Here is a 72,089-nt window from a genome sequence, read left to right on the forward strand (position 1 = left end):
CAATATGCCAGCAAATTTGGAAAACTCAGCAGTGGCCACAGGACTGGAAAAGGCCAGTTTTCATTCCAATCCCAAAGAAAGGCAATGCCAAAGAATGCTCAAGCTACTGCACAATTGCACTCATCTCACACGCTAGTAAAGTAATGCTCAAAATTCTCCAAGCCAGGCTTCAGCAATAGGGGAACTGTGAACTTCCAGATGTTCAAGCTGGTTTTAGAAAAGGCAGAGGAACCAGAGATCAAATTGCCAACATCTGCTGGATCATCGAAAAAGCAAGAGAGTTCCAGAAAAACATCTATTTCTGCTTTATTGATTATGCCAAAGCCTTTGACTGTGTGGATCACAATAAACTGGAAAATTCTGAAAAACATGGACATACCAGACCACCTGACCTGCCTCTTGAGAAGTCTGTATGCAGGTCAGGAAGCAAGTTAGAACTGGACATGGAACAATAGACTGGTTCCAAATAGGAAAAGAAGTACATCAAGGCTGTATATTGTCACCCTGCTTATTTAACTTCTATGCAGAGTACATCATGAGAAACACTGGGCTGGAAGAAGCACAAGCTGGAATCAAGATTGCTGGGAGAAATATCAATAACCTCAGATACTGAGATGACACCACCCTTATGGCAGAAAGTGAAGAAGAACTAAAGAGCCTCTTAATGAAAGTGAAAGAGGAGAGTGAAAAAGTTGGCTTAAAGCTCAACATTCAGAAAACTAAGATCATGACATCCTGTCCCATCACTTCATGGCAAATAGATGGTGAAACAGTGGAAACAGTGTCAGACTTTATTTTTCTGGGTTCCAAAATCATTGCAGATGGTGATTGCAGCCATGAAATTAAAAGACACTTACTTACTCCTTGGAAGGAAAGTTATGACCAACCTAGACAGCATATTAAAAAGCAGAGACATTACTTTGCCAACAAAGGTCCATCTAGTCAAGGCTATGGTTTTTCCAGTGGTCGTGTATGGATGTGAGAGTTGGACTATAAAGAAAGCTGAGCACCAAAGAATTGATGCTTTTAAACTGTAGTTTTGGAGAAGACTCTTGAGAGTCCCTTGGACTGCAAGGAGATCCAACCAGTCCACCCTAAAAGAGATCAGTCCTAGGTGTTCATTGGAAGGACCGATGTTGAAGCTGAAACTCCAATACTTTGGCCACCTGATGTGAAGAGCTGACTCATTGGAAAAGACCCTAATGCTGGGGAAGATTGAGGGCAGGAGGAAAAGGGGACAACAGAGGATGAGATGGTTGGATGGCATCACTGACTCGATGGACATGGGTTTGGGTAGACTCTGGGAGTTGGTGATGGACAGGCAGGCCTGGCGTGCTGTGGTTCATGGGGTCGCAAAGAGTCGGACACGACTGAGCGACTGAACTGAACTGAACTGAAGGGCTCTGAATTTTGTTCCAAAAAGTAAGGGAAGCCATTGGAGAGTTCTGAGCAAGAGGACACACTCCATATCACATTTTTTAAAGACCCCTCTGCCTGGGGTGGGAGCACAGCTGCTAAGTAGGGGACATAACCCAGCCTCCCCTTACCCCCCACCAAAACCACCACTTCCTCTCCCATTACTCTGTGTGGAGATGGTCAGCCCACTCCCATTCCTGCCCTCTGCTTTCCAAGACATTCAGGCAGCCCCTGTCCCCACTATCTATAGAAATAAGTGCAATTATCTCTTGTATCTAAAGACTGTGGAGTGGAACTCAGTGTGCCCTGGGGAGGTCTCACTAATGGCTGAGAAATAGGCAGTTGTTTGGAGGTCTGGTGTGAAGAGCATCCCCCAGGACACTCCCAATTATCTGCCATGCTGCCTGAAAAACCACTACTGGAGTGGCTTCTCCCTTCAGGCTGAGCACTGCTCGCTCCAAGTGGTGGCTAATGGGTACAGGGTTTCTTTGGGGGATGCTGAAAATCTTCTAAAATAAGATTGTGGTGATGCTTGCACAACCCTGTGAATACGCTAAAAACCACTCAACTTACCCTTGAAATGGGTGAATGTTACTAAGTGTGAGATGCATGTCAACAAAGGTGTTGGAAGGGAAGGAAAAAAAAAAAAGAATTGCTCTCTCTGGACTGCCTGAAAGCTCATCATCAGAGCGGCTTCACTTCTGGTTAAGCATTGCCCTCTTGGGGTTCCTTCCAGCAATTCTGACAAATATGAAGCAGGGGTACCCAAGAGAAGGGGAGGTGCCAACCCAAGCCATCCTGAGCTGCACAACTTTTCCAAATGGATCTCTCTGATCCTCTATTTCCTCCTCTGTAAAGTAGAGATAAAACCTTGCCCTCCTCTTTGGCGTGAGGTTGTTGGGAAGAATGATAAGCTTGTGACATGGTGATTAAGAGCAGGGGCCGTGGTCCCAGACACCATGGGTTCAAGTCCCTGCTCCGCTATTTATCTGCTGTGTGACTTTGAGCAATTAAATCCCTGTCCTTCAGTCTTCTCATCTGTAAAATGAGGATCATAGTAATAATGGGAGATAGTGATGGACAGGGAAACCTGGCATGCTGCGGTTCACAGGGTCACAAAGAGTCAGAAGCGACTGAGCGACTGAACAACAACAAATAATGATAACCACCTCGTGGAGCTGTTATGAGAATCAGATCTGTGTGAAATCTGTATTATGGGATCTGACAAACGGTAATCAAAGTCGGCATTAAACATTAACAAACCACTAATTTTCACTCTACCGTAAGGACTGTTATCTGACTTGCCACAGTATATTCTCAATGCCTGCCATACGGTTGACACTCAATAAGCATTTATTTTTAAAATGTCCAGATTTGAATCCACCTCTGCGTGGCTCAAAGCCAGTTTGTGATGATTTTCAAATTATGAGCCAAGGCTGGCTGCCTGACCCCAAGAATCAGAACCACGGCCTAGTTGGAAATCTGGGTTCAGTGATGGATTCACTGTGTGGCCGGTCTTCCCTCTCTTGGTCTCAACCTCCCCATCTATAAAAGCAAGGGCCCTCTGGACTTCCACGAGAAGAATCCAATAAAGTGAGCTCCAGCAAATATTACAGAATTTTTTCTTGCTGAGACATTTTCATTTTAACAGAAGCTCCTTAGGGTCCCCAAAGCTATTAAGTCCTGGTGAAATGAGGCTAGATTGGATTTCAGATGCTGCCAATTGCAGAGGCAGAGAAGGGGTGGAGGGAGACACAGGAGGGTCTTCGAGTTCCTTATAGTTTCCGGGTGGTGGGGAGGAGTTGTGTGCCTTCATGCCTTCCTGCTCCAGAGGTGTCCTGACATCCTAAGTAGGGGACACAGTCTTGAACCACACTGAATGTCACTGACTACTATTTCTTTTCTTTTTTGGTAAATCCACATGCCTCGGGGCTCCTGTGTATGTGTGTAAGTGTGTGTGTGTGTGTGTGTGTGTGTGTGTGTGTGTGTTTCCATGCACACACACAGATTTGCAAGTAACCAGGTTGGAGGAGGAGGCTGCCATAAATATTAACATCAAACTCTGAAGTGCCCTACAGAGATCCAGAATGGCAGGTCTTCACAACATCCTTCTCTTCAGCTAGAGTCGATGTGCTCAGGAGTGCAGGCACCATCATAGAAAACTGCTCAGAAAATAAAGAACGAACAGAGATGTAGAATCCCTGAACTTGGAGGGAACTTGGATCCCAGTTAGTCTCTTGTTTGCAAAGTACGGTTCAAGATGGGTGCCACCTGGGAGCTTGTTAGAAATACAAAGTCTCGGCTCCCAAAAGAAACTAATGAATCAGAATTTGCATTAACAAGACCCCTGGCGTATCTATGCATTCCACAACCTCCTTTTCTGTTCAACTGCTGACAGGCTCTTGGGCTGTTTCCATGTCCTGGCTATTGTGAATAATGGGGTAATAAACATGAGGGTGCAGATATCTCTTCAACATTCTGTTTTCATTTCCTTTGCATGTATATCCAGAAGTGGAATTGCCGGATCATATGGTAGGTCTACTTTTTTTTTTGGTAGGTCTTTTTAAAAATTTTTTGAGAGATATCCATATTCTTTCCCTAGTGGCTATACCAATTTGCATTCCCACCAACAGTCTATAAGCATTCCCTTATCTCTACATGCAGAAGTTTACATATATACACAATGATATATTATTCAGCTGTAAGAAAGGAGGCGATCCTGCCACTTGCAACAACATGGACCTTGAAGACATTATGCTAAGCAAAATATAAGTAAATAACTGTATGATGCCATTTATATGTGGAATCTAAAAAGGTTAAGCTCGTAAAAGCAGAGTTGAATGGTGATTACCAGGAGCCGGGGGTGGGGGTAAATTAGGGAGACAGTGTTTGAGGCTCCAAACTTGGAACTCATAGAAAAATAAGTCCTGTAGGTCTAACCCACAGCATAGAATTACAGACAACAATGTTCTATCATAAACTTCAGAGTTGCTAAGAGACTAGATCTTAATTGTTCCCACTACAAAAAAGAAGTGATAATTGTATGCTTGGTAGAAGTGTCAGCTGATGTTACAGTGGCGATCCTATTACAGTATATAAATATGTCAGGTCAACACACTGTACACCTTAAATTTGTCAATTACATCTCAATGAAAATAAATTTTAAAATAAGATAGATCAATAAACAAGATCCCCAGAATCTGAGAAATGCTGTCCTAGTCTAACACCTTTCCCTGCCTTCAGAGGCAAAGTGAGGATCAGAGAAGGCCATGGTTTTCCCCCATGTCACACAGACCATCAGGAGTAGGCAGGGATCCAGGCTTCCTAGCTGCCAGCCCATCACATGTTTTGGCTCTGTGTTTCTGCTGCATCCTTTTCCTGGACAGCTCTTGGCTCTCTCCTCTGCAAAACCTCATGTGACCTTCAAGGCCCAAAAGGATGTCAGCTCTCTGTAGAATGTGGCCCCCAGAGACATCCTTGGTGGCAGAGCAAAGTTGCTGTGTCCTTTTCTGTCTTTGACAGGCTACTGTCCCCACACGAGACCTGTGCTGACCTCGGAGAAGAATCCCCAGCTCTCCGCATTTGCTTGAAATACTCAGTGTCCCAACTGTGTCGATCAGGCTCCAGGCAGGAAACAGAATCCAGCTCAGATGGTTCTTAGGATTCGAATGAAGGGGCTATTTATAGAGCTGGGGGACAGGCTGAAAGAAACCCATGAAGGATGGGAAGCCTCCAGGAACTAGCCTCCCTAGGCTTGAAGTAGCAAGGAAAGGAGGTGAGGTGCCCCAGCGCGAGGGGGGATGCTGGAGTCGAGGGGGAGAGGATGTCAGGAATGATGCAGCCATAGCCAGACTGAGATCCAAAGCAAAGAAAGAGCAGGAAGACGTGCCCTGACCAGCTTTCTTCCTGAACTCTGATCTCTTGTCCTGCTGTCCCATGGCTAAGCCCAACTACAGATAAGGAAACTGAGTCATCACACCCAAGGTCACTTAGTGGGCGAGCCACAATTCAAACCCAGGCCACCTGGTCCCAGAGTTCATGCCCTTAACCCTTCACTTTTCCTCTTTATGTTCATTCACTCAATTATCTATTATGTGCAGCTCAGTATTCCAGGCTCTGTGGTTTCCAAATTCTGGGTTTCCTGATTTCCTTTTGAGACTTCGGTCATCAGAACATAGTAAACACCATTGTGTTAAAAGGGAGAATGTTTTCTCTTCTGAAGGACTTGATGGTAGGGGGAGTGACAAGTGGGTTTGGCTTTTGTGGAGGAGGTGGTCAGCCTGGTAGAGGAAAAGTCCAAGATTTCTGACCAGTGTGGGGCTCATGCTGCTCCGAGGGGCCTCTGCTGGTCCTGGGTCACCGGCAGGGGCCTTGAGCTGGGAATCGGCACTGTGAAATGGGGTATTTCCTGCCGTATTGTTACCTAGTCCAAGCTCACTCTGCTTGCCACACAACAGGCCAATGAATCTGAGAGACGAAGTGTTGAGGCAAGGAAGAGACTTTATATGGGACGCAAGTGATCCAGAAGATGGCAGGCTAGTGCCTTAAAATAACCAACTTACTGGGGTCTGAGTGCCAGGTTATTTTATAGATCAGAGAGAAAGAAGCAATGAGGAACTAAAGTCAAAAGGCAGAATAGAAAGAGAGAGGCAGTGGGGAAGCAAAATGAAAGGGTCTTTAGTCTTGTAAAACATCTCCAAGGGAATGGTCAGCCTTTGGAAGGGGTGTGCTAATCTCTTGTATTCACAGGTGGGCAGGGACAAGTTCAGTTCAGTTCAGTCGCTCAGTCATTTCCAACTCTTTGTGACCTCATGAACTGCAGCATGCCAAGCTTCCCTGTCCATCACCAACTCCTGGAGCCTGCTCAAACTCCCGTTCATCGAGTTGGTGATGCCATCCAACTATCTCATCCTCTGTCATAACCTCCTCCTGCTTTCAATCTTTCCCAGCATCAGGGTCTTTTCCAATGAGTCAACTCTTCACATCAGGTAGCCAAAGTATTGGAGCTTCAGCTTCAGCATCAGTCTTTTCAATGAATATTCAGAGCTGATTTCCTTTAGGATGGACTGGTTGGATCTCCTTGCAGCCCAAGAGACTCTCAAGAGTCTTCTCCAACACTATAGTTCAAAAGCATCAATTCTTCAGTGCTCAGCTTTCTTTTAGTCCAACTCTCATGTCCACACAGGACTACTGGAAAACCCATAGCTTTGACTAGACGGACTTTGGTGGCAAAATAATGTCTCTGCTTCTTAATAGGCTGCCTAGGTTGGTCAATAGCTTTTCTTCCAAGGAACAAGCATGTTTTAATTTCATGGCTGCAGTCACCATCTGCAGTGATTTTGGAGCCCAAGAAAATAAAGTCGGTCACTGTTTTCATTGTTTCTCCATCTATTTGCCATGAAGTGATGGGACTGGATGCCATGATCTTAGTTTTCTGAATGTTGAGTCTTAAGCCAGCTTTTCCACTTTCCTCTTTCACTTTCATCAAGAGGCTTCTCAGTTCCTCTTTGCTTTCTGCCATAAGAGTGGCATCATCTGCATACCTGAGGTTATGGATATTTCTCCCTGTAATCTTGATTCCAGCTTCTGCTTCATCCAGCCCAGCGTTTCTCATGATGTACTCTGCATGTAAGTTAAATAAGCAGGGTGAAAATATACAGCCTTGACATACTCCTTTTCCTGTTTGGAACCAGTCTGTTGTTCCATGTCCAGTTCTAATGTTGCTTCCTGACCTGCAAACAGATTTCTCAGGAGGTAGGTCAGGTGGTCTGGTATTCCCATCTATTGAAGATCCACAGTTTGTTGTGATCCACACAGTCAAAGGCTTTGGCGTAGTCAATAAAGCAGAAGTAGATGTATTTCTGGAACTCTCTTGCTTTTTCTATGATCCAGTGGATGATGGCAATTTGATCTCTGGTTCCTCTGCCTTTTCTAAATCCAGCTTGAACATCTGGAAGTTCACGGTGGACTGTTGAAGCCTGGCTTAGAGAATTTTGAGCATTACTTTGCCAGTGTGTGAGATGAGTGCAATTGTGCAGTAGTTTGAACATTCTTTGGCATTGCCTTTCTTTGGCATTACCCTTCTTTGGGATTGGAATGAAAACTAACCTTCTCCAGTCCTGTGGCCACTGCTGAGTTTTCCAAATTTGCTGGCGTATTGAGTGCAGCACTTTATAGCATCATCTTTTAGGAGTTGAAACAGCTCTGCAGGAATTCCATCACTTCCACTAGCTTTGTTCGTAGTGATGCTTCCTAAGGCCCACCTGACTTTGGACTCCAGGATGTCTGGCTCTAGATGAGTGGTCACACCATCATGGTTATCTGGGTTTTGAAGATCTTTTTTGTGTAGTTCTAACAAAGGCACCTTAATTTACATTCAAGCGGAGGGGCAGGGTCCTCCAGGCAAGCTGGTAAGTATGATTATAATAACAAGAGCAATGAAAAGCAAGTCAAGGAAACAGTGTCCAACATGGAGTCAGAATTGGCTTCCTCCCTGCAACAATATGAATGAACAAAGACTACCTGTCATCTAGCAGCCATCAGACCGCAGTCACTCCCGAAGGTGAGCCCCGAGGAAACTCTGGATGTGAAAACCCAGGATACTGGTCCCAGAGAGCTGAGGTGCATGTCAAATAAATGATTTCAGTGAGTCCAGACTCTTGTATCTTCCCATACATAGAAAAGAGCTAAATTCCTTAACTTGGGGTATCTGGTTTTCTTTAACAATAATCTTTTGATGTTCAGACTACCTGCCCTTTATTGCACAACTTCTGTATAACCTGGCTCCCCACCTCGCCTGCTTGGAGCAGTTCTCTCAGGGTTCCTTGAGATTCTGTCTTCCAGGCTTGAAGTCCTAAAAATTCACACCAAATAAAACATAACTCTCAACTTTCAGGCTGTGAATATTTTTGAAGTCCACAACATCTGTGGGGGTGGAGGCCAGGCCTGGGGCCCTGGGGCAGGCTGTTGGGGTGGGGGAAGGTCTAAGGTCCAAAGCTCACTACTACGGGAACTCCCGCCCCTGCAAACAGCCCCCAATCTGGATATTCTCAGACTGATGCCAAAGGAAGGGCAATTTCTGTGTCCCCATGAGGTCCTCACTCTTTAGACTGTCTCCCCTCCCCACCATCTCCAAGCTGAAAAAGCCCTGGGAGTCACCTGCTTTATCCCCTTCATTTTACAAGGGAAACAGATGCGCTTGAGGAAACAAGGTGTGCTGAGGGATCCGCGGCCAGGCAGGGGCAAGGTGGGAACCCTGGTTTACGGGTTCCCAGCCCAGAGCCCCCCGCTCTGCCCTGGCAGGCTGAGTCCAAGGAGCAGAGGCCCCCAGGCACACTGCCGCCAGGCCTTTGTCCTTGCTCTTTGCTGGCCTGGTATGGCTTTTCCTAAAGGCCACTCCTCATCCTTAGGGTCCCTGCTCAGCACATCACCTCAGAGAAGGCTTCTCTAACCATAGTTCTGCAATGGCTCCCACAAAGCCAGGTTCAAATCCCTGATGGGTGACAATGGCTTAATCACTTCACCCCTCTGAGCCTGTTTCTTCAGCTCAAAAGGAGATTAAAATCCCATAAAGGGCTGGTGCAGGCTGAGAGGCGGCAATGTAGCATACGCAGCATGGTGCCCCCCATGTAGTAGGTGCTCAATAAATGCTGGTTTCCTGTTAGTTCTCACCCAATGCTGGAAGAAACACAGAACTCAAAAGGTTCAGCACTGCCCTCAGGAGCACCTAGGTTACTTTCAGGGGTTGGGGTGAGGACAGCGCAGTCCAAAATCCTCAGCCCGATGGTACAAACAACAGGGCACAGAGAAGCCCAGCATGGGCCTCCCTGCACTTAGTGTGGAAGTTCAGATCCCAAGCCCAGTTCCAGTGTCTTTTATGACCCTGCCACAGTCAGGGTGTTGAGGCATTCCAAAGACTCATCCAATTTCAAGGAGAGGGCACAATTTCAATTTCAAGGAGACCTCAGCTTTTGATGGAAAGAGTATCAAAGAATTTGTGGACTTATTTTTGTGCTAAGTTGCTTTGGTAGTGTCCAACTGTTTGTGACCCCCATGGACTGCAACCCGCCAAGCTCCTCTGTCCACAGGATTTTCCAAACAAGAATACTGGAGTGGGCTGCCATTTCCTCCTCCAGAGGGACTTATTTTTAAAAGACCACAATTACAGAAAAGCAGAGAGTGGCTAGTGCTTCCCAGATGGCACTAGTGGTAAAGAACCCACCTGCCAACCCAGGAGACAGGAGATTCTCGTTCGATCCCTGGGGTGGGAAGATCCCCTGGAGGAGGGCAGGCAGGAGTTCAAGGATTGGCCAAGTTGCCTTCCAACAACTTTTACCACCAGCAGGGTTTGAGAAAACCTGTTTCCCAATAGGAGGCAGGGAGGGTGGGATGGGGTGGGGAAATTTTTTTACAGAAACAGAATTGAGTATAACTCAACTGGCTTTGATTCCCTGCCACCTGCCAGGGTGTGTGAGCTTGAGCCGGTGACATGGCCTCTTGGAGCCTCAGCTTCCTTGTCTATAAAACCCAGGCCTTCCTGGAAATGAACGTGGGGCCTTTTTGTGGGAAGGGTGGACGGAGTGTCACCTGGACCCAGGCCAACCCACCCTCTATCCCAGGCAGTGCCAACTGGGCTTTTAAATGACCCGTGACCCCAACAGTGTTGCAAGCAGGTTCCAGTCACTCGGCCTCCCCTTCCTGGTCCCAGGAACCCGCCCCACTCAGGAGCCGCCCCAGCCCTCAGGCCTTGGCTATTTAAGGGAGCTGGGCCCAGTCGGAGGCTGCAACAGATCCGGCCCAGCCCCCTGGGAATCCAGGATGGTGACCTCGACGGGCACCCTGCCCTCCCTCCTGCTGGGAACCCTGCTCACATTCACCTCCAGGGCCCTGGGGGCCAATCCCGGCCTGGTCGTCAGGATCACCGACCAGGGCTTGGAGTACGGTAGGGAGCTGCGGCTGTCAGCTGGATTGGCTGACCTGCTTGGCCCCAGACTGCTCTGGGGACAGCTGGGGACATAGAGGGGACTCTCTCCCCTCAGGATGGTTCAGGCTTCCCAGTCAGGCAGCCCTGGCTCGGGGTCTGGCCTTGTCACCCAACCATTGGGCCATGTGGGCATGTTGCTTGTCTTAGCCGGGTTCCCATTAGCCAAACAGAGATAAAGATTTGGGGGTGAATGTTTGGTTCAGAAGATGATTCCAGGAAACGTTGTAGCAGGATTGTCATGTGAGATGGGGACGGAGGACGCCAGGAGAGGCATGGCAGTGAGCCAGCTATTGCCCCTGTGATAGGAACAGTTTTGCTGGAAAATTCTTGCTCAAGTTTGAAAACACACGCCTTAGAACTAGAGGTTAGAATGGTGGTGACCACCCAGAAGGGGCACAGAGAGCCTGCAGGGGTGCTGAGAATGCCCTGTGTTTTGCTCGGGGTGTTGGCTACATGGGTGCATAAACATGTAAGAATTACCTCCCAGTAGGTTCCTTGGTGACTCAGATGGTAAAGAATCTGCCTGCAATGCAGGAGACCCTGGTTTGATCCCTGGGTTGGGAAGATTCCTTGGAGAAGGGCATGGCAACCCACTCCAGTATTCTTGCCTGGAGAATTCCATGGACAGAGGAGCCTGGTGGGCTACAGTCCATGGGGTCACAAAGAGTCAGACAGGACTGAGTGACTAACACTTTTAATAAGACAAGTGCCCTTTAGGTTGTATTTCTACAGATGTTATATTTCAATTTTAAAGAATGAGCAAAAGTAGAACTGTATTTTATTTTTTATTGATGTATAGTTGATTTACAGTAATGTATTAGTTTCAGGTATATAGCAAAATGATTCAGTTCTTTGCAGATTATATTCCATTATAGGTTATTACAAGATATTAAATATAATTCCCTGTGCTATACAGTAAATTCTTGTTGCTTATTTATTTTATATATAGTTCATATCTGCTAATCACATACTCCTAATTTGTCCCGCCATCCACATTCCATAATCATGTCTGTTTTCGATGTCTGTGAGCTTGTTTCTGTTTTGTATAATAATTCATTTGTAAAATTTTTAAGATGCTAAAACAAAGCCTCAGAAATCATCTGTCCAAGGGGCAAGGGATTGGTGGTATTTATATACCCTTCCCCACAATTCTTGATGGAGAGCTGCTCCTCACATATATGGAGCCTCAATTGCCTTATCTGTTCAAATGGGATAATAACATTCCCTCAGGAAGAGTTGTTGGGAGCCCAGATTGGCTGGAGACAGACAGAAGGCAATCAAGGAAGCCTTCTTGGAGGAGGTGAGGTAGAAATGATACGTGAGAGTTAGCCAGGGACAAGGGATAGCGTTTTGGGAGAGTACCAGCTCCTGTGTGTGCGGGAGGGAGGGCTGCAAAGTGGTAAGAGGCAGAGTGGGGGAGCTCAGTGGTCATCTGTGTACACACATCCACTCCAAGGGCAGAATCCTGGGTCTCTCATACCTCCGATAAACAGAAAGTCCTAGAGTGAATACTGTTTATATTGAAACTCTAGATCAGGCAAAATTTGCCTCTTGTTCCTTTCCGCTGTGTAAGTGTAACCAGTCCTCCAGAGCTGGACATTTTGGTTCCTTTCCATATTTTTAAACAAGATCCACCCTGCTTTGACCTCCTGGGTGTTTACTGAGTGCTTCGTGTGTGCCAGGCACCATGCAAGAGTGCTTTTTATCCTGCCAGACTCCTTTTGGCTTTGCAAAGATCTCTCTCTCTCTCTTTTTTTAAACGTTTTTCTTTTCTTAGATTTTTTTTTTTTTTTTTTTGGTTTAACAATTTTATTAATTTATTTAGGCTTTGCTGAGTCTTCACTGCTGTGCGGGCTTTCTCTCGTTCTGGCAAGCGGGGACTACTCCCTAGTTGTGGCACATGGGCTTCTCCTTGTGGTGGCTTCTCTCGTTGTGGACCATAGGCTCTAAAGTGCATGGGCTAAGTAGTTGCACATGGGACCCTCGGCAGGTGGAATCTTCCCAGACTAGGGATTGAACCCGTGTCCCCTGCATTGGCAGGAGGACTCTTAACCACTGGACCACCACGGAAGTCCTGCAGTGATCTCTTTTAATCCTCACGCCTCCCCAGTGAGGAAAGTATTGCTGTCATTGCTTTTGGACAGACAGAGAATGCCAAGGATGAGGACTTGCTCAAGGTCACCCAGCTAGAGAGACGCCAATGCCAGGATCCTAGCCCTAAAATCTTTGCAGTCTCTTCTACACAGGCTAGACACTGTGAAGGACAGGAAAGAGGCCCAGCCACCAAGCACACGACACTCCTCTCTCGTGGAGCTGCTGACAAAGACAGACCTTCTGTTTTCTCATCCATAAAATGGGCATGAACATAACCACCCCACCTGCAATGCAGTGATCCTCCTGAATATCTCTCCTGCCACTTGGTGCTCTTGGGCGTGCGTGTGTGCTCAGTCACTTCAGCCGTGTCCAACTCTTGCAACCCCATGGACTGCAGCCCGCCAGGCTCCTCCATCCATGGGGATTCTCCAGGCAAAAATCCTAGAGTGGGTTGTCCTCCTCCAGGGGATCTTCCTGACCCAGGGATCAAACCTATGGCTCCTGCCACTCCTGCATTGCAGGCAGACTGTTTACCCACGGAGTTCCCCTCTAGTCCCCTGCTCTAGAGGGGCTCAATAACCTGCAACCATAATAGTGCTAAACAGAAAGTTGACCTCTTTCCCCAGGGCAAGTAGGAGCCATTGAAGGGTTTAGAGGGAGGGAGGCAGGCCAATCAGGCTGACTCCCAGCTTTTTTGTGTCCTCAGTGGCCCAAGAGGAGCTGTTGGCTCTGCAGAGTAAGCTGCACAAAGTCACACTGCCCAACTTCGACGGCGACGTCAGGATCAAACATTTTGGTAGCGTGGACTATAGATTCCACAGGTGAGGCTCCGAGGTGGCTGAGCAGGGGCTGTGGGTGGTGTCCAGACAGGAAGGGAGAGAGAGCCCCAGGATGGCTTAAGACCTCTCTGGGGCAGGCAGTGGTCGGATGGCTCCTCAGAGTTCAGAGGGAAGTTCTGAAAGGAACTTGGGCCCTTCATTTGTTCATACAACAAATATTAATGAAGAGCCACTAGCTATGTGACCTGAGCCTTTGTTTCCTTATCTGTAAAATGGGGATAACTTTCTGCCTCTTTGGAGTGATAATCCAGGCTCTGGTCTGACACTGGATATAGTCTGGAAGGGAAGATAGACCTTAAGTTTTTTTTGGTAAATTAAACCTTTAATTTTAGATATAGTAACCCAACTCTTGGAACTGAGGTTGGCACATCTGGAGGAGTCAAGGAAGGCTTCCTGGAGGGGGTGGCATTTCACCTGAGTCTTTAAAGGATATTTAGACCAGAGCAGTTGATGCTTTAAAAAGAAAGACATCAGGCTTTCCAGGTGGCTCAGTGGTAAAAAATCCACCTGCAAAGCAAGAGACACGGGTTCAATCTCTGATCCTGGAAGGTCTCACATGCCTCGGAGCAACAAAACCTGTGCACCATAACCGTTGAGCCTGTGCTCTAGAGCCTGGGAGCCGCAACTACTGAGCTCATGTGCTGCAACTGCTGAAGTCCGAGAGCGCTAGAGCCTGTGCTCTGCAACAAGAGAAGCCTCTGTGATGAGAAGCCCTTGCACCACAACTAGAGAGTAACTCACCCTCACCGCAACCAGAGAAAAATTGTATGCAGCAGTGAAGACCCAACCCAGCCAAAAATAAATAAATAAATATCTTCTAAAAAGACATCAATCACTTTTTGAAGGCTTGGCAATGGAGCAGGGACAACTGAGCCCATGACTCATCACACCCCTCTCTGCTCACCACCGATGACTTCTTCCAGTCCTTCTTTTATTCAGTCCATCACTAAACATCTATCAAGCACCTACTGTGCACCAGGGAAAGAAAAGGGATCTTGACCATTCCTTTCCCACCAACAGCCCCAGGATGCGTATGGTCTGGGTTTGCTTCTCCCAGGCCTTTTGTGTCTCTTCTTGAGCCTGCCCTCAGCCTTCTCTGAATGAGTTCCCCCTCTGCATGTGGAGAGGAAAGCGATGATGGGGTGCATCTCTGCACCTTACTTGAGGTCCCAGCCAGGGTCGTGAGATTTGTGGGCTCTGATCCTGACTGTGTGACTCTGGGCAAATGCATGCCTTCCAAGAAGTTCTCTTTCCCCCTGTGTGAAAAGGGAACCTGAACAGTGCTGACCCCCTCTGTGAGACCAAGTGATGCAGTGCATGCAAAGTACTTGGCAAGGCTGCATGGTTAGCTCAGGGCACACAGCAGGTAAGTAGGAGTTGGATTCCAGGTCCCAGGGTGAGAGCAAGACCCCTGCAGAGACCAGACCTGCCTCTGCCTCCATGCTGATGCCTCTTCTGTGGGTCTCTCTCCCCAGCCTGAACATTCAGAGCTGTAAGCTGCTCGGCTCCGCTCTGAAGCTCCTCCCCAATCGGGGCCTGCATTTCTCTATCTCCAACTCCTTCATCCAGGTCACGGGTGACTGGAAGGTGCGCAAGAGGATACTGTAAGTTGGCTGTGCTCCCAGGCCCTTGGAACCTTGACCTTGGCTTTCCTTCCATCTTTCTTGGGTGTAGGGTGTTCCTAGCTTTCCCCACAGCAGACCCCCAAGGCAAGAATTCAAGTGCAAGTACTTTATCTGGTGAGTGACTCAGGGAAACATCCAAGGATTGTACAGAAGTGAGGTGGGGAAGAAAGGAGTCGGCTTGGCAGCTACTGGAGTTCAACCGTCCCAGGGACAACCGTCTTGGGGACATTGTAGGCAGAGCGCACCTCTGAGTTACCCCAGTCTCCTGTTTGCCATTGGTCAAGGGTGGGCTGACCTCTCCAGCATTTTGAACTGTTCTCTGACTTCTGAGGTCCTTGGATGGAAGGTAGGTTAGTCTCCTCAGGCTGCCATAATGGAATGTCACAGACTGGGCCAGAGCGGGGGCGGTTAAACAATGGGAATTTTTTTTTCTCACACTTCTGGAGGCTAGGAGTTCAAGATCAAGATGTGGGCAGATTGAGTTTGCTCTGAGGCTTCTCTCCTGGGCTTGCAGATGGCTGCTGTCGCCACGTCCTCACATGGCCATCCTTCTGTGAGCCTGCACCCCTGGTGGTTCTCTGTGTGTCCAGATCTCCTCTTCTTAGGAGGACAGACTGGACTCTAGGCCACCCTAATGGCCTCATTTTAACTGGATCACTTCTTTAAAGGCTGTATCTCAAATACGGTCAAATTCCGGGAACTAAGTGGCCTTTAACATACAAATTCAGGGGACACAATTCAACCCGTAACAGGAGGGCAAATACGGGTGATCTGGCCATGCTGACACTGTAGACCTGCTCTGTCCAATATAGTAGCCTTTGCCCCCACGTCCTTACTGAATACATGAAAAGTGGCCGGAACAGATGGAGATCAGTTGTAAGTGTAAAACACTAGATTTGAAGACTTAGTACAAAAAAGAACATAAGATATCGCATTAATAATGTTTATGTTGATCACATTTTGAAATGATAATCATATACTATTCAAATTACTCTCACTCCTTTAATTTTGCTTTTTTTAAATGTGGCTACTAGAAAATTTTAAATTTACCCATGTAGTTCACATTATATTTCTGTTGGACAACACTGCTTTAGAAAGATGCTCAGTATGTAGATCAGTATATTGGGCTTCCTTGGTTGCTCAAATGGTAATGAATCTGCCTGCAAGGTGGGAGATCTGGGTTCGATCCCTGTCAGGAAGATCCCCTGGAGAAGGAAATGGCAACCCACTCCAGTATTCTTGCCTGGAGAATCTCATTGGCAGAGGAGCCTGATGGGCTACAGTCCATGGGGTCATGAAGAGTCAGACACGACTGAGTGACTAACACTTTCATCTAGGTCATCAATTGTTGTTGTTCAGTAGTTAAGTCCTGTCCAACTCTTTGTGACCCCATGGACTGCAGCATGCCAGGCTCCTCTGTCCTCCATTTCTCCTGGAGTTTGCTCAGATTCGTGCCCATTGAGTCAATGATACTATCTAACCATTTTTTTCTCTATCAACCCTTTCTCCTTTTGCCTTAAATTTTTGCCAGGGTCAGGGTCTTTTCCAGTGAGTCGGCTCTTCACATCAGGTGGCCAAAGTATTGGAGTTTCAGCTTCAGCAACAGTCCTTCCAATGAATATTCAGGTTTGATTTCCTTTAGGATGGACTGGTTGGATCTCCTTGCAGTCCAAGGAACTCTCAAGAGTCTTCTCCAACACCACAGTTCAAAAGCATCAGTTCTTTGGCGCTCAGCCTTCCTTCTTCATGATCCAACTCACATCCAAACCTGACGACTGAAAAGCCATAGCTTTGACTGCATGAACCTTTGTCGGCCGTCATTAATATTTGCATATTAATTCAGTTTCCATGATAGGAATCAGGCCATACGCTTCAAGATCTCTTCATATGACCATATGAATATCTAGCTCATTCTTTTTTAAAATTTCTTTTAATGTAATACTTTTACTGAGGTGAAATTCACATGACATTTTAAAGTACCCAATTCAGTGGCATCTAGTACATTTACAGTGTTGTGCGACCGCCACCTCTACCTAATCCCACAATATTTCCATCTCCCCAAAAGATGTTCCATACCCATTAAGCACTCGCTCCCCATTTGCCCCTCCCCCAACCCTGGGCCACCGCCAGTCAGCCTCTGTCTCTATAGATTTGCCAATCTGGGACCTTTCATACACATGACATCATACAGCACACGTATTTTTCTGGCTTTTGTCATGCAGCATAATATTTTTTTTAAATATTGGTTAATTAATTTGGCTGCACCGGGTCTCAGTTATGGTACACAGTATCTTCAGCCCTGTCATGTAGTAAACTCTACTCCCTGACCAGGGATCGAACCCACACCCCCTACATTAGGAGTGCAGAGTCTGAGACACTGAACCACCAGGGAAATCCCTTATGCAGCATAATATTTTTGAGGTTCATCCACACTACAGCACATATTGGTGCTTTATTCCTTTGTATGAATGAGTAATATTTCACTGTATAACTGGACCACATTTGACCTCATTCTTTGTAAAGGCTTCATCACATAGATGCCCACGACTTATTGAATCTGTTCTGACTGGTTGACATTTAAGTTTAATTCCTCATTTCTTGCTATTCCCCATGATGCTTCAGTGAACTTCCCCACACAAATATCTTGACAGGATAAGCCACAGACTAAAGACTTAGAAGTAAAATTACTGAACCAAAGATATGTAGTTACAATCAGGATCAGTTCAGCTCATTTCAGTCACTCAGTCATGTCTGACTCTTTGCGACCCCATGGACTGAAGCACACCAGGCTTCCCTGTCCATCACCAACTCCTGGAGCCTACTCAAACTCATGTCCATTGAGTCGGTGATGCCATCCAACCATCTCATCCTCTGTCGTCCCCTTCTCCTCCCGCCTTCAATCTTTCCCAGCATCAGGGTCTTTCCCAATGAGTCAGTTCTTTCCATCAGGTGGCCGAAGTATTGACGATTCAGCTTCAGCATCAGTCCTTCCAATGAATGTTCAGGACTGATTTCCTTGAGGATTGACAGGTATCATCTCCTTGCAGTCCAAGGGACTCTCAAGAGTCTTCTCCAAAACCACAGTTCAAAAGTATCAATTCTTCGGCGCTCAGCTTTCTTTATAGTCCAACTCTCACATCCATACTTGACTACTGGAAAAACCAAAGCTTTGACTAGATGGACCTATGTTACCAAAATAATGTCTCTGCTTTTTAATATGCTGTCTAGGTTGGTCATAGCTTTTCTTTCAAGGAGAAAGTGTCTTTTAATTGCATGGCTGCAGTCACCATCTGCAGTGATTTTGGAGCCCCAAAATATAAAGTCTCTCACTGTTTCCACTGTTTCCCCATCTATTTGCCATGAAGTGATGGGACGAGATGCCATGATCTTAGTTTTCTGAATGTTGAGTTTTAAGCCAACTTTTTGACTCTCCTCTTTCATGTTCATCAAAAAGCTCTTTAGTTCCTCTTCACTTTCTGCCATAAGGGTGGTATCATCCACACATCTGAGGTTATTGATATTTCTCACGGCAATCTTGATTCCAGCTTGTGCTTCCTCCAGCCCAGTGTTTCTCATGATGTACTCTGCATATAAGTTAAATAAGCAGGGTACAATATACAGCCTTGGTGTACTCCTTTCCCAGTTTGGAACCAGTCTGTTGTTTCATGTCCAGTTCTAACTGATGCTTCTTGACCAGCATACAGTTTTATCAGGAGGCAGGTCAGGTGGTCTGGTATTCCCATCTCTTAAAGAATTTTCCAGTTTGTTGTGATCCACACAGTCAAAGACTTTGGCGTAGTCAATAAAGCAGAATAGACATTTTTCTGGAACTCTCTTGCTTTTTTGATGATCCAATGGATGTTGGCAATTTGATCTTTGGTTCTTTTGCCTTTTCTAAATCCAGATTGAACATCTGGAAATTCTCAGTACTTTGAAGAATTTTGCTTGGAGAATTTTGAGCATTACTTTACTAGTGTGTGAGATGAGTGCAATTGTGCAATAGTTTGAACATTCTTTGATATTGCCTTTCTTTGGGACTGGAATGAAAACTGACCTTTTCCAGTCCTGTGGCCACTGCTGAGTTTTCCAAATTTGCTGGCATATGGAGTGCAGCACTTTCACAGCATCATCTTCTAGGATTTGAAATAGCTCAACTGGAATTATATCACCTCCACTAGGTTTGTTCGTAGTGATACTTCCTAAGGCCCACTTGCCTTCACATTCCAGGATATCTGGCTCTAGGTGAGTGATCACACCATCATGGTTATCTGGGCCCTGAAGATCTTTTTTGTATAGTTCTTCTGTGTATTCTTGCCACCTCTTCTTAATATCTTCTGCTTCTGTTAGGTCCATACCATATCTGTCCTTTATTGTGCCCAATTTTGTATGAAATGTTCCCTTAGACATCTCTAGTCTTTCCCATTCTATTGTTTTCCTCTATTTCTTTGCATCGATCACTGAGGAAAGCTTTTGTATCTCTCCTTGCTATTCTTTGGAACTCTGCATTCAAATGGGTATATCTTTCCTTTTTTCCTTTGCCTTTAGCTTCTCTTCTTTTCTCAGCCATTTATAAGGCCTCCTCAGACAACTATTTTGCCTTTTTCCATTTCTTTTCTTGGGGATGGTCTTTATCACTGCCTCCTGTACAATGTCATGAACTTCCATCCATAGTTCATCAGGCACTCTATCAGATCTAATCCCTTGAATCTATTTCTCACTTCCACTGTGTAATCATAAGGGATTTGATTTAGGTCCTACCTGAATGGTTTAGTGGTTTTCCCTACTTTCTTCAATTTAAGTCTGAATTTTGCAATAAGGAGTTGATGATCTGAGCCACAGTGAGCTCCTGGTCTTGTTTTTGCTGACTGTATAGAGCTTCTCCATCTTTGGCTGCAAAGAATATAGTCAATCTGATTTCAGTATTGACCATCTGGTTATGTACATGTGTAGAGTCTTCTCTTCTGTTTTTGGAAGAAGGTGTTTGCTATGACCAGTGTGTTCTCTGGGCAGAACTCTATTAGCCTTTGCCTTGTTTCATTCTGTACTCCAAGGTCAAATTTGCCTGTTACTCCAGGTATCTCCTGACTTCCTACTTTTGCATTCCTGTCCCCTATAATGAAAAGGACATCTTTTTTTAGTGCTAGTTCTAGAAGCTCTTATAGATCTTCTAGAACCATTCAGCTTCAGCTTCTTCAGCATTACTGGTTGGAGCACAGACTTGGATTACTGTGATATTGAATGATTTGCCTTGGAAATGAACAGAGATCATTCTGTCATTTTTGAAATTGCATCCAAGTACTGCATTTCAGACTCTTGTTGACTATGAGGACTCCTCCATTTCTTCTAAGGATAGACCCCACCAATCTGTGTTCCTGATGTGTTCTCTCAACCAGTGTTTGGTTTCCCCACATCTTCACAAGCACTGGGTATGAAAATCTGCTAAACTTTTTATCTCTCTGATAGATGAAAACTGGCATCGTTATTTTCATTTTTAATCACGTCTCATGTGCTTATGGAGAACGCAATGGCACCCCACTCCAGCACTCTTGCCTGGAAAATCCCATGGACGGAAGAGCCTGGTAGGCTGCAGTCCATGGGGTCGCTAAGAGTCGGACATGACTGAGCGACTTCACTTTCACTTTTCACTTTCATGCCTTGGAGAAGGAAATGGCAACCCGCTCCAGTGTTCTTGCCTGGAGAATCCCAGGGACGGGGGAGCCTGGTGGGCTGCCGTCTATGGGGTCGCACAGAGTCGGACACGACTGACGTGACTTAGCAGCAGCAGCAGCATGTGCTTATTTGTAATTGAACTTTCTGTTAACATCTTGAACCTCTCTTTTTTTCCTCTTTTGTCCTTTCCTTGTTACTCTGTATAAGCTTGTTCTTTTTGTATTAAGGAAATTAACTCATATATTAGCTCATGTGTTAAGCAAATTAGATCTTTGGCTAGCTCACGATGCAATTTTTTAAATTTGCATATGCCATTGTTGTTCTCTAAAGTTTTAATTTTCAGTGCTGTTAAGCTCATAACCATTTCCTTTATGGCTTCTGAGACTTGGATTTGACCTAGAAAGGCTTTTGCCCATCCCTGATCATAAATAAATGGACCCAAGCTTTCTTCTTGATCTTTTATGGTCTTGTTTATAACAAATCTTTATCTCGTAGTAACTATATTTGTAATAATTTCTGTAGTTAACTTCTTACTCTGGTTTCTTTAGTTGGAAATTGAGATTTATATTTCCCCTCAAATGGTGGCTGACCATAGTCTACGAATCACTTACTACTTCTCCTTTCTTCTCTAGGAGACTAGACGGCTCCTTTGACGTGAAGGTCAAGGGCATCACCATTTCAGTCAATCTTCTCTTGGACAGTGAGCCCTCTGGGAGACCCAAAGTGGCTGTCTCCAGCTGCAGTAGCCACATCCGTGATGTGGAGGTGCACATATCAGGAGATTTGGGGTAAGTCACCATGGGGACACTGACCAGCTTGACCCCTGGCAGGAGCCAGAGGCCTATCCAACCCAAGGCCCAAGGCCTCTGATAAGCACGACGGTCCAGGGTACTGCATGGGCCCATCATGTGCACTTGGAGTAATTCTTTGGGGGACCTGCTGAGCTGAACAGAAGCAGATTTAAGCTCAGCGTATTGGTGGTGTGCCGGGCTTCCCAGGTGGCTCAGTGGTAAAGAATACGCCTGCCAGTGCAGGAGATGCAGGAGACACAGTTTTAATCCCTGGGTCCGGAAGAACCCCTGGAGGAAAGAAATGGCCACCTATTCAAGTATTCTCACCTGATAATCCCATGGGCATGGTGGGCTACAGACAAAGGGACCGCAAAGAGTCAGACACGACTGAGCAGGCATTGGTGTGCCATTTCCACCAAAAAATAAAGAGCTTCACCACCATCAGACAAGTGCAGTTTGGCTACGGAGAGAACACAAAGGCTTTTGGTCAAATGAGAGCTTGTGAAAAATACACAAACCTTTGAGCCAATCTCTTCAAGTCTCAGTTTCCTTGATTAGAAAAACATGAATTTGGGACTTCCCTGGTGGTCCAGTGCTTCAGACTCTGCGGTTCCACTGCAGGAGGGGCTGGTTTGATCCTGGTCGGGGAACTGAGATCCCAGCTGCTGTGAGGCACAGCCAAAAATTTTAAAAATAAGAATAAATAAAGATATATTCCCTCAAAAAAGGAAAAGAAAAACATGGATTCTCCAGGTGGTGGTGGTGGTGGTGTGTGTGTGCTCAGTCATGTCCAACTCTTTGCAACCCCATGGACTGTAGCCCACCAGGTTCCTCTGTGGAATTTTCCAGGCGATAATACTGGAATGGGTTGCCATTACCTACTCCAGGGGATCTTCCTCATTCAGGGATCAAAGCTGTGTCTCCCTGTCTCTCACATTAGCAGGCAGATTCTTTACCACTGAGCCACCTGGGAAGTTGCATGGGGTCTCCAACCCCTCCTCTAAATCTATTGAATTTGGGGCTGGGCTGTCAGATGCACTGAATCAGGGGGTGTGCTGGGAAATGGGAGTCTGCATGCTCATTCCATTCAGGATTCTGGAACACAGCAGGGGCCAGGATGGGGTGGGGAGCAGCCCTCGCTTGGAAACTGGCCTGACTCTCCCTGCTGCCCCACTTTCTCTGCATTCAGTGCCACCAAGCTGACCATCCACCATGCTTCCCTCCCCAGGTGGCTGCTGAATCTCTTCCATAACCAGATCGAGTCCAGGTTCCGAAGGGTCTTGGAGAGCAAGGTAAGCTTGTCCAAGCAGCTGGTATTGCTGAGCCTCTCAAGTGTTGGGTGCAAGTCCTCAGTGACCTCTGGACTTGAGCAGCCCTAGGGGCTGGCCCAGGCATATTTGGGCTCAAGGCCCAGAGAGGACAAATCAAGGTCATGGAACTGGTGTGCAGCAAAGCTGAGGGCAAGATGTAGGTGTCTGGATGCCGAGTCTGTTCAGTTAGACAGCAAATGGTCAGATGCTTGGCCAAGGGTCAAACAACAGGGAAAAAGTTGGCTTGGCCTTGCTCACTGCCCCTCCCCAGGTCTGCAGTCCACAAAAGCCGAAAAGGAAATCAACACTTAGGTGCCTGTGGAGACCAAGCAGGAAGCTTTGGGAGTGTGTGGACCATGTAGGAGCTCTGGTTCCTACCTGGGTGAACGCATGAACACCTGCTTTGTATTGCTTTGTATAAACAGCAACAGTGTCAGTTTTCCCCATTTAAAAAAATCCTGTGAAATCTCCAAATTTTGGACTCTCTGGCTAAAATAAAGAGGTTTATGTTAACTTTCAGTTCTCTCATTCACCTGCTGCTGCTAAGTCGCTTCAGTCGTGTCCAACTCTGTGCGACCCCATAGACGGCTTCCTACCAGGCTCCTCTGTCCCTGGGATTCTCCAGGCAAGAACACTGGAGTGGGTTGCCATTTCCTTCTCCAAGGCATGAAAGTGAAAAGTGAAAGAGAAGTCACTCAGTCATGTCCGATTCTTAGCGACCTCATGGACTGCAGCCTACCAGGCTCTTCCGTCCATGGGATTTTCCAGGCATGAGTATTGGAGTGGGGTGCCATTGCTCAATCACCTACTTCACCCTAAAATGCTGTCTCTGGTGTATCATCTACCTGGAGCTGCATTTGTAGCGATGACCGCTTGGGAAGAGAGAAAGTAAAGAAGAGGAAAGGGGAAACACAGGCACACACACCTCTCCTGATCCAAGTCTGGTTTGGCTTTGAGTGCCTCCTGGTGGTTGAAGTGAAAATAGCATGCAGACCCCAAGGATTGGACGTGGCAAGCAGTTCTGTTCCTTTTCTTGTTCTGAGGTCCCAGGGTCTAAGCGAGCTTGGAAAACACCCAGTCCTCTCCTCATGCACCCCGTTGCCATGTTTCCATGCGTTTCTAGTGGGACCTAGTATTCTTCAGTGGTGTGGATTTATGCTCCCCTGTTGATGATGGAGACAATAATGATTAATAGCAATATTATACAATAGTGCTGTGAACCCGGGTCTCCTGCATGGCAGGCAGATTCTTTACCCTCTGAGCTACAGCTTGCCCTGAAGATGTCACCTCCTCATAGGAGCCAGCAGTGACCCTCTCACTAGGCCAGGACCACGTGCATGCTCTAGGACACCTCCCCCCATAAGTCCCTCTCCTCCACTATATCTGTGGAGGATAGGTGATAGCTAGTTAATAAAAAAAAAGCTGTTTAAAGTGAGGACTCGGACTTCCCTGGTAGTCCAGTGGTTAAGAGTCGGCCTGCCAACGCAGGGGACATGGCTTCAATCCCTGGTCTGGGACGATACCACGTGCTGCAGAGCAGCTAAGCCCATGGGCCACTACTATTGAGCCTGTGCTCTAGAGCCTGGGAGCTGCACTACTGAGCACACGTGCCCTAGAGCCTGTGCTCCACAACAGGAGAAGCCAACACAATGAGAAGCCTGTGCACTGCACCAAAGAGTAACCCCGGCTCTCTGCAACTAGAAAAAGCCCGTGTGCCGCAATGAAGACCCAGCACAGCCAAAAATAAAAATAAATAAATAAATGGGGAAAAAAATGAGGTGAGGACTCACACAGCCTTGAACAAAGAAAATATTTACATGTGGATCCAAATATTTTAAGATACAGTAAACGTACATTCCTTTGACCTAAGACGCAGGACCATTCTTTGTAAACAGTCTCTTGACTGGCCTCGCACTGTTCTTCTAACATTTAACATGCATCGGATACAGGTTCCAGCTCAGATTTCTTTAACCACAGTGAGAATCTAGAGATGTTTGCAAAGCGTCCTCCATGCAGAATCCTTCCTTATTTTTATAATTGTTTTCCTGGGAAGCTTTTCTGGTCCACAGCAGTTTACTGACATTTTTTTTTTAAGCAACTCATCTTTCCAAAGCACTTACCTTAGGTTTTTCTGACAAAAAATTCTTTTCTCAGTCATTATTTCATGGGTTTACATAAGAAATAATTTTTAATATTTATTTATTTATTTGGCTACATCGGGTCTTGGTTTCAGCAGGTGGGATCTTTCGTAGTGGTGCACAGATTCTCTGGTTGTGGCACACGGGCTCAGTAGTTGTGGTGTGCAGGCTTAGTTGCCCCACTGCATCTCAGTTCCCCAACCAGGGATCGAACCCACATCCCCTGCATTGCAAGATGGACTCTTAATCACTGGATTACCAGGAAAGTCCCTACATAAGAAATAATTTGAGTGATTGCAATAGCAAGGAAAGCAAACAGGTTTGAGAACATTTCTTGAGCATTTCCATTTCTTGAGAAGCCCACAATTTAACTGGGGCAACAAATTCTGAGTGTTTACTATGTGTGGTGGCCTGTTGGATGGGAGGATTCAGTCTTCCACAAGCAGCTGGGGAAACAAGTGTTGCAGGGAAAAGCCAACTCTGACTCTGTGTTGGAACTGTTTCTTTGACTTGCTTTTCCTTGCTTTTGTTATTGTACATGATGGCCTGCCTCAGAGAATCCTGCCCCTCTGCCTGACTGTTAAATTAAAGTGCCTTTGTTCAGAACCCTAGTCCACTAGTAGATGGCATGAAGGAAGAAATTAACATATCCCCTTTCCAAGGCTTGCCATTCTAGGAGATATTTGCAAGATCGATGGCCTTTTTACTTTGTTTCCTCATCTCCCCCATCTCTGATCTATAAAAGAGCCCCACATCCAGACCCTGAGAAGACAGTTATTTTGAAGCATTAGCCTGCCATCTTCTTGGTCAGCTGGCTCTCCGAATAACATTTCCTTGTCTCACTACCTGTCTCCAATCCACTGGCCTGTCGTTCAGCGTTCAGCAAGCAGAGCGAGTTTGAACTCGGTAACACAAGGACTATTGATCCATCCAGCTAATCTGTTAAGAAGTATCTGCATTAAGTGTACACTTATTTGTGTGGCTATTGCTACTTACTATCTAATTCTGCTGTCCAATTCTAGACCCTGAGAGACTAGGGCTTTCCAAAGGAATAGGTCTTTCATGACAGAGTTTCAGGCGGTACCTCCAGCCAAATTACCTAGCTTCGATCTCCAGTCCTGTGATGGACTTTAACAGGCCCAACTGGACCCTACTGGGGTCCACGTGGGGGCAGACATGTTTTTGATCATTTCTATTTTCTCAGTACCTAGCATATCATAAGCACTTATAAATTTTTGTAGGATCAGTGACCAACTAGCAAAGATGTGAAATGGGACCGAAGCAGTTAGCACAGGGCCAGACAAAAGCCAGCAAACTCACTCGGGCTTTCTTTTCCCATATTTTTCAGATTTGTGAAATTATTGAGGACTCGGTGACCTCTGAGCTACAGCCTTATCTTCAAACTCTGCCAGGTAAGGCACTCCACCCATCCTTCATTCTCATTAATTTTTATAAGTGCATACATTAATATGTATCTTATGAAACTTTACATGGAGCAGCAGTATTAAAAGTAAAAATTAAAAGTCCCCTTTCCTCCCCAAATTTTCTTCCAAGAGGTAAACTCTGTTTTGAGTGTGTACTCTCAGATATTTCCTTTGCATGTACAAATATAAATAAACACATACATAAGCATATGAATATACATTCACATGGGCTTCCCTGGTGGCTCATCAGTAAAAGAATCCACCTGCAATGCAGGATTCAACCCCTGGTCTGGGAGGATCCCTTGGAGAAATAAACGGCAACTCCAGTATTCTTGCCTGGGAAATCCCCTGGACAGAGGAGCCTGGCAGGCTACAGTCCATGGGGTCACAAAGAGTCGGACACAACTTAGCAGCTAAACCACCACCGCCACCATACATTCACATATGTGTTACTTTTGTTCATGAATGTATGTGAATATGCATAATTATGAATATATACATTAGTCTGTAATAGTAGAGACATTGTTCTTTTGTAACCTGTATAACTTGGAGATCTTTTTCCATCAGCACATATAAACTGATCTCATTTTAAAAAACATTTTTGTGGAAGTCAATACAGAGAGAAAAGTGCTCAAACTGTAAGTGGAGTTTTTACAATTTTTTCACAAACTGAGCACACACACTTACCAACTTCCAGATCAATACACAGAACATGACTGGCCTTTCAGAGTCCACTCACGTCTCCTTTGGTCCACTATCCACCCCTCAAGGGTGACCATCCTCCCTACTTCTTCCAGCAAAGATCAGCTCTGCACTTTGTACATGAATGGACCTATACAGTAATCACAGTCTTTTATCAAAAGCAGAAGGCTTTCTCTGTTCAACTTTAAAATATGAGGTCACTCCATGCACCTCCCTGGTGGTCCAGTGATTACGACTTCATCTTCCAGTGCCGGGGGTGTGGGTTCAATCCCTGGTTGGGGAGCTAAGATCCCTCATGACTTGCAGCCAAAAAACCAAAACATAAAACCAAAGTAATATTGTTACAAATTCAATAAAGACTTTAAAAATGGTTCACATAAAGAAAATCTTAAAAAAATAATAAAATAATGAGGTCAATCCATATTGTTCCATATTGTGAGTTCATTCACTCTCCTGCTATGTCATCCACTGTGTCTATGTCTTTCCTTTTTTTTTTTTAATTTGGAGGATAATTGCTTTACAATGTTGTGTTGGTTTCTGCTGTACAACAACGTGAATCATCCATAACGTCTCTCCATTTATTTATCTATAGACCTGTTGAAGGCCATTTGGGTAGTTTCAGTTCTAAATCATTGTGGGTAGTGCTGCTGTGAATATTCTAACTCATATGGACATGCATCTTGGGGTATATACACAGGAGAGAAATTACAGGTTCCTGTGATGTGCCTAGGTTCAGCCTTACCAGATCCTGCCACACAGTTTTCCAAAATGGTTATATAGACCTCATTTTTTTTTTTTGGCGATGCCACTCAGGTTGCAGGATCTTAGTTCCCAATCAGTGATCGAACTTGTGCCACCTGCAGTGGGAGCGTGGAGTAACCACTAACCACTGGACTTCCAAGGAAGTCCCTAGACTTCATTTGAATAACTGCACAGTATTCTACCTTACGGATGTGTCTCGATTTATTTAATGAGCCTGCAGCTGCTGGACAGGTAGGTTTGTTGTCATTCTTTCCTATTGCCAACAACAGGGCAGAGTGCATCTCATACTACCTCTTTGCCTGCACATAAGTGTACCTGTATAAGAGTTTTCTACAAGCAGAGGCCCCAGAGCTAGGCTACACAGGTAAAATTGGCAGGGACAGGCCCTGGACAATTGGAGGTGTTCCCTGATGCCGTGGTCCCCAGGCCTCCACACTCACTGCTAACCTTCCCTTCAGCAGAGACCCACATGGGCACAGAGCCCCAGTGCGTGGGACAGAGAGCTCCTGCTCCCTCAAGGCCTTGGAGGGGAGTCTCTGGGTCCTCTGAACATGGCCCTGCCTTCCGGGATATTTGATTGATATTGGTAGGAGGATGGTTTCCTTGAAGATCAAGGTCTTGGTTATAAAGTTGAAGAGCAATATCTTTGGTTGAAGAATTTTCCCTATCGTATGTCTTCCTCGGTGTGAAGTTCTGGGTATGGAGGGGCTGCCAGACCTGAGCTCCTCCTGTGCTCAGGCTGTGTGTGTGCATGTGTGTGTGTGTGTGTGTGTGTGTGTGTGTGTGTGTAAGACTCTGGAAACTGCTCAGGCTCTGGGATAAGCACACCAGTCCCCTTGTGGCTAAATCATCAGTGGAACAGAAGAAACCACGTCGTCTCTTTCTTGGTGAAGGAGCTCTTTGCCCCAGCACTGGGCTGGGTGGAGGGTCTTAAGGTGGAGGGGCAGGGGGCTCTGGAGACCTCTCCAGAGGGAGAGTGGGTCAGCCAGAGTCCTCATCGCTTCTGCATCGCCCGCCTCCTAATTCTGTCCCTCCCCCGGTTCACAGTCACAACAGAGATTGATCATCTCGCTGGCCTTGATTACAGCTTGATGGGGGCCCCTCAAGCCACAGCCCAAATGCTGGATGTGATGTTCAAGGTAAGGGTCCTGAGTCAGGGGCTTGAGTGGGTCCAGCCCTGGTGTGGCATTCCCTCAGCTCAGCCCTTTCTTGGGGCCCCCTGTTCCCCAGTTTCAGATCTGTCCCTGTGTCCCCATGGTTCCCACTGTGTCAAGGGCAGGGCAATATGGAGTTGTGGGGAGTATTCCCAGAGCCAGGATCCTCCCATGGTGTCTTACATCACTTAGGCCTTGAAACTTCCTTCCTCCCCGGCCCCGCGCTCCACTCCTTCACCTATCCCACCATGCAGGTGACGTTAACCAGAGCAGGCCCTCAATGGCACTGAAGAGCTGGCCAAGAGGTCCTATAGGTTAAAACATCAAAGCTTCTGGTGAGCGTTTCATTAGGGGATCCTGGACATACACTTTGACCCAAAGGAAAGCATCTTTTTTAAAAAAATTTTTGTTGGTGTATAGTTGATTTGAGCGTCCCAGGTAACTCTAGTGATAAAGAATCCACCTGCCAGTGCAGGAGACATGGGTTCAATCCCTGAGTCGGGAAGAGCCCTTGGAGGAGGAAAATGGCAATGCACTCCAGTATCCCTGCCTGAAAAATTCCATGGACAAGAGGAGCCTGACAGGCCCCAGTCCATGGGATCACAGAGAGTCAGACACGGCTGAGTGACTGAGCACACACATAGATGATTTACAACGCTGTGTTAGTTTCGGGTGTACAGCAAGGTGAATCAGGTATAGATATACATATATCCACTGCTTTTTTAAAGATTCTGTTCCCATATAGATCATTACAGAGTACAGAGTAGCGTTCCCTGTGCTATATGGCAGGTTCCCATTAGTTATCTATTTTATATATATATACATATTTTATATATATACACATATAGTGCATATGTGTCAGTCCCAGTTTCCCAACTTATCCCTTCCCCTACCTTATCCCCTGGTAACCATAAGTTTGTTTCCTACATCTGTGACTCTACTTCCATTTTGTAAATAAGTTCATTTGCATCTTTTTTTTTTTAGATTCCAAGGAAAACATCTTTAATGGTGGAATTTCAGGCAGCATCTCTAGCCCATGTTCCCTCATCAGACTCTATAGGCTCCTAGCTCAGGTGTCTAGCCCTGGGATAGACTTAGAAAAGTTCAAATGGATTCTATCTCTCTCCCTAGGGTGAAATTTTTAGCCGAGATGACCGCTCCCCAGTTGCTTTCCTTGCTCCTGTCATGAACCTTCCTGAGGAACACAGCCGAATGGTCTACTTTGCCATCTCTGATTATGCCTTCAACACTGCCAGCCTAGTTTATCATAAAGCGGGATTCCTGAACTTTACTATCACGGATGACATGGTGAGAATCATAGCAGTATAGTTCTCACAAATGACTTCGTCACTTGGTCTTCCTTCCTCTTCCCTTTCCACCCATTTACATCAGTGAAATAGTAAACTATAACTAAGAAAAAAGATCAAGAGCAGAAAAAATATGTTAGCACAATTTCACTTCTCACTTTGGCGGCCAGGAAGCTCAAAGTTCTTTCTCCATTATAACAATTGTGGAAGATTTTCTGGCTTGCTTATCCGTGTTTTACTTTTCCCTCCTGTCTAGATCCATTATCTTTGTGTGTGTGTGTGCGTGTGTGTGTGTGTGTGTGTGTGTGCTGTGTCTTCCTTGTGGCGCACAGGAGCTTCTCTAGTTGTGGAGCATGGGCTCTAGATCACATGGGCTCAGTATTTGCAGCATTCAGGCTTAGTTTTCCCATGGCATGTGGGATCTTAGTTCCCTGACCAGGAATTGAACCTGTGTCTCCTGCATTGGAAAGCAGGTTTTTAGCCACTGGACCACCAGGGAAGTCCCTAGATCTGTTGTCCTCATGCATATTTTCTTTCATTCTGATGGTTTGTGGCGATTTAAAGATTTTAGTGAATGAGGCAGGATAATAGATAAATTCATGAACTGATAAACTCATAAGGTTTCATAGAATAGAAAATAAAGACCACGTTAAAAGTAAGGCACAATTATGAAGACACAGGACCCATAAATTGATTTTTTTTTTAATCACAGATCTGTGTGGGTGCTTCCCATAGTCAAAATGGAAAGAGTGCAGGATTTAGGGATTCACAGTGAAAAGGAGAGAAAGCGTCGCCCTAGCATTTACCTCTAAAACAACTGTCTCCAGTGTGGCTTTGTATAAAGGCTACTACATTTTATAGTGGATAACATCATGAAAATTTCTTTCAGTTTCTTTCATATTTCTGGGTTTTAGGCAGCTGTTTCTTGTAGCTCTTTGTAAAAGCTGAAGCCTCGTGTACCATGTCAGGATGGTGGAGGAAACACAATGCAATCCAAACTGGATGGTCCAGCCAATCCTGGTAATAAATTGGAGACCAGAAGTGATGGATGGAGTGATATCTGTCCTTTGAATGATTTCTCATCCACGCCAGGGTCATTTACTTCTATTGTCATATTTGAGTCACCCCTCCCACCTGTGGTACAGACCTTTCCTTCAGTGGAAGGGATCATAGTAGCTGTGTTTTATTGAACGCCCACTATGTGCTAGGCCTTGGACTAGATGCTTTATACTCACCATTACATTTAGCCCTCACAATAACCCAGTAAGTGGGAACTATAATTATCTCTGGGACCTCCAGATGGCACTAGTGGTAAAGAACCCACTTGCCAATGCAGGAGACGTAAGAGACACGGGTTCAATCCCTGGGTCAGGAAGATCCCTTGAAGGAGGGCCCAGCAACCCACTCCAGTATTCTTGCCTGGAGAATCCCATGGACAGAGGAGCCTGGTGGGCTAACAGTCCATGGGGTCGCAAAAAATTGGACACAAATGAAGCAACTTCACACACACACACATACATGCACACATATAATTATGTCTATTTTATAGGTGAGGAAGTTGAGGCTCAGAGAGGGAAAGGGACTCAGTTGGGATTACATAGTAACAAAGCCTAGAGTCAATCCTAGTTCTGTGAGACTGCAAATCTCACTCTTGTGGATCCTCTGATTGAGTCCTGCATGTCACCTACACCCCAAGGAGAGCAGCCAGGACCCCAGGGATTCATGTGCTCACGGTAAGTGCAGAACAAGCATCTCGTTGTTGCCATGGTAACCACAGGCAGTCAAGAAGCTACATTATTAAATACCCGCCCACTTCCCCATCTCTCTTCAGACCTTCAGCTCTGGCCAGAGCACCTAAAACCTCTTTGTGTCCCTTCATTGCAGATTCCTCCTGATTCTAACATTCGACTGAACACCAAGTCCTTCCGCGCCTTCGTTCCCAGGGTAAGGCTTCCGTTAGCCCTCAGGGTGCAGGTTGAGTCCCCAAAGCCTTCAGGGGTATTTTTTAAAACCTCCACCCTCCTCTCAGCTTGATCAAGAACCAGAAGGCCCGCAGTGGGGTCCCCAGTGAAGGCTGGGTGCTACAGGTTTCCCTTCAAAGTCAAAATGACAGAGGCCCAAACCCTGTGTCTCCTGGGACCACAGGCCACCCAGTCTCTTACTGATGATCTCTGACAATCCCTAGGAATACTGACAAGCCCCACAAAATGTCCCAATTAAGGACACCAAGCAATTACAGAGGGTGTAGTAGGGGTCAGGCCCTGTTCTTGGTGGATTACAAAAATTATCTTTTGAATGGATAATAAATTCTCATGGTTCAAGATTCAAAAGACCTAAAAGATTATAGAGTGAAAATTCCCATCCACTCTATCCCCTAAACACCCAGTTCACACCCCAAGTCTGTCAATATTATTAGATTGCACACACCTTTCTGGGGAGATTCTGTGTATATACGAATAAATGTTATTTGTCTTTCCTCTGTTTTTTTACACAAATGGAGGTATATTTTACACACCAGTTTTCACCTTACTTTTTCCCCTACTGTACCAGAAGATGATTCTGTATAGGTAGGGAATCCAGTTTGCCATTGTATTATGGATTGACCATAGTTTGAGTATCCCGTCTCCCATGGAACGTCTCGTACGTGGAAGGACGTGTACGTTTTTTTGCTTTGCTACATGAGTGACACAGTGAATAACCCTGTAGCTCTGTCATTGCTGGACTAAGCTCTTTACGTGCAACATCTCATTTAATCCCATAGAAATCTACCTGTCTTCTCCTCCACCTTCCGAGTCCCCTCAAGACGCAGCTCAGATAGGCAGTAGTGTTTAAAGTTCCTTTCAGAAGGCTTGATGATGGCTGAGAGGAATTATAATGGTGGGAAAATTGTTAAACTTCAAATACTGCAGTACCTGGGTCACCTCCTTCCGTAAGGCACCCCCACAGCAGGCCCTTTCTCTCCCTAGAACCCCACAGCAGCCCAGCCTGCCGCCATACTGTTGGCACTAGCTTTGGAGGGACCTTGGCCACATCCTGGCTCCAACAGCCCTTTTTCCCCAGAAAGAGGAGGAAACTCCCCCTCCCCCTTCCTGCTCCCATCATAATCAACCTGACACAGAAGCAGCTCAGCTATCCTTCTGAGGTAAAGTGATTTACCTCCTCAACCTTCTAAACATTTCCCTTTTACAATAGAATGTAGATTTTATATTTGTATAGCTAAAAGGCTCATGGGACTGTTCCTCCACCAACTTCCCCCCTACACGGAACAGTCTTGACCCCAAATTAAATTTTAATTAAACAGAAAATTGCCAGAACTTTTTAAATGCTAGAATCTAGGTGTGTCATATCTCAAAAGCACTGGCGTATGCAGTTATCAGAGTTGGGGGGAGCCGGGCGTGCAGGTTCTAGAGAAGCAATAGCTCTCACCGATTGCCCAGGGAAGGGTGTGAAAAGGAGTGAAAAAATTCAGTCCAACCTTTCTGGAGGAGTTTGACAATACCTGGAAGAAGCTTTAAAAATATTCTTGCCTTTGGACTCTCCAGGGACTGTATCCCCCAAAATAATAGCCAAGGGCACACAGGGGAGTGGTCATTAAAAGGCAACACTTTGGAGACAACTTGATGCCCAATAAGATTAGATCAATTGCAGTACCCACACTCAGTGGACTAGAACACAGTTCAGCCAGGAGATAAACGATGCAGGCTCTATATGTCTGACATGGAAGGATGTCCAGTGATACCTTTAAGAAAACAAGGCACAGAGCAATTTGTGGAAATTAAACCAATAGGTGGTCTCAGCTTGCTCTAGCTCCTCCAGGTTGTCCCAGCAAACCTGCATATTTTCTTCTCTTGACAAAATCTCTTCATTCCACCCTCAGATAGCCAGACTGTACCCAAACACCAACTTGGAGCTTCAGGGAGCAGTGATCTCTGCCCCGTGCCTGAACTTCAGCCCTGGAAATCTGTCCACAGCTGCCCAGATGGAGATCGAGGCCTTTGTGCTCCTGCCCAACTCCATCAAGGAGCCTGTCTTCCGGCTCGGTGTGGTAAGGTTCAAAGCCTTTGCAAATGTTGTTGCCTTTTCCTGCTGGTTCTTCCTCGCACTGACTGCCTGGTTAATTCCTTAAGATCAATCTCAACTTAAGGATCCTCAGTTGAGCTTTCTCTTCTTTTTTTTTCTAAGTTTATTTATTTATTTTTGGTTGCTATTGGTCTTTATTGCTACATACAGGCTTTCTCTTGCTGCAGTGGCTGGGGGCTACTCTCTAGTTGCGCTGTACAAGCTTCTCATTGTGCTGGCTTGTCTTGTCATAGAGCACAGGTTACAGGACATGCAGTCTTCAGTCGTTGTGATGCACAGGCCTAGTTGCCCAAAGCATGTGGGGTCTTAGTTCCCAGACCAGGGATCAAACCCATGTCACCTGCATTAGCAGGCAGAGTCTTAACCACTGGACCACCAGGGAAGTCCCAAGATTGGCCTTTCTTGATTGCCCTTATCCCTGATCTATCTTACGACCCTTGTCACTTTTTTCTAATGGCATCCAATTATTTTTCTTCATAGGATTTATGTAAAGACACATATGTAGCTCTTTGCAGGTTTACTTACTTAACGTATGTTTGTTCCACTAAGTGAGTCCATAAGGAGAAGTCCAGATTTAGTGGCTAAACAGTAACAATTGCTCCCAGGTGTTGTATGTGCAATTTAATGGTTGTCATTGTTATCAAAATTGTCATCAATATATTTTAAATTAAAACATAATTTATTATTATTATTACTGTTATTATTTCTTAGAGCTGAATCTTGGCCCTGAGATAGCTAGAAAGGATCCCTTTAGAGATCTCCAGAGATAAGCCTCTGTACTTTGGTGGCTCAGACAGTAAAGAATCCGCCTGCAATGCAGTAGACTCGGGTTCGATCCCTGGGTCGGGAAGATCCCCTGGAGGAGGGCATGGCAACCCACTCCAGTGTTCTTGCCTGGAGAATCCCCATGGATAGAGGAGCCTGGTGGGCTGCAGTCCACGGGGTCACAAAGCGCTGGACATGATGAAGCAACAAAGCACCACACATCTTCTCTTGGTAGTCTGTTCAGAGTTTAATTGCTATCGTAGTCAGCCATGCCATGCTAAGTCACTTCAGTCATGTCCAGCTCTTTGTGACCCTGTGGACTGTAGCCCTCCAGGCTCTTCTGTCCATGGGATTCTCCAGGCAAGAATACTGGAATGGGTTGCCATGCGCTCCTCCAGGGGATCTTCCCAACCCAGGGATCGAACCTGGGTTTCCTGCATTGCAGGCGGATTCTTTACCACTAGTGCCACCTAGGAAGCCCATCATAGTGGTAATTTCAAGTAAAAATGTTCAAGTCCAAGTTCAAACGTTTATTAGCACCTACGATGAGCTTCCTGATAACCTACAGTCCAGTGGGCAAGTTCCTGCTTTAACTCAGTGAGGTATTTGTTTAGAGGAGAAAGCCAGTTCTCATAGTTATGCATCCTGTACATGACAACCTCCTTCATTTAGACCTGTTTCTTTTTACTGGAATTTCCAGGCCACTAATGTGTCTGCCGTGTTGACCTTCAACACCAGCAAGATCACTGGATTCTTGGAGCCAGGAAAGTAAGTCAGCATACTGTCCACGTGGGGGTGCTCAACTGGGCTCACTCCATCTGACACTGCAGCTGATTCAGTGCAGCTGGAGGTGGGATGTAATTGGATCCCCCTTCAACGTTAGGGCCCACCACTGGGTGGGGAAGCAAACTTAAATTTTAGCCCAACCAGCCCAATTCTTTTCCCCCACTAGTCCTGTCTCCTTAAACTCCCTTTCCACCATTACTTCCAAACTTCTAAAGAATTTACTGTTTTACCTTTATCTATGAATTTTAGATATCAGCAATATTGACTTCCTGAAATTACAGAGATTGAGTTCTTTTACACTACACACTTCCCCTCTGCAAGCCTTCCTAGTAAGGTCATATCATTGTTTTTGGTTCCTCAATAATCTTTTTCACTCTCACTCTACCACATCCTTGGCCCTATGCCTTCTCCAGTTGGTGTTTCCTTCTTCTGGGGAATCCCCACATTAGGTTTCCCTTGAACATAATGTCTACATCTCTGAATCTTCTCTGATTTGTTATAGGATACAAGTGGAACTGAAAGAATCTAAAGTTGGACTATTCAATGTAAGTTATTATTGTTTTTATTTAAGAAATGATTAGGGTAGTAATTTAGAGTATTTACTAAGCAATGCTTTGGCAGCTGTAATAGAGAAGGAGAAGAGTTACTCTTGGCCCTAGAAATCATAGAAGTCCCTGAGGACATGAAACATAGAGCAGAACAGTTACCTCCCAATATTAGACAGTGTACAATTAAATCATTTGGTGGACAGAATTCTTTTAATTGCAAGGGGAAAAAAGTCTAACTAAAAGTGTCTTAAGCAAAGAGCAGGAATGAATAGGATCATATACTAAAAAACAAAAATAAAAAAGCTAAGGCTAGAGGTTTCAGGCATAGCTGGATCCAGGTGTTCAGATTAGTGCATCAATATCCACAAATAAATCAATGTAATACACCACATTAACAAATTGAAAAGTAAAAACCATATGATTATCTCAATAGATCCAGAGAAAGCCTTTGACAAAATTCAACATCCATTTATGATAAAAATTCTCTAGAAAGCAAGAATAGAAGGAACATACCTCAACATAATAAAAGCTATATATGATAAACCCACAGCAAACATTATCCTCAATGGTGAAAAATTGAAAGCATTTCCCCTAAAGTCAGGAACAAGACAAGGGTGCCCACTTTCACCATTACTATTCAACATAGTTTTGGAAGTTTTGGCCACAGCAATCAGAGCAGAAAAGGAAATAAGAGGAATCCAAATTGGAAAATAAGAAGTAAAACTCTCACTGTTTGCAGATGACATGATCCTCTATTTAGAAAACCCTAAAGACTCCACCAGAAAATTACTAGAACTAATCAATGAATATAGTAAAGTTGCAGGATATAAAATCAACACACAGAAATCCTTTGCATTCCTATGCACTAATAATGAGAAAATAGAAAGAGAAATTAACGAAACAATTCCATTCACCATTGCAACGAAAAGAATAAAATACTTAGGAATATATCTATCTAAAGAAACTAAAGACCTATATATAGAAAATTATAAAACACTGGTGAAAGAAATCAAACAGGACACTAATAGATGGAGAAATATACCATGTTCATGGATTGGAAGAATCAATATAGTGAAAATGAGTATACTACCCAAAGCAATTTATAGATTCAATGCAATCCCTATCAAGCTACCAACGGTATTCTTCACAGAGCTAGAACAAATAATTTCACAATTTGTATGGAAATACAAAAAACCTCAAATAGCCAAAGCAATCTTGAGAAAGAAGAATGGAACTGGAGGAATCAACCTGCCTGACTTCAGGCTCTACTACAAAGCCACAGTCATCAAGACAGTATGGTACTGGCACAAAGACAGAAATATAGATCAATGGAACAAAATAGAAAGCCCAGAGATAAATCCATGCACCTATGGACACCTTATCTTCGACAAAGGAGGGAAGAATATACGATGGATTAAAGACAATCTCTTTAACAAGTGGTGCTGGGAAATCTGGTTAACCACTTGTAAAAGAATGAAACTAGAACACTTTCTAACACCATACACAAAAATAAACTCAAAATGGATTAAAGATCTAAACGTAAGACCAGAAACTATAAAACTCCTAGAGGAGAACATAGGCAAAACACTCTCTGACATATATCACAGCAGGATTCTCTATGACCCACCTCCCAGAATATTGGAAATAAACAAATGGGACCTAATTAACCTTAAAAGCTTCTGCACAGCAAAGGAAACTATAATCAAGGTGAAAAGACAGCCTTCAGAATGGGAGAAGATAATAGCAAATGAAGCAACTGACAAACAACTAATCTCAAAAATATATAAGCAACTCCTACAACTCAATTCCAGAAAAATAAATGACCCAATCAAAAAATGGGCCAAAGAACTAAATAGACATTTCTCCAAAGAAGACATACAGATGGCTAACACACACATGAAAAGATGCTCAACATCACTCATTATCAGAGAAATGCAAATCAAAACCACTATGAGGTACCATTTCACGCCAGTCAGAATGGCTGTGATCCAAAAGTCTACAAGCAATAAATGCTGGAGAGGGTGTGAAGAAAAGGGAACCCTCTTACACTTTTGGTGGAAATGCAAACTAGTACAGCCACTATGGAGAACAGTGTGGAGATTCCTTAAAAAACTGGAAATAGAACTGCCTTATGACCCAGCAATCCCACTGCTGGGCATACACACTCAGGAAACCAGAATTGAAAGAGACACGTGTACCCCAGTGTTCATCACAGCACTGTTTATAATAGCCAGGACATGGAAACAACCTAGATGTCCATCAGCAGATGAATGGATAAGAAAGCCGTGGTACATATACACAATGGAGTATTACTCAGCCATTAAAAAGAATACATTTGAATCAGTTCTAATGAGGTGGATGAAACTGGAGCCTATTATACAGAGTGAAGTAAGCCGGAAAGAAAAACACCAGTACAGTATACTAACACATATATATGGAATTTAGAAAGATGGTAACAATAACCCTGTATACAGGACAGCAAGAGACACTGATGTATAGAACAGTCTTTTGGACTCTGTGGGAGAGGGAGAAGGTGGGATGATTTGGGAGAATGGCATTGAAACATGTATAATATCATATATGAAACGAGTTGCCAGTCCAGGTTCAATGCACGATACTGGATGCTTGGGGCTGGTGCACTGGGATGACCCAGAGGGATGGTACGGGGAGGGAGGAGGGAGGAGGGTTCAGGATGGGGAACACGTGTATACCTGTGGTGGATTCATGTTGATATATGGCAAAACCAATACAATATAGCAAAAAAAAGAATGAAAAGCCAAGGGAAGTTATTATAGGACTGTATGAAATCATGTGTGCGAAACTTCTGAAAAGGTAGTGCACTATAGAATTTAAAGAATCTTTCATGAATTTTTTTAAAAAGAAAAAAGAACATATATATATATATAAAGAGAAGAATCTCTGTCTCTCCATTCTGCTTTCATCTGTTTGCTTCATTCTCAGGCAGGTTCTTCCCACTGGTGGAAAATTCCCAAATTTCCTGTAGTTTTATTAAAAAGAAAAAAAAAACCTACCAAAAAAAAAAAAAGATCGTGTGCTAGTCCTTATTGGGTTATTCTTAATCAAGTTCCCATCTTTAGCCAAACATCTTGGCTGGAAATTGGACAAAGCCAATCAACCAGCTTGGGTTTCATCTCCCCAGAACCAAGATTTGCAGTCCCAAACCACGTGGACTGAGAGAGGAAAGGAGCATTCCCCTGAAGAAAATAGGAATTCTATTATTTAAACAAAAAGAACTGATGGCTGGGCAAGCGAAACCAAGAGACAATTTCCACAAAGAGAAAAACGTGGCCGTGGTGAAACGACCCCATATGAAAGGAGAAAAAAGAATGGGAAGATTTGCGTGGGCTGAAACACTCAGGGAGAGATTTCTGAAGAGGGAAAGTGGGGTGATGTTCCTCCTCACAGGCCAAGGACGAGATGGAAAGATTTTAACCTACAGTAGTTGGCTACCTTTTTACCATCCTATGGATACTGGTCCTCTCGGACCCCCCTCTACCTGCCCTCTACTGACCAAACTTTCCCTCAGGTACAAGAGGACATAAACAAATAAGTGTGAGGAGAGACACTGCTCACACAGACCCTGAAGGATGACTCCTTTCAGAGAATGAAGGATGAAGTGAATAATGGCACACTAATACTGTGTCCATGCGTGGCATGTAAAAATGTCTGTGAAGTAAATTATTCATGTGTAAAGAGTCACAAAAAGTCATCCTGGGACTTCCCTGGTGCAACAGTGCATAAGAATCCACCTGCCAATGCAGGGGACACAGGTTTGATCCCTGATCCAGGAAGATTCCACATGCCACGGAGCAACCAAGCCCAAGCGCTGCAAGTTTTGAAGCCCATGTGTCTGGAGCCCGTGCTCTGCAACAAAAGAAGCCACCACAATGAGAAGCCCGTGCAACACAACTAGAGAGGAGCCCCCACTCACCACAACGCATAGCAACGAAGACCTAGCACAACCAAGAAAAGATATTTTAAACTAAATAAATATTTGTCTAAAGTCATCCTATCAGGTTTTCCCAACATTAACTGTAAAAAACAAGACCTGTAGACTCATATAAATCTGGATTCAATTTCTAGAAAGTCACTTTCATTCTGTGGGCCTTAGTTTTCTTATCTGTGAAATGGGGGCATTAATATTAACTTTGAAGACTTATAGTGAATCTTTTATATATATATATATATATATATATATATATATATATATATATGTCATGCTCTGAGTCCTATACCTGGCACACAGTGAGTGTTAAAAGTTGGGTTTCATAATTTTTGTTTCAACTTTAAAATCATTTTTTGTTATGTAAGTGATTTCGGAAAGCATTTTCACTGCAAAAAGAAAAATTAAATACTAAATTTAAGGCTAAGCCAAACCTTGATGTTCTTCCTAGAGGAAAGATTGTGTAGGTGTGGTGGTTGTACAGTCTTCCAAAATTTTCTATTGCTTTGTACACATATGAACGCGCATCTCAAAATAGTTTTATCTTATAAAACAATAGCATGATGTTGGTATCTACCTGAAATTTGCTTTTTTTTTTTCAAGGCTTTTGCCATGTCAGCATTTACAGAACCACCCCACCCCCAAGGGTGGCTCTTTGTAGGTTTGTCGGTGGGCAAGATAGTACATGTGGTTATGGTGTACCTCTCCTATTCTCCACTAGGTGGAGCTGTTGGAGGCACTGCTCAATTATTACCTTCTCAACAACTTTTACCCCAAGGTCAATGGTAAGAATCACTAAGGACTTTTCTAAGTCAAGAGTGGACACTGCTCTTCGGGGGAAAAAAAGCTGGAACCAGGGCTCTCCTGCAGGCTGCGTGATCTGGGCGAGTCACTTATCCTCTCAGTTTCAGTGGCCTGTCTGGGAGACGGGAGTGTTGAAGTTGGCCTCATCTTCTTCCACGGTTCTAAGGAGGGTTGGGGACACGGGCAGTTTTGGGAGCACAGGAAACCTCCTCCTAAGAGAGAAAGAAGGGCTCACAGAAGTGCCCACACACACCCTGAAGTGACAGGTGAAAGACTGAGAACCAAGTTAACACGCAGAGCACAAGGCAAGGTGCGTGCGTGCTCAGTCGTGGCCGACTCTTGGCGACCCCATGGGTTGTAGCCCGCCAGGCTCCTCTGCCCATGGGAATTCCCAGGCAAGAATTCTGGAGTGGGTTGCCCTTTTCTTCTCCAGGGGATCTTCCCAACTGAAGGATCAAACACATGTCTCCTGTGGCTCCTGCATTGGCAGGATTCTTTACCACTTGAGCTACCTGTCCACCTCTAAATTTACATTTCCCCATTAGTTGCCAACTCCTTTGTCAAAAACTAAACCATAAAGACCTAAACCCTCTTTCCATGAGGCCCTGCTTCATTTGGCTTCAGCAGAAAGCAGGATACAGGTCGGGGGCCGAGAGCAAGTACCCACTAGCTTCTTATCATGAGTGGACGCTGCCCCATCCTTGCCTCTACCTCCACAGAGCACCATGGCTGAGAGTTCAGGCTCCTGTGTCAGCCTGCCTGGCATCAAGCCTCAGGTCTCCCACTTTCTAGCTGTGTGACCTAGCACAAGTTACTTGGCCATTCTGTGCTTCAGTTTTCTTCTCTGTAACTTGAGAACAGTAATCCCAATCTTCAGTTAAAATTAAATGGGAATATACTATGTATGGAGTTTCCAGAGAGGAACTTTTTTTTGGTAAAATTTTCTCCATTATTATTTACTAACCAAGCTCTCAACATTCTGCCTCTACCCTCCAGATAAGTTGGCAGAAGGCTTCCCCCTCCCTCTGCTACGGAAAATTCAGCTCTACGACCCCATTCTCCAGATCCACAAGGTCAGTGGGTTCAGCGGGGCTCTGAGGATTTGGGGAGGGGGTTGGTGAGCTTTCCTGGTTGGCAGGCTATAACTCAGTGGGTGGGACCCAACCCAACCCTGCAGCTGGGAAAGCCTGGACGGGGCGTGGAACAATTTGGGGTCAGCTGGGATGTCATGAAGACATCCACATGTACTTTATAAGTGGCACCTAATACAGTGTCCTTTATTAGGGCAGGAAGGATTTGACACAATCTGTGTCACGACTTTTCCACCTCGCCCCCACCATGGGTGACCAAGGGGAACCTCAGGATGAGCTCATTTTGAAAATACAGCAGTCCTAAACACACCAACAGTTCAGGTTCTGCAAGGCATTTGTATGTTTTTGAAATTTCTCATTTCTTGGGATTTCCCTAGTGGTCCAGTGGTTAGGACTCAGCACTTTCACTGCTGAGGGCCCACGTTCAATCCCTGGTTAGGGTACTAAGATTCCACAAGCCTCGCTGCATGGCCAAAACATAGATTGGAATAGAATGGAATGGAATGGAATGGAAAAGAATAGAATAAAGTGGAATAGAATAGAATTTCTTCTAATTACTTAAGTGGAAGAGGTTTGTCATAGATTCATGTTTGGTGTGCTGCTGCTGCTAAGTCACTTCAGTCGTGTCCGACTCTGTGCGACCCCATAGACGGCAGCCCACCAGGCTCCCCCGTCCCTGGGATTCTCCAGGCAAGAACACTGGAGTGGGTTGCCATTTCCTTCTCCAATGCATGAAAGTGAAAAGTGAAAGTGAAGTCGCTCAGTCGTACCAACTCTTAGCAACCCCATGGACTGCAGCCTACCAGGCTCCTCCATCCATAGGATTTTTTCAGGCAAGAGTACTGGAGTGGGGTGCCATTGCCTTCTCTGATGTTTGGTGTGCTGACCCTCATAAACCCATTGCCCCACCACACCCACAGCCTGACTTACGTGTCCTTCCTTCCAGCCTGTTGTTTTCTCTAAGCACTTTTTGAAATTGTTTTGGATAGTTGCCTTGCTAGCTGTCAGACTTGTTTTCTTTCTTCTCTTTTTTTTCTTTTTGTTGGCAATTGAGTCTCCTCTCCACCTATGTTGAATACTGTCCCAACCATGCCATGAACCATTGTTTATAACTATTTGAATATCGAGGAATATGTCTTATTCTTCATTAGACTCTCCACTATTCTGGCTGGGCATTTTATGCACCGTCTGTGCCCCATGGTTCAGGTTATCTTTCTAGAACAGCATCTGTGAGGTGGGATGACTGGGTTGGCAGACTTATGAGCATTTAAGAACATACTGCTTTGTGCCTGATACATAGTCAACATCCAGCAAATAACAGCTACTGAAGAGAGTGACAGGCAGCAGAGTGATCAGAAACATTGAAACAGACATCACCTGTCACATTTGAAAAGCAAATGTCTGGAGCCCTTTTGGACCCAGAGATAGTCAACATCCAACTCTTATTGAGAGTTTGTAGGGAGTGAGACAGATCATTGTTGAAAGCAAGGACTGAGTGACAGTTCACTCAGCTGGCCTCAGTTTCCTCCTCTGTAAAATGGGATGTAGCCCAAACCTCACTGGGCTCTTGTGAAGATTAGAGATTTTAGCTACTTGGCGTAATGGAAGTCATTAGAAGATTCATTAGACTGACCCTTAAGTGACGGGTTTGAAAGTCCCCAGATTCGCTTATATGCAGATTTTTTTTTTTCAATGAAAAGTGAAAGTGAAAGTCATTCAGTTGTATCCAACTCTTTGCAACCCCATGGACTATACAGTCCATGGAATTCTCTAGGCCAGAATATTGGAATGGGTAGCCTTTCCCTTCTCCAGGGGATCTTCCCAACCCAGGGATCAAACCCAGGTTTCCCTCATTGCTGGCGGATTCTTTATCAGCTGAGCCACAAGGGAAGCCCAAGAATAATGGGAGTGGGTAGCCTATTCCTTCTCCAGCGGATCTTCCTGACCCAGGAATTGAACTGGGGTTTCCTGTGTTGCAGGTGAATTCTTTACCAACTGAGCTATCAGGGAAGCCCTTTTTTTCCCATAGTAAATACTAAGTTATTACACCATCTGCACAGCTGGTTGAATCTGGGCATGCTGAACCACAGATGCGAGGAATCATGGATACAGAAAGCTGACTATAAGCTCTACATGGATTTTCCACCCATGGAGCGTCAGCACCCCTAATCCTCATTTAACAACTGGTCAACTGTATATATAATCACATGCATTAGAATTTTGAGGTCAACTCTGCCAATGTGTTTTCGCCCCCAAAACCAGAGAAAGAATTGGATTTTGCTCTGCGTTCAGAATTCCCGTGCCTTAGGTGATGGAAACTTATGAGGGGGGAGGAGAGTAAACCCCAGCAGCTCACAGTTTTGTGTTATTTGCCAAGGAGAGAGAATTTAGGTGACATGAAGGACATTTATGAGGTCTGCCAGAAAGCAGCAGCTTGGGAAATGACAGATAAATTGCCACCTTAGAGAAGGTAGCCGGCAAAAGCTGTGCATTATGGAGACCTTGGGGACAGAGACACAGGCTCGATTTATGTGCTGACCTGGTTTCTGACAGAGCGTGTGCTTCCCCAGATGTGGGCCTCCCTTTAAATCAGAGATGCGTCTTTTTGGAGTAGAGAATGCTTTCGTCATCCCATCCTGTCTTATCTCTCCTAGGACTTCCTGTTTTTGGGGACCAACGTTCGGTACCTGAGAATTTGAGGGCAAGGTGAAAGATAGGGCTTGGAGGCCACAGCTGGATCACCAAGTTGCATTTCCAGATGTGCAGCATTTTCCTGGAGATTCTGGGAAGAAGAGGACGTCTCTGTTATCAGCGGTGGGGACCTGGCCTCTTCCCCCACCCTTTCAGCAGGTGCACCCACGCTCTCTCTGACTCCAGATTTTACCTTCCCACCAGAATAGTCCATCCTCACCCACTAACCTATCCTATCTTTAAGGGCAGGCACTGTATTTTTTATTCACCACTGAATTTGTGCCCAGCAGAGTGCTGGCACTTAGTAGGTCCTCAATAAATATTTATTGAATGGCTCAATGAAAGAACCACCTGGTACTTCAGCTGAACTGCCATACCACCCACCCTCTGCTACCTAAGGGGTCTTTGGATGGTCAGCTCCTTCTGTGGTCTCCAAGGATGAGCCCTGACTGCATTCTCATTTCTCAGCACCACTGTTGTGGAAACCTCCATGAGGGAACATGGGATTTTGCTCCCTCCTCAGCCCTGGAGCTGGTGCTGATGCTGGCTCTCTCAGGCACTTGTCTGTCTCAGTTCATGGACAGTTCATGGGCTCCTTCAGTATGCCCCTCCTCCTTCCTTCCCTCTCTGCCTGCTACAGACAGAGGAACCAGGGGATCTCCCAGAGCAAAAACTCAGCTTCCTGCTGCTTTCCCCACATTGAAACTGGTATAAATTAGGAGGAAATGGATCCGTCTAGGTTTTGAGTCCAACCCAAATATAAAGCTCATCCCACTGATGTTTATGAGCTTCAAGCCTGGAGGAAGAAGCTGTGATTTTTGATTACTGAACAACCTACCTTTGATCAGACTTTACCAAAGAGTCATTTCCAAGTTATGTGTTTGGGCCCCCAGGGACTGGGAATCAGAAAGCTTGTTGGATATTTTTTTAATTGTGTTATTGAGCAGATGGATGGAGCTGCCAGCTAGCAGATAATTCACAAGGAATAGACCCATTTACCCTGTGTGTGACAGAGATGAATTCCAAGTTGGGACGATGCCCTGTCACCCAGCTAGCGGTGGGGTAAGCCACGGCTTCACCTCATCCCTTTTGTGCACTTGTTCACCACCATCATCCACCCTAGTGATGGACTGTGAAGGGCTTGACTTCATCCAGCATTGGCCATGTGGCCTTGGGCAGGTCCTTTTCCCCTTTCCCCCACTTTATGCTATAAAATAAGGATGTTAATAATAGTATCCATGACCCAGGACTATTATAATGAGGATATTAGTTGATCCATGTAAAAGGATTTATTTAGTCCTACTGGGGATTCAGTGATTATCGCCTGGACATCCTTACTAAGCATCTTCTGTTTGTAGGCCCTGAGCTGATCAGCACAGGGAAAGGAGAAGCAGCACAGACCAGCTCCAGTGCCTGCTTTTCAGAACTTTGCCTTATGGTGGAAAGAGTCTTGATCCCAACACATTTGCTCTGGGCCCCAGGGCAAGGGCTCTCTAAAGTCCTCATGTGTCAAATTTGCTGGGAACCCCTCCTTGCATGGTGACTAGGGACGCAGTGGGTTCACATCCAGCTTCCAGGGGTGGGGGAAAAATAGGCGTAACCAAGTCCTGGTAAACAGCTGATGCATTTATCACCTGCCTTCCTCTGGGCTCCCTGGAAGCAGACTCTGAGACAAGGAGGTGGGGACAAGTAGTTTATTGAGAAGAGGATCCCGGGAAGTAACCAGTGGAGGAGAGGAAGTGAGTGGAGAAGGAAAGGCAAGCTTTAAACTCTAAAGTTCAAAAGATTCATGATCAAACCAGTTTCCACCTTAATCCCACTGACACTGGGAGCCAGTTTTGGACCCTCCCAGAGGATCCACCCAAGGGCCAAGATTGCCAGGATGCTATACATCATCTCCCATCTGTCACTGGTTCAGGGGATCTCCTGGAGGACATTAGTTCTCTGGTTCTTCTAGTGTAGACAGAGTGGGCTCTGGCACTCGTAGAAACCTCTAGGGCAAAGAAACCTAAGTGCCAGCAAGTAGAACTCAGGTTGGCATGACTGACTGGTAAGATAGGTGGGGCCTACCTATGGGCCCAAACTTCTGGATGTGATATGAGACTGTTTGCCACGTTGCTTGTAAAGCCTGGGTTGGTCTCCTCTGCATATTTTAACTTTTTAATATTTATTTGTTTGGCTACACCGGGTCTTAACTGTGGCATGTGAACTCTTTGTTGCAGTAGGTGGAATCTAGTTCTCCCAGCAAGGATTGAACCTAGGCCCCCTGCACTGGGAGGGAGGGATCTTAGTCACTGGACCACCAGGTATCCTTCCTCTGTGTATTTTTAAGAAACTCAGTCTGTTTTGCAAGCAAGTCCTCATTTCATAGCATTCTAGGTCATTCCAGGGCATTCCAAGGAATGGCTCCAAGAAAGGACTTGGGGAAGCCCAGTACTTGATGAGTATGGGACAACCAGGTTTGCTATGAGACAGGGAGAAAAAAGCACTTATTTATGAAAGTACAAAGTACTTCTCATTCACAAAGCAAGGAAAGGCCATTTCTACCCAGTGAGACTAAACATGTTCCCTCAGTTAGCAGAGCCTCAAATTAGGCGGTCATCGTGTCTTGCTGGGGTGGCTCCAGGACCACCATTGCCAGTCCTGGGGTCCTCTAGCAGATTCTGAGACCCTGAAGTCTGACTATAGATGTGCAAGTATCCTTAGCAGCTCAGCCTTGGGACAGCATATTCTAATATTAACAGTCAGAACTCAGGGCTATCAAAGAACCATCAAGAGACTGTAGAAGAACCACTGATAGCCATTGTGCCATAGACTTCACCCCACACAAACTAAGATGCCACCCTGGAGATGCTCTTCCTAGCTACAAAGTGCCTCTCCCCCTCTTCACTAACTTCCCAAGAGCCCTCCTACAGCCTCACACTGTTTCATATTTGTGTACCCACACAGACAACTTCCCCTTTCTTAAAGATGCATTGGATTTCCTGGTGAGGGTGAACCTCAATTTTTTAACCAACCCACTATTAACTGGTCCTCAGGTTGTTTCCAATACTTAGATTTTATAAGTAAGAAGCCCAGCTCCTTACTTTAACTTAAGTCCAGACAACAGAGGATGAGATGGTTGGATGGCATCACTGACTCAATGGACATGAGTTTGAGTAAGCTCCAAGAGTTGGTGATGGACAGGGAAGCTTGGCATGCTGCAGTCCATGGGGTCGAAAAGAGTCGGACATGACTGAGTGACTGAACTGAACTGAGCACTTACCCAAAAACTTATGTGAGATTTCTGAGGCCTTACTGTAGGCAATGACAAAGGCTTGACCTGACAGGCCTTGGGGAGGAAAACTACCCTCCCCACACCAGTCTTGGTGCCCAGTAAATTCACTGTGGTCCCCAAGGGGAGCTGCAGTCAGAGACTCAGACACCCTGGCTGGGCATGCTTTTTGCATATGTGCATTCCTAACCCAGAAGCCTTCATTCCTATGTCTCTTTACCTAAAACCTCAGGCCAAGGTCTTTAGATGCCTCTGCCAAAGACCCTATCAGAGAGCGAAGTGGGGAACCTTGAAGACTTTTTCCCCACAATGATTCGTTGTTGTTGTTGCTCAGTTGCTAAGTCTCCTCTGACTCTTTTGCAACCCCATGGACTGTAGCCCGACAGGCTCCCCTGTCCACGGGATTTCCCAGGCAAGAATACTGGAGTGGGTTGCCCCTTCCTTCTCCAGGGGATCTTCCCAACCCAGGGACTGAACCCACATCTCCTGCATTGGCAGTTGGATTCTTTACCACTGAGCCACCAGGGAAACCCATAATGACTCATGCTCAGTACTTGTCCACTCCCAGCACCCTCCCCATCCCCACCCCCTTGGCTCAGGGTCCAGGAATCTGCCAGAGGCTTCTGTTTGGGAATCCCTATCAATGAGATGACCCCAATGTCTACACCAATCCCCCTGACCCTCCTGCACGCTGTCCAATGGAGGAAATGCAACAGGGGCATCGGTGCTTTCTCTGGTTTGAGCCTCTTGCTTATATTTCGGGTTGAGTGACTAAAGGCTTTGCTGTGACTTGCATTTGGGCTTGTTGTTGCTTTAATCAACTACACCGACAGCCCAGGTGGCAGCCCAGATCTCTCTTCAACTCAGCTGAACTCATGACAATAAATAATGTTTCAGGAAATAACCTTATCCATACATCATTTCTTATTCATGCATCCACACATGTACAGGAGCCAGCTCATCCATGAAATAAATGTCCAGAAATGGAATTCAGTCTTTTCAGAGACTTTTCCATCAATTTAGCAGCTGGGTATTTGCTCTCAATCTCCTCTTTCACCCTCCCCACTCCTCCTGAGTATACAGAAGAAGGGGCTCCCTCAGAATCACAGCGGTGGCTTGAAGAAGGTTGCGTAGTAAAGAATTCAACTTGGCTCAGAGAGGTCTGGGCTTTGTTCTTCTGGGGACTAGATCCCTCATGCCATGAGGCACCTAAGCCTATACCACAGCTAGAGAAGCCTCCAGGTGCCACAACTAAGACCTGAGACAGCCAAATAAATAAAGAAAAAGGTGGCTCTCTAAGAACTCCTCCTGACAAAATCCAAGTGTTGGCAAGAACGTGGAGTAACTGGAACACTTGTCTGCTGTTGGTGGGAGTGAAAGTTGGTACAACCATTGGAATGACCTGCTACAGTTGAACATGGCTATGCCCCAGTGATCGTACACCCAACTGAAATGCCCTCATATGTTCACCAAAGACACTTATTGGTGTGTTCATATATGCTCATCATCACAGCCTCCAATTGAAAATAACCCAAATGTCCATCAGCAGTGAATGGACATATGGTGAAATATTCACACAATGGAATATTAAGCAGCAATGAACACAAAGGAACTTCAACTGAACATTTATATGCCAACAACTCATTTAGCCATCCCATTTACAGTCCCTCTCTCAAGAAAGCTATGTAACTTCATTTTCTGGGGGTGGGGGTGGGGGTGTCTCACTGCACAGCTTGCATATTTTGGTTCCCCAACCAGGGATTGAATGGGGCCACAGCAGCAAAAGCACCAAGTCCTAACCAATGGACCCCAGGGAATTCCCAGTAGCTTCATATTTTTGGCTTCTCTGTTGGTCAGTTTATAATTTCAGATACTACATCTGCACTTTTGTTTCCTGCTTCGTCAACTATACATAGATTGCATCTCTTAATTTCTCTTTACTCATGGTGACCTAGGACCTCTCCAAGCCCAAGTTCCTTCAGCTGAACAAGAGCAGATGGGAAACAGTCTGACTTGATAGCTAGTCATGAATCCATTTCTCCTTCTTCCTGGGCACATAACTGTTTCCCAGCCTCCCTTGCAGTTAGATGTGACCTTGTAACCGAGCTTTGGCAAATGGAATGTGAGCAGAAGTAATCTATGCCACTCCAGGTGTAGCCCATAAACACCCCCATATGAGTCTGACTCTCTCTCTCCCCGACCCCCGCCCCCAGCCAAATGTTCACACCCAAGGTAACTTGAGATAAATGTCCTGAAGATGACAGAGCCTGCAGCAACCTGGGTCCCTTATTGATTGCTGTGTCATGAACTTCCAGTACTATGTTGAATAGAAGTGGCAATAAGTGGACATCCTTGCCTTATTCCTAGAGGAAAAGCTTTCAGTGTTTCACCGCTGAGTAAGATATCTGCGGTGAGCTTTTCATATATGGCCTTTATTAGGTTGAAGTAGTTTCCTTGTTTTCCTAGTTTGTTGAGTGTTTTATCATGAAAGGCAGTTGAATTTTGTCACATGCTTTTCCTGCATCTACTGAGATGACTGTGTGATTTTTATCCTTCATTCTGTCAGTATGGTGTATCATTGTCATCTGTAGAACCATCCTTGCCCCACACAGGTAAATCCCACTTGGTCATGTTGTATGATCATTTTAATGAGCTGTTGAATTTGATTTGCTAGTATTTTGTTGAGGATTTTTGCATCTATAGTCATCAAAGATATTGGCCTGTAGTTTTCTTTTCTTGTACTGTCTTCATTTGGCTTTGATATCTGGGTAACACTAACCTCACAAAATGAGTTTGGGAGTGTTCCCTCTTCTTCAATATTTTGGAAAAGTTTGAGAAGTATTGGCACTGATTCTTCTTTAAATGTTTGGTAGAATTCTCAGTGAATCCATCTGGTCCTGGGCTTTTCTTTTGGGGGACATTTTTGATGATTGATTCAATCTCCTTATTGGTTGCAAGTCTGCTTAGATTTTCCATTTCTTCATGATTCAGTCTTTGTTGGGTATGTTTCTAGGAATGTTTCCATTCCTTCTAGCTTACCCAATTTGCTGGCATATAATTGTTCACAGTAGTCTCTTATCATCTTTTCTTTATTTCTGTGTCATCAGTTGTAATGTCATCTCTTTCATTTCTGATTTCATTTACATCTCTCTCTTTTTTTTTTTTTAGTCTAGTGAAAGCTCTATGAATTCCATTGATCTCTGTAAAAAGACATCTCTTAGGTTCATTGATTTGCCCTGCTTAGTTAACCCTTTTTTTTCCCCTAGCAAGAAAATATGCACCTAATTAGACCACAAACAACCAAATAATCTCTCCTGGTACAGAGTTTTAAAAGCTTGTCATCGGCTTTACAGCTCATTTAGCAATCAATTGTGAGGCACTGTGAATTCCTATTTAAATATTTTGTTGTCTTATTTCTCCTGAGTTTTATGTCTAACCTCTGTAAGTAGATTATACTTTCCTTGAGGGCAGGAAACAGATATTATATGCATTTGTATCACCCATGGCTCATTGAAATACTGAGTCGGGCACTTAATATGTATCTGGTGATTTGATTTGAAGTCTCTTGTCACTTAGCCTAATTTTCCGATCTTTTCCCCAGCTATGGGCCGCCTCAGGCCCTTTCCACATAGCTTTTCCAATTTTAGTCTGCTCTTAATTGTCTTTGTGCCTTTCTCTTTGCTATACCACACATGCTCAGTGGCCCTGTATTTCCCTTTTATATCACTCCTGTTCAGATCATAGAACTCCCCAAAGGATGTCTCACCTGATTCTCACTCTTTGCAATGGCTCTAAGCTCTCTATTAATGCTCCAGAGAGTACTCAGGAGGCAGGTAAACCATGAAATGTTAACTCAGGAGGGTGGAAACCTCGGTCAGCAGGAAAAAAAAGAGAGGACCTAAAAGGTTGACACTTTAAGAGGGTAATCAAGATTGCAGGGATTAGCATAGTTAATATTTTGGGAATTTCCTGATAACTTTCCATTTCAGGAGAGTCTAGGCATGGTTAAGTCATGCAGAGAGGGAGTATCCAGTGGGGTGGAAACTTTTCAACAGAAAAAGTCTCTTTCAGCTCTAACAAGGAGATGAAACCAGTCAATCCTAAAGGAAATCAACTCTGAATATTCATTGGAAGAACTGATGCTGAAGCTGAAGCTCCAATACTTTGGCCACCTGATGTGAAAAGCTGACTGGAAAAGCCCTTGATGCTGGGAAAGATTGAGGGCAGGAGGAGAAGCGGGCAACAGAGCATGAGACAGTTGGATGGCATTATCAACTCAATAGACATGAATTTGAGCCAACTCCGGGAGATAGTGAAGGACAGAGAAACCTGGTGAGCTTCAGTCCATGGGATCACAAAGAGTTGGACATGACTTAAGAACTAAACAACAACAACAAGCTCTAATGTTCTTTGATTCAAACTTACCATTATGTATTGAAGTGTATCCTCCAAAACAGATATGATGAAGTCCTAAGCTCCAGCAACTCAAAATGTAATTTTATTTGGAAATAGGGTCTTGATGGAGATCAAGACCTCCATCAAGGTTAAAATGAGACCATTTAAGGTAGTCCCTAATCCAATATAACTGAAAGTGAAAAGTGAAAGTGTTAGCTGCTCAGTTGTATATGACTCTTTGCCACCCCATGGACGGTAGCCCTCCAGGCTCCTCTGTCCATGGAATTCTCCAGGCAAGAATACTGGAGTGGGTAGCTATTTCCTCCTCCAGGGGATCTTCCTGACCTAGGGATCGAACCCAGATCTCCTGCATTGCAGACAGATTTTTCACTGCCTGAGCCCCAAAGGAAGCCCCAGTACAACTGGGGTCCTTATAAATTTGGACACAGAAACAGACACCCACAGAGAGAAAAGATGATGACAAAGGCAGACAGCAGACATGCAGTTTCAAGCCAAAAAGTGTTTGGGGCTCCCAGAAGCTAAGAAGAGACAAAGAAGAATTCTACCCAGAGTCTCAGAGGAAGCTCCGTGTGGTGGATACCTTAATTTCAGACTTCTGGCCTCCAGAACAGCGAGACAATAAATTTCTATAGTTTTAAGCCACCCAGTTTGTGGTACTTTTTTATTTAATGTTTTTTTTTTTATTCTGGTAAGAGTCACATAATATAAAATATATTATTTTAACCATATTTAACTGTCAGTTCAGTGGCACTAAGTATTTTCGCATCATTGTGCAACTCTCACCATCATCTGTCTCCTGAATTTTTCACCTTCTTAAACTGAAACTCTGTCCCCGTTAAACACTAATTCCCCAATCCCCATCCCGACCCCACCCCACATCCAGCCCCTGGCATCTCCTAATGTACTTTCTGACTCTGGGAATCTGACTATTCTAGGTCACAGCAGTCCTAGGAAACTGACATGCTTACCTTCTCCATGCTGCCTTCCCTTTACACATAAAACAGGAATTTGATGTCAACTTCGGGCTTCCCTGGTGGCTCAGCAGTAAAAAATCCACCTGCCAAGGCAGGAGATGCAAGTTCGATCCCTGGGTCAGGAAGATCCCCTGGAGAAGAAAATGGCAACCCACTCCAGTGCTGTTGCCTAGGAAATCCCCATGGACAGAGGAGCCTGGCAGGCTACGGTCCACGGGGTCACAAAAATCAGACACGACTTGGCGCTAAACAACAACATCAGCCTCACAGGAGTGGGAGGGTTTTCACTGAGATAAAGACACCAATGGGTTTTTAATATCATGCAAAAGTCAGCTTCTCACTGAGTCTGCAAAATAAGCACAGCTGTTCCAAGGGTGCTTTTGAGAGGAAAATCTTCTAAAGTGTTCCTTGGGAGACAGCCTCCCAGTTTGCCACGTTCTTTTCTCAGAAGACCCCAGACAATTCAGCTCCCTCAGGACCAGGCCTGCCGGCCCCTGTGAGTCTCAGAGGTGCTGAGGAAGACAATCTGCTGGTGGTAGCTGCTGATGCTTAGTGTCAATTCTTTGGAAAAACTCTCTTTGCTTCTTAGAAGATTCAGTTTCCCTAGTCTGTGTGCCAATATCCACAATATCCATAAACAAACCAGAGCCCCCTCCCAAATCTCACTCTCTAAAGCTTATATTCAAGTGGGGAGAACGAGGTAATAAAAAAAAACACACACACAATAAGTTAATTATACAGTAGGTTAAGACATGATAATGGTTTGGGGAGAAAACTGCTGCTGCTGCTTCTAAGTCATGTCAGTCGTGTCCTACTCTGTGCGACCCCATAGATGGCAGCCCACCAGGCTCCCCTGTCCCTGGGATTCTCCAGGCAAGAACACTGGAGTGGGTTGCCATTTCCTTCTCCAGTGAATGAAAGTGAAAAGTGAAAGTGAAGTCGCTCAGTCGTGTCTGACTCTTAGCGACCCCATGGACTGCAGCCTACCAGACTCTTCCGTCCACAGGATTTCCCAGGCAAGAGTACTGGAGTGGGGTGCCATTGCCTTCTCCGGGACAGAAAACTGAACAAGGTTATAATCCAATCTTCATTTTGTTGCTCGAATAGTCCCAGCTTTAAACCATCAGGAATGACTTCAGGTTGGTTCCTGGGTCCTTTCACTACAGCCCCATCATCTTCTGAGCACTTCCTTACTTGCTGACATCATAATACCTTCCAAGCTCATGGTTTACTTTTCCTGCCCAAGCTCTAGAATTACATATTTCTCCAAGAAACCTTAGTGTGTGTGTGTGTGTGTGTGTGTGTGTGGATGGGCTTCCCTCATGGCTCAGACAGTAAACAATCTTCCTGCAATGCAGGAGACTCAGGTTTGATCCCTGGGCCGGGAAGATCCCCTGGAGAAGGGAATGGTTACCCACTCCAGTATTCTTGCCTGGAGAATTCCATAGACAGAGGAGCCTGGCAGGCTACAGTCCATGGGGTCGCAAAGAGTTGGAAATGACTGAGCGACTAACACATACAGAAACACACACACGTGTGTGTGTGTGTGTGTGTATATATATGAATGGTATTTAGAAACTATGATCTGGGCACGACATTTCTAAACATGCTCATTGCTACTGGCTTGTCAGTGCCTTCTGAGAAGACAAAACTAGGAAATACACATGGGTAGGCTAACATTCATACATGTATTTGTATTTATTTCTATGTTTAGCAATCTATAAATATATGAAAACAGAAATTGGGCTTCCCTGGTGGCTCAGTGGTGAAGAATCTGACTGCCAGTACGGGGGCCACGGGTTTGATCCCTGGCCTGAGAAGATCCCATATGCCGAGGGACAACTCAGCCTGTGCGCCACAGCGACTGAGCCCACACACGGCAGCTACTGAGCCCACACACAGCAGCTACTGAGCCCACACACGGCAGCGACTGAGCCCACACACGGCAGCTACTGAGCCCACACACGGCAGCTACTGAGCCCACTCACGGCAGCTACTGAGCCCACACACGGCAGCTACTGAGCCCACTCACGGCAGCTACTGAGCCCACTCACGGCAGCTACTGAGCCCACACACGGCAGCTACTGAAGCCCACTCACCCTAAAGCCCATGCTCTGTCCCAAGAAGTCACCGCAATGAAAAGCCCACATGCCACAACTAGGGAAAGACCACGAGCAGCAATGAAGACCCAGCGTAGCCAAATAAATAAATAAACATAATAAATAAATAAATAAAATTTTAAGAAGAATCCATTGATCAGGAATTCCCTGGTGGTCCAATGGTTAGGACTTTGCACTCTTACTGCCAAGGGCCTGGGTTCAATCCCTGGCCCTGCAAGACATGTCAAAAAAAAAAAAAAAAAATCTGTTGATTAACTTGTGTGGGTCTATTTCTGGACTCTATTTTGTTTTCTTGATTTGCGTCTATCCCAATGCCACTGTTTTGATTACTGCAGCTATATAGATAAGTAGTAAAATCAGGGACTGTGATTCATCTAAATTTATTATTCATTTTTAAATGTTTTAATTATTCTATCCCCTTTGCCTTTAGGTATACATTTTGAAATCGGCTTGTCTGTATTTACAAAAATCCCTGCTGGAACTTTGATAGAAATTATGTTAAACCTATAAGTAAATTTGGGGAGAAATGTCATCTCTGTTATATTGAATCATCCAATCTGTGAACACAGTCTATCTCTCCATCTATTGAAGCCTTTGATTTCATAACTTTTCATTGTTTTTATCATACAGATCCTGTACATATTTTATTAGATTTATATCTAAGTATTGCATTTATAGAGCTATCGTAGATGGTATTGTGTTTTTAATTTCCATTTCCAATTGTTCATTGGTAATATAGAGAAATAAGACTGATGTGACTGATTTCTGTATGTCAGCCTCCCATCATTTGACTACAGGTTTTTTTATTCCGTAACAGCATTACTGGATTCCACCTCTTAATCTCTCATGAAGAAGTTCTGCTTCAATATTCATAGATTAAATTAGTCTGTGAATTTCCTTTTGCTGCTTTGTCAGGTTTTGATACTTGTCTTTGCTCAGGCTGCTATATATAACAAAACACCACACATCATGTGGCTTTAACAACAGAAACTTGTGTCCCACAGTTCTGGAGGCTGAGAAGTCTAAGTTCAAGGCACCAGCCAATTTGGTTCCTAGTTAGGGTCCAATTCCTGGCTTGCAGATAGTCATCTTCTGGCTGTGTCTTAACACAGCAAGGAGAAAGGGCGATGTCTCATGACTCTTAATAAAGTTACTAAAGGAAATCAAGCCTGAATATTCATTGGAAGGACTGATGTTGAAACTGACGCTCCAATACTTTGGACACCTGATGTGAAGAGCTGACTCATTGGAAAAGACCCTGATGCTGTGAAAGATTGAAGGCAAGAGGAGAAGGGGATGACAGAGGATGAGATGGTTAGATAGCATCACCAACTCAGTGGATATGAGTTTGAGTAAACGCTGGGAGACAGTGAAGGACAGGCAGGTTTGGCGTGCTGCAGTCCATGGAGGTTGCAAAGATTCGGACTGGATTTATCAAGTGAACAACAAAAATCCCTTCACGAGGGTTCAGCTACTTCTATAGTTATTAGTCTTTTGGTTTTCAATGTCTTCTTAAGCCAATCCTGGTAATTTTTATTTTTTTTAATTTATTTTGGTTTTAAATCATCTTGATTTTCAAGAGGATTAACACTGCATCATATTAAATAGGCTTTCATAATTTTCCCCCTTACCTTTATACTGCATAATATCATGCAACAATGGAAAAGGATAAAGTAAATCTATCTGTGCTGACATGGAAAGATTTACAAGACAAAATGGGAGGGGAAAAAATCAAATCTCAGAAAAAGAGAGATCTGTTTTTAAAAATAAACCTTTAGGGACTTCCCTAGTGGTCTGGTAGCTAAGACTCAGCACAACCAATACAGAGGGCCTGGGTTCAACCCCTCGTCAGGGAACTAGATCCCACAAGGCACAGCTAAGAGTTCAAATGCCACAAGTAAAGAGTCTGCACACTGCAACAAACTGAGAAGATCCCGCACACTGCAATTAAGACCCAAATAAATAAAGCACAGCCAAATAAATAAATATTTTTAAAGGTAATTTAAAAATAAAAACAAGCCTTTGTTTTGGAATTAGGATCTCCTTTTTATATATAAAACAGATATAAAATGGTCTGAAAAGATACCCAGTAACATCTAGTTGTGAGCAAGAGGGACTTTTCCTGTGGGCTTCTTTTTAGAGGGGCTGCTCATATTCCCTCCAGGTGCACCCCACCCACAGAGAACACACCCGTCTAGGGCCTGAGACTTCCTTCCAGTCCAGTCTTCCTATTCCTGGGACCCAGAAATTCCTTCCAGAGTCTGCGGGGGTTTGGGGGGTGGGGGTACCTCGCCCCAGGTACATCCTCCTGAGAGTGGAGTGCAGCCTTGCTGTGACCACTGCTAAGCCCAATCAGTCACCAAAAGGCACTGTTGAGGCGTGTGGGATGTGCAAATTGGAGTCTCCATGTATGTATGCAAGAAGCTCTGGTGGTGTAGACAGAGCCAGCCACAGGAAGAGAAGGGAGGCCCTACCACTATGTTCTAGGAAGGAACTCTGGAGAGGTCAGAAATTTTAAATCCAAACCTGGTTTCCCAGATCAAAATGAAAGTATATTTGTCCAGGTAGGAGGATAGACCATTTTATTTAACTGTTTGGTGGCTGGATTTACAAAAAATAAAGAGATCTATGGCAGGTGGGCCTTGGTTTGACTCTTGTCCAGGACACCACCAATGTCACGGAGGGTCTGGTTCATCCTTGCTACTTCTGGACTTCCCTGGTGGTCCAGTGGTTAAGAATCCACTGCCACTGCAGGGTACATGGGTTCCATCTCTGGCCCAGGAAGATTCCACATGCCACAAGCCCCTGTGCCACAGCTATTGAGCCTGGGCTCTAGAGCCCACAATTACTGAAGCTCACAAGCCCTAGAGCCCGTGGTCCACAACAAGAGAACCCACCACGATGAGAAATGTATGCGCCGCAACTAAGGAAAGCCTGTGTAAAGCCAACAAAGAACCAGCTCAGTCAATGATTAATTAATTAATTAATTTTTAAAAAATCATGTTACTCCCAGCAGAGAGGTGGAATTTGAAGGAGGAAAGGGGAGAAAGGGTGTTATGGGCTGAACTCTGTCCCCACCAGAATTCATACATTAAAACCCTAAACCCCACCCCCACCCCCTGTATCTTAGAATGTGACTGTATTTTAGAGATGGGGCCTTTTAATGGGGGTGATTAAGTTAAAATATTGGCTGGACCCTAATCCAAAGTGAGTGGTGTTCCTGTAAGAAGAGGAACCTTGGACACACAAAAGGACACCCGAGGCTCATGGACAGAGGGGTGAAGGGGCAGCAAGAGGGCAGCTTTCTGCACCCCGACAAGAGAGACCTCAAAGGAAACCCATCCTGCGGGCCCCTTGAACTTGAACTTCCACCCTCCAGAACCACAAGAAGGTAAATTTCTGTTGCTTAAGCCACCCAGCCTGTAGTATTTTCTTCTGGCAGCCTGAACTGACTTTAACTTTTTACTATATTTTTTCTTCTTCTTTGACTTTTATTTCTAATGCCTGTGTATCTGTGCATTATTTATGTAATTAAAAGATACATATTAAAATGTTCCTTTATCATGCTTATCTTTCATTTCTCATCCTAATTATGTCTTCTCTGCATGTGGTCTTTCCCCCTTTGATTAGGCTGGCTAGTGGCTTCTCTGTTTTACTGTGTGGGGTTTTTTTCCTGCAATGAATCGCTCTTCATTTACCAATTCTACCTTTGTTTTATATTTTGATTGATTAATTTCTGCTTATCTTCATTCTGCCCTTCTTTCCTTAGATGCATTTTGCTGCTCATTTTGTATTTTCCTGGTTGGAAAGCTTATTCATTTATATTTGTCTTTCTTTTTCAGAAAAATAAGTGTTTAAGATGAAATTTCCCTTTCATGATGGTTTTAGCTGTATCTTATTGCTTTAGACACAGAGTGTTTGCATCTTTTCTTTCCAAACTGGTTTGAACTTGTAATTTTGACTTTCTTTTGTTCTCAAATGGAGTTTAAAATTTTGAGGTGGGTGGGGTGGGGTTGCAACTAGAGATTATCATATTAAGTGAAGTAAGTCAGAAAGAGAAAGACAGATAGCATAAGAAATCATAATATGTGGAATCTAAAATATGACACAAATAAACCTATCTATGAAACAGAAGTAAAATCACGGGCATAGAAAACAGGCTGATGTTTGCCAAGGGTAGGAGGCTGGGGGAGGGATGGAGTGGGAGGTTGGGGTTAGCAGATCTGATCTTTTATATCTAGAATGTATAAACAACAAAGTCCTACCATATAGTACAGAAAACTATATGGAATATCCTGTGATAAAGCACAATGGAAAAGAACATTCTAAAAATAACTTGTATACATACGTATATATGTATAATCACTTTGCTATATAGCAATAATTAACACAATACTGTAAATCAGTTATATTTCAATTTTAAAATAAATAAATTTTGAGGAGGTGGTTTTAATTTTTCCATGTGCTTGGGTTTTTGCCTCATATCTACTTTTTAATTCCTGCTTTTTGTACTTGATGGTCAAAGAGGTCTCTACTATTTCTTTTTGGGGAGAAAGGTGCTGATATTTTCTCCATGCTGTGATGCGCTTAGTCACTCAGTTGTGTCCGACTCTTTGCAACCCCTGGACTGCAGCCCACCAGGCTCCTCTGTCCATGAGGATTCTCCAGGCAAGAATACTGGAGTGGGTTGCTATGCCCTCCTCCAGGAGATCTTCCCAACCCAGAGATCAAACCCAGGTCTCCCACATTGCAGGCAGATTCTTTACTGTCTGAGCCACCAGGGAAGACATTTTCTCTATAGCCATGGTCAATTTTTCTGAATATTCTCATGGGTGTTTCAGTGAAAGACACATTCTCTGTTTATGTATTTATTTATTGACATGATGCCATATTATCACTAATATCAACCTGATCTGTTGTTTGATTCAGAGCCTCTGTATCCCCCTGTGACTCTTAGTAAAGCCCTTTTAGCCAGTGTGGTTCAGAGGCTTCGTCTCTGTTCAGCTGGCGTTGTATAAGGGTAATGGCAGAGTGTCTTTCTCACCTCTCTCTCACCTTGCCCTTGGCTTGTTGGTTTGATACAGGAGCCAGCTCAGAGAATACAAGGCTGTTAATGTTATGGGGTCCTCCTGCCAGCCCAGGTTCCCATCACCCCAGGTCTTGGGGACAGTCACAAGGTATGACCTTCACTAACACTCTTGAGTCCTCCGCTGCTCTGAGTTCTCATCTTTCCAAGTAAAGATGTTGGCTAGACCCTTCCAAACCTTCTCACTTACTTTTAGGAAATCTGCACCTACATGATATCTGAAAGATAGACAGAGGCTCCCCATGTCTTCCTTAAACATGTTACAGATAGTTCTGCGTATCTAGAAGGTGCTTTGGACCATTTGCTCAGCTCTGCCCTGTTCATTACAGATGACACGTTCTTCTGTTACTTGCTCCATCATTTTGTCTCCACTGCGGCTGTTGTTCACCTGAGAGGTGTTGCAAGGGGTCATCAGGGCTGGCACTCTGCCACCTTCTCCTCCTCATACACCTCAAAGCCAATTGCTTCTGTCTCTTGCCACTTTCTGTGAAAGCCAATATCTATCTGGATCTTCACTAAATTGAGAGACTATGTGCTGAAGTGTCTGACTCAAAATAAAAGCTATTAACTCCGCGGATCCCTGGGGACACCTCAAAGGTCAATCTGAAACTAGAGTTTCATGGCATGTTAAGACGCCATTGAGACAGAATACAGTGGCTTCAATCATATCCCTCGGGGACAAAGATATGCTCCCTATTGTGTCCCCCACAGGCAGTTCAGTGTGGCTTCCAAGTAAGCTGCCACCGTGCTGCCCTGGTTTAATAATATTCCTCTTATTTCCCCCAGCAATACCAAGGAGTCTGCTGAGCTGTCTATAAACACAGTATTCTCAAATCTCCTTTGCTTATTCTTTACTGTTTTACCTTTCTCTTTCCCATTTTGTTCTTTTTTTCTTTCTTCTCCTGTTCCTGTAACAAATTCGGAAGCACCAGTGTTTCCAAAATCCAGGAAGTATTTTATGACTCTTTTTCTTTGCTGAAGATTTTATTAGCTCTTTCTTCTTGTCTTTGCTCAGTTGTGTCCAACTCATTGTGACCCTTTGGACTGTAGCCCGCCAGGCTCCTCTATCCAGAGTGGGTTGCCATTTCCCGACCCAGGGACCAAACCCATGTCTCTTGTGTCTCCTGCATTGCAGGCAGATTCTTTACCTGCTGAGCCATCGAGAAAGACCCTATTAGCTCTTTCTTTAAACATAATCCTCATCTTCTCATAGTATTTTACAAAACAGAGGAAACTCCCATTTACAGTTCAGTTCAGTTCAGTCGCTCAGTCATGTGCGACTCTTTGCGACCCCATGAATCACAGCACTCCAGGCCTCCCTCTCCATCACCAACTCCCGGAGTTCACTCAGACTCACATCCATTGAGTCAGTGATGTCATCTAGCCATCTCATCCTCTGTCGTCCCCTTCTCCTCCTGCCCCCAATCCCTCCCAGCATCGGAGTCTTTTCCAATGAGTCAACTCTTCACATGAGGTGGCCAAAGTACTGGAGTTTCAGCTTTAGCATCATTCCTTCCAAAGAAATCCCAGGGCTGATCTCCTTCAGAATGGACTGGTTGGACCTTCTTGCAGTCCAAGGGACTCTCAAGAGTCTTCTCCAACACCACAGTTCAAAAGCATCAATTCTTCGGCGCTCAGCCTTCTTCACAGTCCAACTCTCACATCCATACATGACCACAGGAAAAACCATAGCCTTGACTAGATGGACCTTTGTTGGCAAAGTAATGTCTCTGCTTTTCAATATGCTATCTAGGTTGGTCATAACTTTCCTTTCAAGGAGTAAGCATCTTTTAATTTCATGGCTGCAGTCACCATCTGCAACACAAAAGGCCAGTAGCTTCCCCCAGCATCCTTACCTTTGGCAAATTTGTATTCAAGTGCCTTCATTGAGATAAGTCAGTGGTATCAGGAAAACTCTCTCTGGTATGAGAGAGGGCAGTTTTCTGGCAAGTTCTACCAGCACAGACCTCATGGATTTCTCTGCAGCTCAGTGAACAACAGTTGTGTCCAATCCAACAAAGTCTGGACCTCAGGCTAGAGGAGGACGTAGTAGAGGGGAAGCTCTGTCTCAGCCCTGAGTGTGGAGACTGCTCCTTATATCTGCTACTTCACTGTATTCTTCAGAGTTCTCTTTACTTTTTACTAGCCAACTTTTCCATCTCCCAATTCATCCCACCCCCACCCTTTTCCATTACTTTAATCCTCTGTACTAGTCAATAATTCTTTATATTAAACTTTCCCTATTCAAATTACCATGTGGCTTTTCTCCCCTGATTGAATTCAGACTAATACCCTGGCCCAGCTCACATCTCATTGGCCAGAACCAGCTGCCAGTACCAGGAAATGTAGCTCCTTAGCTAAGCGAGTGGCCACTTCAACTAATCCAGGGTTCTAGTAAGATGGCAAAAGGGGAGTTGAGATCTTTCATAAATAACAGGCAGTGTCTGCCTCAACAGCAGTGCGTATTGATAAGGGCGACTTCAGGATCTCCAGTCAAACTTCTCTGTTTTCTAGGACACTTCCCTTGACCACACCCATTGGGGAAAACCCCCACCTGCCCACATCTCCAGGTGAAAATTCCTACCTGTCCATGTCTCTAGGCTCATTTCACACCATCTTCCCCAATACCATGGATCCCTTCCCTTGAAAATCCCCTCGATGCAATCTCTTAGAAAAGGATTAAGTAAGCAGAAACAAATTCAACACATATGGTTTGTTCTATTATGAGCATTACACAGACTGAATGTTCCACAGTGTCCCCATGAAACAAGAGGGAAGGGGGCTGGGCACAACCTTTAAAAGAATGACATAGTCTTTGGATACAATATAAATTGGTTAGAACCATCTAGGTCCAAGATGGTGGAAGATTCGACTTCCAGTAGACCTTGAACTTCATTTTATGCTCACTATAATACATTAGCATATGCTAAATGACACCAGGGCCCTGACAGTTCCGAAAGAAAAGTGAAATGTGAAACTGTTAGTCGCTCAGACAGTTCCAAGGATAATCATATAAGACCAAAAAGTGGGTGGTAGCCTAATTTCTGGAAATCTCCACCCCTTCAGAAAAATAGTTGAAATAACCTCCCCACTCATTAGCCTATGAAATTATCCAGCCCATAAAAACTAACTACCTCATATTTCAGTGCCTCTCACCTTCTGAGATGTCCTGCACTCTAAGGAATGTGTATCTCTCCAAATAAAACCACTTCTTACCTATTGATTTGTTTCTTGTTGAATTCATTTTGTGCTGAGACATAAACAGTCTGAACTGCATAAGTGAGAAAGGGAAAAACAAATATTGTAATATTAATGCATATATGTGGAATCTAGAAAAATGATACAAATGAACCTATCCCAAAGCAGAAATAGAGACACAAAAGTAAGAACAAACATATGGACACCAAGGAGGGAAAGGAGGGGTGGCATGAATTGGGAGATTGAGATTGACATATGTACACGTCTATGTACAAACTGGATAACTAATGAGAACCTACTGTATAGCACAGCGAGCTCTGCTCCATGCCTGCAGTGACAAAGAGGCAGCGTACGTATACACACTGCTGATTCACTTTGCTGTACAGCAGAAACTAACACCACACTGTAAAACAACTAAATGCCAATTTAAAAAGAAGAAGAAAAAAAACCCCTGAACTTCAGTAGGTCTTGAGACCAGGTATGTGATTTTAATTAAAAGACAGTGGGTTCAATCCCAGTCTGGGTTTTGGCCGAGTTCGAGTCCCAATCCAAGTTGTACAGTTTCATCTCCAGTCTTTGAAATCTCCCCAGTCCTTCCAGCCTCCCAGGGTCTAAAAGACAGCCGTCCCATTGGCCCTCCATGTGCTATGGCCCAAGTTGTGACTGCTTTCCTGGACATTTGAAGCCCACTTAACAGGGGAACTTACACTGTGTCTGTCCCTTGCAGCTCCCTGTTCAGTTCCCCTGGCCCCAAAGCAGGAAAGAGCATCCCCTCTTTTCTCAGGAGGCTCTCCAAGCTCTCAGAGCCTGTGCCTTGATGAATTCATTATTGCCCCCCATCTGCTCCTCTAACTTAAGTATACATTCCAGTCAAGATGGTAGCAGGAGGTGGTGACAGGGACTTACTGTGTGACTGTGAGCAGGTTAACAATCCCCTCCTTGGGGGTAGTTGTGAGTGTTAAAAGAGAAAGTAAGAGTCCTGCTAGTCACCCAGTACGTTCTCAGTGAATGCTGGTGGGAGTATTATTGGGGTATTATTTTACAGTATCTGGCTAATTCTTCAGAAAGAGGGGTTTTACCTCGAGGAGCTTAGGAAACTCCGAGTGAGTTCTGACCACTTTGAGGTCCTGGGGCATCAAGGGAAGTCACTGTGAAGGGACAGGAAGGGATAGCAGAAGACAGGCAGCTTAAGCGCGTTAGCTTGAATTCACAGGAAGCTTCACTAGATCTTTCCAGAAGCAACATTGAAAGGGTAGACTGCACTGCCATCTACTGGCCATGTCTTAGATTGTTAAAGCTGAAAGGAACATAGACAAGTAGACGACTGGTCACCTAGAGTGCTGGTTAACCACACAGCTTCCCCAGCCACATTCTCAGGGGGACCTGGGTATATTTATCAAGTTCCTCGGGGGAATCTCATGCAAGTGGTCCAGTGCTCCCTACCTCTTTCCATGAAGGGATCCTATTTTAAGGCGTGAGCAGAAGTGTTTACAGTGATGTGATGCACTGAGATGCTCTCCTGCCCGAAACACCTAACCTGAATCCAATTACGAGGAAACATCAGAAAAACCTAAATGGAATGACTGGCTGTACTCTTCAAAGATGTCAAGGTCGTGAGAGACAAGAAGACTAAGAGAACAGTTACCAACCCAAGGAGACTAAAGAGAAAGAACAACTGACTGTAATATATGAACCGAGATTTTCTTTTGCTATATAGGAGATTAGGGGACAATTGACAAAGTTTGCTGATAGTAGTATTGTGTCAATGTCAATTTCATGGTTTTGATCATTGTAATAAAACTATATAAGAGAATGTTCTTGCTTTTAGGGAATAACCAAAAGTATTTAGGGATAAAAGGCCATCAGGTCTGCATCTGACTTGCAAATAGTTCAGGAGGGAAATATATATAATAATTACATATAATGTAATTACATATATAATGATCATACATATAATTTTGATAAAGAGTATTGAGGAACTCTTTGCACTATTTCTGAAACTTTTTAACAGTCTGAAATTATACTAAAATAAGTTTGAAAACATTTTTTTCACAGCCCCTCTGAGAAAATGGTGACATAACACCACCGTAAGCTCAGTCACACGTTAAAACCTCACCTTGTTACAGAGCTCTTAGTAGACACTGGGCTTGTGCTAATTGTCATGGTTTATCACAGCAATCCTATAAGAGCAAGGCTATTATTACCTTATTTTCACATGAGGAAAGCTTCACCTCAGAGGGGTGAAGTGATCTGCCCAAGGTCACACAGCTAGCAGGTGATTGGACTGGAATGGGATCTCTCAATCCAGAGTCATAAAAATCCAACTAGCAGCACATGGAGGACAGGGTTCACATTATTGAAAGGGCTGGGGACCACTCCTGTGGCTGCCAGACTGAACTCTACCGTTTTCTCAAACATACCTGGCCTGGACTCTGCCTCTGTCCAGCCCATTGCGCCTGGATGCCCTTCTCACTGTCTTCAATGTCCCTCCCTACATATTCTGATGGGCTGACACACCTCTTCCCCCATCGTTCCTTCCTAAGCCCTGTGCCTAGGCAGGCGCTCTCCCCACTCTGCAGTCCTGTAGCCCTACACTTGTCTCTCAGACACCATCCCATTCTCCACCTCCCACTATAATTCTTTGGTGGAGGCAGAAGAGTGTAGCTATTGCTGGCTCCAGCTCTGGACTCACACAGGCCTGGCTTCTAAACCTGGCTCTGCCATTTACTGGCTGCGTGTTCTTGGGCAAGTCACTTCACCTCTCTGAGCATCTTAGAAATAAAACAGAGCTATGATAACCCAGCTCATTATAAAGAGAAAGAGAGGAATTTTCTGGTGGTACAGTGGTTAAGAATCTGCCTGCCAATGCAGGGGACACAGGTTTGATCCCTGGTCCAGGAAGATTCCACATGCCATGGGGCAAAGAAGCCCATGCGTCACAGCTACTGAACCCACACTCTAGAGCTCACCTACTAGTACTGCACCTACTGAAGCCTGCATGCCTTAGAACCCATGCCCTGCAACAAGAGAAACCACCACAGTGAGAAGCCTGTGCACCACAACTAGAGAGTAGCCCCTGTTCGCTGCAACTAGAGAAAGCCCTAACACATCAGCGAAGACCCAGCACACCCCAAAACTAAATAAAACTTTTAAAAGACAGAGATGAGCTATTACACAACCTTTCCTATAACATCTGGCAAACATCAAGTACTTAAAAAATGTTAGTTACTATTCCGATGTCCCATCTCCATAAGGACTGTTTTAAATTTCTTCAGATAAATCAGTTATGAGCATGTACCTAAGTTTTATTTTGATTGTGCCACAAAGCCCAGTCACAGCTCTCTTTTGTTAAGGACATTCCCCAGGAAAAGAGGATGGTTGGATAAGCATTATTAAACTGAGTACAAGACAAAGAATGTCTGATAATCAGCTGAGTGTTTGGGTAGCTGATTTCCCCAAGGAGGTTTTAATCTTGTTAAAGTTTATCAGAAAATTGCTTAAGCATTTATCAAGAATGCTAATTTCCTCCCAGAAGGCATTTGTGAATTGCATCAAGCAAGAGAGTTCTATACTGGATCGTGATGGGAACACTCTTCCCTTAATCAAATTCATAATAATCAAGGCTGACATTACTTGAGGATTCACTATATGCCCAGTCTGGAGTGGTGTCACAGGCCTAGCCTTGAACCAGATCCTGGGTACATTTTGTCATTGGCCCCTGCTCCCACTTCGTTCAGGGTCAGACCATGCAGGAGGCTACAAAATGCTGACGGAATGGGTGAACAGGAGCAGCAGTCATCACATCTCATGCTTTTGCACAATGTGGGATACCCTCTCCTGTCCTGCACACCACCGAGATGGAAACAAATGGGTTTCTGAGAGTAGAAACCATCCACTGTACCTCCAACATGATGGCATGTAAGTAGGTGCTATTTGGGAGGACATGACTTGGTTAGACTTTCTGGTCCAATACTGTCAACTAAGTCCTTTACCAGCTAGATGACAAGGTGCTTAATTCTGGCGACAGAGTCCAACAGAGCAACCAAAGGCTCATTACCAAGCATGGATGCCTTTCCTCTGACAGACAATAAAGATTTGGATCCAACTTGCTCATTAGCTTCTTTAGGGACTTGTTGGACATCTTGCCACTGTATGAACAAACAGATGGACTTGGCTGTTGGCTGCAAGGATATTTAGGGAGGAGCAGATCTACCTACCCATTGTGAGAAGCAAAACACTGTATCTGAAAGGGGTACTGCCTCCCAGCTGGTGGAAGTCAGGGGTCTTTAGAGTGTAGTGCCCTGGCCAGCAGCATCAGCATCACCTGGGGATTTGTTAGAAATGAGAAGTCTTGGTCCCTAGCCCAAACTTACTGAATCAGAAGCTCTGAGGTGGAGGCCAGCACTCTATGCCTTAACAAACCATTTAGAGACTTCCCTGATGGTCTGGTGGTTAACAGTCTGCCTGCCAATGCAGGGGATATGGGTTTCATCTATGGGCTGGGAAGATTCCGCATGTCAAGGGGTAACTAAGCCCATGGGCCACAACTACTGAGCTCATGCTCTACAGCCTTTGCTCTGCAACAAGAGAAGCTACCTCAATGAGAAACTCAGGCACCACAATGAAGAATAGCCCCTGCTCATCGCAACTGGAGAAAGCCTGCACACAGCAACAAAGATACAGAGCAACCAAAAATAAATAAATTAAAAATTTTAAAAAAACAAGCATTCCAGGTGATTTGGGTGCACATTCGAGTTTGAATTGTTAGGTTAAATTGTAATATGTCTCTTCTTCTCTCTCTTCCCCTCCATCTTCTCTACCTACCCACCTCCCATCATCCCCCATCCATTCTCCCCTACAAAACAACACCTTCTCTGAATCCCCTGGGATTGAATCTAAGTACTCAGCTGGATTGTGAGACTACTGGGGGATCACCAAGAAAGATGCAAGATGATTAAACTCCAGAAAATTGTCACCTTCTCTCAGCTGACCCTTTGAGAGCAGGCCTACCTGGATGAGCTGGAAGACACTTTGATGGTGTCTGAGGCCACAGTACCACACGCTTCTGAGGCAGAAACAAGATTGGGTCAGAGTTTGAAGTCTGTGCTCTCCTGGAGCCAGCCTTAGCTGCTCAAAGATGTTTGGAGCAAATAGCTTAGGGGAAGAACAGCAAGTGGGAGAAGAGGTGGAGAAATGGCTGCAAGTGACCACAAAGAGGCCTGGCACAATGGAGCCATTCAGAGAAAAATATAGCCTTTGTGGCATGATCTATGGAAATACATCAGCATGTACTGGGCTCTTGAGTGGATTTTCTGAAGGTTTGGGAGCTGTTACTCAGAAGTTCAAGGAAAGGGTAGCTCTTGAAGACTGGTAAACTTGGGACACCCATGAGACACCCACAAAAAGAAGACACAGTCCACTGATTCTTTATATATATATATAAATTTTTGCCTGCCTCAGGTCCTAGTTGCAGCTCTCAGACTCTAGAGTGTAGACTCAGTAGTTGCAACATACAGGTTTAGTTGCCCAGTGGCACGTGGGATCTTAGTTCTCTGACTAGGGATCGAACCCACATCTCCCACACTGGAAGGCAGATTCTTAACCACTGGATGACCAGGGAAGTCCCTACTAATTCTTTTAATAAACATTCGCAAATCTCCAGGGCACATGTTGGATTTTAGGCATAGGGCAGATCTGGTACCTTACTCTGGTACTGTGATCCCTTCTAGCAAGCTCCCCAGCCAGCTCCACAGCCATCTCTGGGTCTGATTAGGCCACTCAGGATCCCTGGCAGCTCATGGAAACTAAATTCCAAAGCTTCCTGCTATGTACCTCCCAAAATCAGATATTAAAGCCTAATCCCCAATCGATGGTAATAGGAGTAAGGAATTAATTAAGGTTAAATGAGGTCATAAGAGTGGAGCTCTAATCTGGTAAAATGAGTGTCCTTACAAGAGACACTGGCATACATACAGTGGAGTACTATTAAGCCATAAAAAATGAGCTATTGTCATTTGCAAGATCATGGATGCACCTGGAGGATATAATGCTTATTCCAGTGAAATAAGTCAGACAGAGAAGGTCAAATACTGTGTGTTATCACTTACATGTGAACCCTAAAATATAAAATGAGTGAGGGACTTTTCTCGTGGTCCAGTGGTTAAGACTTCACCTTTCAATGAAGGGGTACAGATTCAAGCCCTGGTGGGAGAGCTAAGAGTCCACGTGTCTCTTGGCCAAAAAATGAAAACATAAGACAGGATCAATATTGTAACAAATTCAATAGAGACTTTAAAAGTGGTCCACATCCAAAAAATCTTTAAAAATAAATAAATAAAATAGGTATAACACCAACAAAAGGCACAAGGAAAGCCTTTCTCTCTCTCTCCTCTCTGTCATGTGAGGACATGGTGAGAAGGTAGCTATCTGCAAGGCAGGATCTATGGCCAACAGGTGCATGAAAAGATGTTCAGCGTCACTAATCATCAAGGAAATGCAAATGAAAGCTACAATGAGATATCACCTCACACCTGTTACAATAGTTATTCTCAAAAAGACAGGAAATAATAAGTTTCAGTTGATGTGGAGAAAAGGGAACCCATGTGCACTGTTGGTTGGAACGTAAATAGGTGCAGCCCCTATGGAAAACCGCTTGGAAGTTCCTCAAAACAATTACAAATAAGGCTACCGTATGATTCAGCAATTTCACTTTTGAGTATTTATTCAAAGAAAACAAAACCACTCATTTGAAAAGATAGATGCATCCCCATGTTCGCTGCAACATTATTTACAAGGTATGAAAACAATTTGAGTGTGCGTCAGTGGATGTATGGATAAAGGAAGTGTGGCATGACATTCAGCTATAAAAAAGGACATCTTGCCAGCTGTGACAACACGGATGGACCTTGAGGGCATTCTGATAAGTGAAGTAAGTAAGACAGAGAAAGACAAATACTGTATGATCTTACTTATTTGTGGAATCTAAAGAAAGAAGGAAAAAATAAGCTTATAGATACAGATACAGCAACTCTGCCCATTTTGTTCCTGGCTATATCCCCAGCCTCTAAAATACCACCTGGTACATGATAGATGCTCAATAAATCCTTGTTAAGGAATTAATGGATGAATTCGTTAAGTGGAAATAATGATATCCATTTGAGATAATTGATGTGAAAATCCTTTGAGAAATGGAAAGCACCAGGCATAGCAGCCCATTATTAACTATCACGGTTATCTGAGAAGAGCAGCAGCCACCATTCCAGGCAGAGGGGTTGGCCCGAAGCTTTCTGGTGGAGCTCAGCATCCACCGTTATTGCTCAGCATCTGCACAGCCCAGTGGTCCTCAAATATCAGCCCCTCCTTCCCCACTTTCACAATTTTTCCTGAGCCAAAGATCATTTATACCATTATGTACTAGTTCATTAGGTCCACTTTACTATTATTATTATTTTACTTTTGGTGGCTCTAGGTCTTCATTGCTGCAAGGCTTTCTCTAGTGGCAGACAGAGGGGCTACTCTTCACTGCAGCGTGCAGACTTCTCATTGGGGTGGTTTCTCTTGTTGTGGAGCACTGGCTCTAGACACATGGGCTTCAACAGTTTGAGGGCTTAGTTGCTCTGCAGAATCTTCCCGGACCAGGAATTGAACCCACGTCTCCTGCATTGGCAGGCAGATTCCTATCCACTGTAGCACAAGAGAAGTCCTTTACTTTAGTATGCTCTCTAAACTCAGTTTCCTCCTAAACGATAATATTCATGAAACCACAGTTTTTGCATGCTGGTTATATTTTTTCTAAACTGGGTTAAAATAATTCTCTACCTGTCAAAACTTAAAATATGCATTTAAGAATCATCTAAAGTGGAGGTTGACAACCTTTTTTCTGGAAAGGGCAGATAATGTATATTTTCAGTACCATGGCAGATAATGTATATTTTCAGTACTGTGGACCATATCTTCACAACTATTCAATTCTACTGCTGTCATGCGAAAGCGTGCGTGCATGCTAAGTCAGTTCAGTCATGTCCAACTCTTTGCAACCCTATGAACTGGCAACCTCAGGTCTAAAGCCATCTTCAAT

The 72,089-nt window shown here is 44.6% G+C and overlaps 1 protein-coding gene and 1 non-coding gene across 2 annotated transcripts; both read left to right on the plus strand.

Moving 5' to 3' along the window:
- The first annotated feature begins 10,228 nt into the window (after positions 1 to 10,228).
- LBP (lipopolysaccharide binding protein) lies at positions 10,229 to 45,324 on the plus strand. Its single transcript, XM_055543238.1, has 15 exons — positions 10,229 to 10,357; positions 13,200 to 13,314; positions 14,808 to 14,936; positions 21,260 to 21,415; positions 22,647 to 22,710; positions 26,215 to 26,278; positions 28,802 to 28,893; positions 30,040 to 30,216; positions 32,100 to 32,159; positions 34,093 to 34,260; positions 35,761 to 35,828; positions 36,349 to 36,391; positions 41,080 to 41,143; positions 42,159 to 42,235; positions 44,908 to 45,324. Exons 1-15 carry the CDS (start codon positions 10,234 to 10,236, stop codon positions 44,950 to 44,952), a joined length of 1,446 nt encoding a protein of 481 aa, XP_055399213.1. The 5' UTR covers positions 10,229 to 10,233; the 3' UTR covers positions 44,953 to 45,324.
- On the plus strand, positions 42,624 to 42,696 carry TRNAE-UUC (transfer RNA glutamic acid (anticodon UUC)). The gene has a single exon. It is a non-coding gene; the product is annotated as a tRNA-Glu (tRNA).
- Positions 45,325 to 72,089: the final 26,765 nt, after the last annotated feature.

Source organism: Bubalus kerabau, chromosome 13 (assembly GCF_029407905.1).
Source record: "Bubalus kerabau isolate K-KA32 ecotype Philippines breed swamp buffalo chromosome 13, PCC_UOA_SB_1v2, whole genome shotgun sequence".
NCBI classification, from domain to species: Eukaryota; Metazoa; Chordata; class Mammalia; order Artiodactyla; family Bovidae; genus Bubalus; species Bubalus kerabau.

Bases quoted from the DNA above. Each gene is read 5' to 3' on its own strand.
- LBP (XM_055543238.1), top strand. From the start codon at position 10,234: ATGGTGACCTCGACGGGCACCCTGCCCTCCCTCCTGCTGGGAACCCTG. The intron at 22,711-26,214 runs GTAAGCTTGTCC...CATATTTTTCAG, and splicing joins GAAGGGTCTTGGAGAGCAAG to ATTTGTGAAATTATTGAGGA. The intron at 30,217-32,099 runs GTGAGAATCATA...CCTTCATTGCAG, and splicing joins TTACTATCACGGATGACATG to ATTCCTCCTGATTCTAACAT.